General features: G+C 34.1%; 2 protein-coding genes and 4 long non-coding RNA genes across 6 annotated transcripts in view; 3 read left to right on the top strand and 3 right to left on the bottom strand.

The window, feature by feature from the left end:
• Nucleotides 1–16,834: 16,834 nt before the first annotated feature.
• LOC140954366 (uncharacterized) lies at nt 16,835–19,983 on the bottom strand. The gene is made up of 2 exons (XM_073403695.1): nt 18,273–19,983; nt 16,835–17,538 (listed from the first exon to the last, which is right to left on the bottom strand). The coding sequence occupies exons 1-2, from the start codon at nt 19,981–19,983 to the stop codon at nt 16,835–16,837; spliced, it is 2,415 nt and encodes an 804-aa protein (XP_073259796.1).
• An 8,623-nt stretch (nt 19,984–28,606) lies between these two features.
• Nucleotides 28,607–30,276, top strand: LOC118030229 (uncharacterized). Its single transcript, XR_004684296.1, has 3 exons — nt 28,607–28,669; nt 29,161–29,241; nt 30,142–30,276. It is a non-coding gene; the product is annotated as an uncharacterized lncRNA (long non-coding RNA).
• A 270-nt stretch (nt 30,277–30,546) lies between these two features.
• On the top strand, nt 30,547–31,171 carry LOC140956208 (uncharacterized). Its single transcript, XR_012171327.1, has 2 exons — nt 30,547–30,792; nt 30,911–31,171. It is a non-coding gene; the product is annotated as an uncharacterized lncRNA (long non-coding RNA).
• A 9,501-nt stretch (nt 31,172–40,672) lies between these two features.
• LOC140954336 (uncharacterized) lies at nt 40,673–41,130 on the bottom strand. Its single transcript, XR_012167499.1, has 3 exons — nt 41,045–41,130; nt 40,866–40,965; nt 40,673–40,754 (listed from the first exon to the last, which is right to left on the bottom strand). It is a non-coding gene; the product is annotated as an uncharacterized lncRNA (long non-coding RNA).
• Nucleotides 41,131–59,669: 18,539 nt separating this feature from the next.
• Nucleotides 59,670–60,631, bottom strand: LOC140956214 (uncharacterized). Its single transcript, XR_012171346.1, has 2 exons — nt 60,384–60,631; nt 59,670–60,035 (listed from the first exon to the last, which is right to left on the bottom strand). It is a non-coding gene; the product is annotated as an uncharacterized lncRNA (long non-coding RNA).
• Nucleotides 60,632–61,217: 586 nt separating this feature from the next.
• LOC118030227 (probable RNA-dependent RNA polymerase 5) overlaps nt 61,218–61,358 on the top strand; it is a 10,834-nt gene continuing 10,693 nt past the window's right edge. The window contains exon 1 of the mRNA XM_035034251.2: nt 61,218–61,358. This exon is cut by the window's right edge and continues 331 nt beyond it. Coding sequence (XP_034890142.1) covers nt 61,344–61,358 — 15 coding nt within the window. The 5' untranslated portion in view covers nt 61,218–61,343.

The raw sequence follows: 61,358 nt of genomic DNA, 5'->3' as shown, positions 1-61,358 counted from the left end.
CTCCAGTCCTTCTGTTTCCAATTCCTGATATTCCCTTCTCATCCAATTTACCAGCATCATCACCTTCCTCTTCCATACATCCTCCCTCACCACTTACAATCACCATCTCCTCCCTTACCACCTCAAAGATCCCATTTCATGACCAAAACAAGTTGCTACATGTCCACCTTTACCTGAATGATTAAAAATATGCTCTTCCCTTCCAAAGTCCCTCACAGCTTCTTCTGTTCCACAGATCTTCCTCAGGTACTGCTGCTCATTGTTCTCTCTTCCTTTTTATCTTATCATCGTTTTTTCTAACCCATCATCTATCTTTTTTTTTTTTTACATTATCTCAACATCCTGATTCCACCTCATATTCTCAAGCTGTGCGCCATCCTTATTGGCGCAAATGCCATGGCAGATAAAAATTCAAGCCTTAGAAGCAAAACCATACTTGGATTTTTTCAACCTCTACCACCTGGCAAAAAATCCATTGGCTGAAATAGGTGTTTAAAAACCAAATTTCGGGCTGATGGATCCATAGAGCGCCATAAAGCTCGCTTAGTGGCCAAGGGATATACTCAGATAGAAGGTTTGGACTATCTTGACACTTTTGCTCCTATTGTTAAACTTGTTACTGTTAGATACATTCTTACAGTTGCCTGTAAGCTCGACAATGACACCTTTTCCAGTTGAATGTTAACAATGCCCTTCTTACACAGTAATCTTGATGAGGAAGTTTAAATGTCTCCTCCACCAGGTTATTCCACACCAACAACGACTCTTGTTTGTTGTCTTCAGAAATCCATCTATGGCCTCAAGCAAGCATCTCGCAATTGGTTCTTTAAATTATGCTCTGTTCTGCTTGCTATGGGTTTCATCCAATCTCAGAATGATCACTCACTCTTCAAACTCTCTCAGGGTCAATCTTCCACTTTCATATTGGTTTATGTTGATGACATTCTTATAACAGGTAATGATCTTTTTGCCATCAACAACTTCAAGACCATGCTCATTCATCACTTTCACATCAAGGATCTTGCAAATTAAAATACTTTCCTGGACTCGAGGTTGCTCATTCTCCTACTGGTATATTCTTGAATCAACGCAAATATGCTCTTGACATCCTTGTTGATAGTGGCTATCTTGGTACTTGCCCTACTGATTTTCCTATGGAACAAAATCTGAAGCTTAACAATGTTAATGGTGATCTTCTTCCCGATCCGAGCTCTTTTCGATGACTTGTTGGGCGTCTCATCTGCCTCACCATCACCCTTCCTAATATCGTGTTTTCAGTCAATATTTTGAGCCAATTTATGCATCAGGCGCGACAGCCCCTTTATGATGCTGTTGTCCGCATTCTTCGTTATATTAAATTCACTCCAGGCCAAGGTTTATTCTTTCCTACTTCTAGCAATCTTCAAGTCTCAGCTTACTCTAATTCAGACTGGGCTAGCTGTCCACTCACTCGCAAATCCACGACAGGTTTTTTCATTCAGCTTGGCACCAGTCCTATTTCCTAGCATACTAAGAAGCAATAGACTGTCTCTCCTTCTTTTGCTGAAGCTGAGTATTGGGCTCTTGCTTCCACCACGTATGAACTCACATGGCTTAAAACACTCCTTCATGATCTCGACGTTCACCATTCCAAACCCATGCTCTTATATTGTGACAACTAGGCGGCTTTTCACATTGATCAGAATCTTGTTTTTCACAAGCATACAAAACATATAGAAATTGACTACCATGTTGTTCATGAGAAGTTACAATCCGGCTTTATCACTACCAGACACATATCAACCTCCAATCAACTTGCAGATATTTTCACCAAAGCTTTAGGATGAGACCACTTCCAAGCATTATCATTCCATATATAACTCATTGTACAGTTATTAGAAACTTATGTTTAGGAATTATTTTCGGTTAGCAATTGTTTAGGCTTTATTCTTGATCGTGTTTTTCATTTTCCCAGTATTATATACTAGTTGTAAAGCATGAAATAGAACAGCATTCTTCCAATTTTACACCCCCGCCGCCGCCATCTGGCCTAACTGATTTGGTGGTTTCCAAGCTGCTCCTTGTGTAAAGTCAGTGGCTGCTGAAGGCCTGTTGGTGTTGTGCTCCTTCTGCCGTTATTCTTTGTGCTACTGCTGCTCTTTGTTTTAGCCTTGCTTTTGTCTACTTTGCTGGTGGTTGGGTTAATTTTGACACCGGCAATAGTTGTTTGGTTTCTTCATTAACCTTTTGATATGGTCCCAGTCAAGAGCTAATTGTATAGCAGAATTCACACTGGTTCTCTTCGGGTGAGAACGTACCACAAGATAAACTTTGATAGAAAAATATTGTATTTCATCCTTTCTTTCCAGCCTTCTTATAAGGATCCGTTAGAACGGTTACAATATTTACTGCAACAATAAAACAAAATAAATGCTGAATGGAAACTAATCAATATTTCGGATATGCAGCCGAAATATAATGACCCGTTATAACGGTTACACTATTTTAAATTATTGCAAATTAAAACATAATAAATACTGAATAAAAACTGATGCTTAGCACTGCTTCATAATTGTCTGACGTGGTGAAGACTTCACGCCTTAAGTTGTTGTCATTAATCCTGCATGACTCACTCCTAGTCATGTGCTTGCCTTTCACTGCACTTTACTATACTTGGGGTTCGGTTTTGTTGCTCTCTCAGATCTACGTGGTGGCTTATCAATACCCCCCCAGCAAGTGGAACCTTGTCCTTAAGGTTCAAATTAGGAAATTGTTGGCACAGAAACTCAGTCGGTTCCCACGTAGCGTCCTCTGTTGGTAAGTGCTTCCATTGGACAAGACTTTCAGTGATGAATTTACCACCCTGCTTCACCCAATGGTGATCAAGCACAGCTGCAGGTTCCAAAATCATTGCACCGTCATCTGATACTGGTGGAAGATCGGTTTGAGTGTTGGAAGCATCTCCCGCATATTTCTTTAATAATGATACATGAAAAACAGGATGAATACGGATACCCTCTGGTAATTGGAGTTTATAAGCCACCTTACCCACCTGTTGGATAATAGGATAAGGACCAAAAAACCTGCTGGCTAATTTCTGTGTGCCCGTTTGAATGCTGAGCTTTGACGATAAGGCTGCAATCGAGGAAACCATATCACCTTCTGCAAAAGACACATCCCTCCGATTTTTATCTGCAGTTTGTTTCATGCGATTGATGGCCAGTGGGTCAAGTGTTGTTTGAGCCTGCAACAGAAGCCTCATCACGGTGGAAAAGTGTTTGGTCCACTTCGTGAACTGGTGTGGAACCCGTAAAATAGTCTGGAAGAGTCGGTGGTGGACGCCCATAAAGTGCCTGATATGGAGTCATAACCCGTGGATGCATGAAAAAAGTAGTATTGTACCATAGCTCCGCCAAGGCAAGAGGAATGCCATTTACGTGCCACTGATGGACAAAGCTGCGCAAAAATACTGTTCCAGACATCGATTGACTACCTCTGTTTGGCCATCGGTTGAGGGTGGTATGCAGAGCTCATTTTCAGCTTTGTGCCGGACATTAAAAAAAATTCTTGCCAAAATCTGCTAATCAAAAAAAATGGGGTCACGATCACTGATGATAGATCTTGGCATGCCATGCAATTTGACCACGCCTCAAAAATTTGTCAGCCACTACTTTCGCCGTGAAAGGATGAGATAATGCCATAAAGTGAGCACATTTACTCAGTCTATCCACACCACAAAGATTGTATCTTTACCTTGTGAAAGTGGCAGACCAGGTAAAAATCGATATAATATCATCCCAACTTAACATGGAATAGACAAAGGTTGGAGTAGACCTGCAGGTGGTAAAGTTTCCGATTTAGTTCGTTGGCATGTGTCGTAGCTCTTCACGTACTCCTGAACTGATTTGTGCATGGAAGGCTAGTAGAACTGGGTGGCCACCTTTTTAAAGGTGCGTAAGATGCCCAAATGACCCCCTATCTTGGTATCATGGGCTTCATAAATTAATTTGTTGCGTAAAGTGACATCAGAAGGAACCACAATTCGGCCCTTAAAAAAGAATAATCCATTGCGTGCAGTAAAGGGTCCTTCGAGTTGAGTTTGAACCAGGTTGCGAACCACAGCCATATAGTCGTCTGTAGTGGCTGCGTGTTTAATTTCCTCCCATATAGCAAGCTATGGCACGAACAAATTGTGTAGTGTAGGACTGGCCGATCGACGAGAAAGTGCATCCGCAGCAGAGTTTTCACATCCTGGCCGATACTGAATCTCATAGTCATACCCCAATAATTTAGCAACCCATTTCTGCTGTTCTGGCGTAGTGATTCGTTGTTCCAGAAGATATTTGAGACTGCGCTGATCGGTTTGAATGATGAAATGTTGTCCTAGCAAGTATGGGCGCCACATGCGAATGGCTTCTACTACTGCGAGCATTTCCTTTGCATAAGTAGACCATGGACATTTTGATACACCGAGAGCTGGACTTATAAAAGCAATAGGCTTGCCTTGTTGTTGCAGAACTGCCCCAATTCCATTACCTGAAGCATCAGTTTCCACTATGAAAGTGTCATTAAAATTGGGCATGGCTAAGATAGGCGTTGTTGTCATGGCCTTCTTAAGTGTCTGAAAAGCTTCTTCTGCCTCTGCATTCCAGCTAAATTGCCCCTTTTTGAGAAGATTTGTAAGAGCCCGAGCAATTAGACCGTAATTCCGAACAAACTTGCGGTAATAACCTGTCAACCCCAGAAATCCACGCAGCTCAGAAACATTAGCAGGTTGTGGCCATGCCACCATGGCCTCAATTTTGTTGTTATCGACCTTCACCCCTTGATGAGAGACGATATGACCCAAATATTCCAGCTCTTGCTTACCGAAAGCACATTTACTAGCCTTGAGATAAAACTGTTGTTGCCTTAAAATGTCCAAGGTTTGAGTGACATGATGTAAATGCATTTCCCAAGTAGGGCTATAAATCAAGATGTCATAAAAAAATACCAATATGAATTTTCGTAAATGGGGCCGAAAAATTACATTCATGATAGCTTGGAATGTAGATGGTGCGTTACTCAAACCAAATGGCATAACAAGATATTCATAATGACCGTTGTGTGTACGAAAAGCAGTCTTATGAATATCTGAAGGTTGCACTCGTACCTGATGGTAGTCGGCTCGTAAATCTAGCTTGGTGAAATACGCTGCCCCATGCAGTTCATCCAACATATCTTCCACTGTAGGGATTGGAAACCGATCTTTGATAGTGACTGCATTAAAAGATCGATAGTCGGTGCAAAAACGCCAACTACCATCTTTTTTTTTAACCAGCAACACCGGAAAGGAGAAGGGGCTGGTGCTAGGTCTGATGAGTCCAGAATTCATCATTTCCTGAACTTGTTTTTCAATCTCTGCCTTCTGAAAATAAGCATAACGATAGGGTCGAACGTTGACTGGCTCAATTCCTTGAGAGAAATAGTGTGATCAATCTCACGTTGGGGTGGTAACTGTGTGGGTTCATCGAAGATCTCTGGATATTTAGCTAAGACTTGACACATACCCGGTGACTGAATCTCTTCTTTGTCCTGCATGGTGGACTGTGGAAAAATTACAAATACCGCATGGCCTTGACGAAACTCTTTGGAAATCTCCTTCAGGGACGCGGCTTGAATAGGCTGATCACAAAACCCTTGTAGCTGTCTGGCCACGTTCTTCCAATAGAATTTCATGGTGAAGTTTGCCAATTACATATGACAGACCCCAACATTTCCAACCATTGGACACCCAGAACAATGTCTAAATCTGCTAGAGGAAGTGAATAAAGGGTAAGGGAAAAAGGAATTTCCTGAAGAAGGACCTGCACCTTTTCGAATTTTCCTTGACACTGTAACCGTGCCCCATTAGCCACCCGAATCGTAAATGTCTCTGTTGGAACTATTGGAAGCCGTAGCCGATCAGCCATGCGAGTGCTTATAAAATTGTGGGTAGAACCACTATCAATTAGCACCACTGCATTGACGAACCCCACTTTGGCATCTACACGCATGGTTCTAGGTGCAGACCATCCAGTTAAAGCATGCAGAGTAATCTCAGGTTCATCATTTTCCCTTGTCACCTCTTCTGCGTCTGCTTCTTCAGTGACTTCTTCATACGTGATTTCATTGAAATCGGTTGGGCCCTCCAGAAGCAAGAGTTGCATTCCTTGGCATTTATGGCCGGCAGTGAATCTCTCATTACAATTAAAGCAGAGTCCTTGGGCTCTACGTTTCTGCATCTCTTCCCATGGTAATCTACGAAAGGGTGCATTTGGTGCTGCACGTGTTGTTGTTGGTAGCGGCAGTGGCGTTCGATTGACTTGAGTTGGTCGTAGGAATTGACGATGTCTTTTCATCTGTTTATCCTTCATGCGGGCTAGGCTAATAGCTTCCTTCAGTGACTGTGGCTTGAACATACGAATTCCTTCTGCAATTTCCGGTTTAAGTCCTCCCATAAACGTCCCAACCAAAGCTTTTTGGGTCCATCCACACACTCTATTTCCCAACTTCTCAAACTCACTCTGATAATCATGTAAAGATCCCACCTGCTTTATACGTGATAAAGCTTCATCAAAATCCTCACCGTCAGTAGGTCCGAATCTCGCCCATAATTATTCCTCTTCAAAGGCCTCCCATGTCATCGTTCGTCTTTCCTCTCTATATGTCCGACGAGCCCATTGCCACCACTGATTTGCTTCTTCTTCCAGATGGAAAGAAGCAAGTGATATCTTTTGGTTGTCTGGAGTATTTTGAAATTCAAAAAACTGGTCCACCCGATTAAACCATTCTGTCGGATCTTGTCCAGAAAATCATGGAAATTCCAGCTTGGCCATTTTAGAAGAAAAAACTTGTCTGTTACCTTCGTTCTCCTCATGCATTGGACGAGAATTGCTCTCTCGGTTTGTGTTGCTATGGCTTGATTCTGCCTTGTTTGATAACAACACCTTGCTGGATATCAACGCCTCTGACAGTTTATTGATCGTTTCTTCTAACTGATGCATTTTTTCCGTCATGCTCATCTCCATTCTCTGTACTCCTTCTTGCACTCCACCGAGCCCTGCCTCCAGCATTTCAATTCGTTCTTTGTTAGTCTTCATTTAAACCAGCTCTGATACCAATTGATATGGTCCCAGTTAAGAGCTAATTGTATAGCAGAATTCACACTGGTTCTCTTCGGGTGAGAACGTACCACAAGATAAACTTTGATAGAAAAATATTGTATTCATCCTTTCTTTCTAGCCTTCTTATAAGGATCCGTTAGAACAGTTACAATATTTACTGCAACAATAAAACATAATAAATGCTGAATGGAAACTAATCAATATTTCGGATATGCAGCCGAAATATAATGACCCGTTATAACGGTTACACTATTTTAAATTATTGCAAATTAAAACAGAATAAATACTGAATGAAAACTGAATAAAAACTGATGCTTAGCACTGCTTCATAATTGTCTGACGTGGTGAAGACTTCACGCCTTAAGTTGCTGTCATTAATCCTGCATGACTCACTCCTAGTCATGTGCTTGCCTTTCACTGCACTTTACTATACTTGAGGTTCGGTTTTGTTGCTCTCTCAGATCTACGTGGTGGCTTATCACCTTTGCTCACTATGGAATGTTTGGCCTTGCATGACTAATCTTTTGCTGGGAGCATGTTCCCTCTTTGCGTTTATTGAATATCATATATATGCTTCTCATTCTCTGCTTCCCGGATAGTTGGCCTATGTATGTATAACCTGGATCTATCCGGTTTGGTTCTAATTGGGAGTCTGTTCCCTTTTATTTTCATTACTTTTTTGTGCATGTATCTGAACTTCTGGTTAACCAGCATGGTTATTTTTTATCTTAATAGATACTTACATTCTGATTAAAAAATAATAATAAAGAAGCAAATGATACAAGTGAGCTTGCGGAGTTTCAATGAAGCTCCAGAAGTTATAGAGAGCTGAAAGGGTATGTTCCTCGTGGAAGTGTTGTGTATGCTCTAAAAGGTCAGATTTCCAAGAGGCATAACATTCATGAGAAAGCAATGCTTCATTTCGGTCTGGTCTGGTTTTGCTACAATTAAGGTGATTGGATTATCTCACTTGTATCTTTTGCTTTTTGAAAGTGGGTGTTGAACCTGAAATTATAGATATAGTAGCAAAACGGTGCGCTAGGAAAATTATCATATCATATTTTATTTAGAAATTCATAGCATAAGTCAAACACTCCGTGTGGGAACCTCAGTAGCATACATTTTTTCACAAGTTGATTTCAACTGGATCGAATGCCTCAAATTCATTCGTTATGGCGGTTTCTACGTGATCTAATCTTGTTTTTAGTGGTTTTAGTCAGGCCATAACTTGGATTCTTAATTGTGCATATGAAAAGAAACTATCATGGAGTTTCTGCTGCTCCTTTTTATTTCTTTATATTTAACATGCTTAGTGTGTTTGGTACTATGATAATGATTACATTTTAAAAAATATTAAAATATTTCTTTAATTTTTTTAAGTTATTTTTTATATTAACATTATAAAACTAACCAAAATACTAAAAAAGCTTTGCATAAAAGAGAGTTCAAAAAACAGAGAACTCAACGCAAGCTATCCAGTTGATAAAGTTTTATCATTCACATGTGCTTGTTTATAAATGACTCCTTTCATTCATTTCCTTTATCGGGGTCCACCCATTCAAGTGTTTGCCCTAAAAACTTAGGGCTTTTTTTTAGCACATTTAAAAAAAATATATTAGCAAAATAATATAGTAAAAAAAAATAGGAAAATGGTATAATTTATACATGTTGCAATTAGAAAACTTGATTTTTATAGTTTGTCATCATTCAAAATAATAATATCATTTAAAAAGTAGTAAATGAGTATGAGAGAGGAGAGAGAAAAAAAAAATAAAAAGACTTAAGAAACATACCAAAGTTTTTATTACAAGATCGTTTATATCATTAAAAAAATCTTGACGAGATGAATCGAATAATACAAAAAAAATTACTAATAGTGATCTAAGTGAGCCACACTTGTCCTCCAAAGGTAAAAAGTGATCTTTAGAGGCAAGTGTGACTTATTCATTTATTATTGGTGACCTTTCTTGGTATTGTTAGATTCATCTCATTTAGATATTTATGAAAGTACATGTGGTGTCGTAATTAAAGCTTTAAGGTGTTTTTTCAGTCTCTCTGTTTTTTTTTTTTTTTCTCATCCCTTCTCTCTCCTACCCATTTAATGTTTTTTTTAAAAATATCGTTATTCTGAATAGCAACAAGTTATATAATTTGTGTTTCTCAATCGTGATATGTACAAATTGTTTTATTTTGCTAAAAAAAAGTTTCAATTGTGTTATTCCACCAATACTTTTAATTAATTATGCTAATTAAAAAAAAAACTAGACTAGTGATCCCAAGCATTTATAAAACAAGGTAAAGAACATAAACTTGTAATAGAATTTGAAACAAAAATCTACTATCAGTTTTAATCATAAAACTAAATATTTAGAATTATATTTAAATCATAAAATATCTGGCATGTTGTTGTATATAAAGAAAATTATTACAATTACACTAAAAATAATGTATATGTAACATACTTATCTATTGAAAAACTTATAACTACATTTAGATGATAATTTGTTGTTGTTAAGAGTCAATTATTTATCCTTAAAATTTTATTGATCATTTCTTGATACAAACATGATGTATAACCAACATCTCAAGATTACACAAGTATCTTTTTATAATAACAAAATCTAAACTCTAGAGTAGAAGGAAGACAAGGAAAAAACAAAGCTAAAAACTAAAGAAGGTAAGTTGAAAATTAAGGCGAAGAAAAGTGTCAAAATGTGTAAAACACTTTTTCTTCAACCCTATTTTGTAGTGAATTTTAGAACCAAAATTGTAATTTATTAGCCTTAATTACCTACCATATAAAAAAAAAGTTAACCTAACATTATTTTTACTTTAAAATCTAGCATCTTTTGCATTAAATAAAAATATTTTTAGGTTAAAGAAGAATACTATTTAGACTCTTTATATATGTGTTGGACAAACTAATGGACTAGTTAAAAAATAATTTCTTATGGGCTGAAGAATTGTATTCTAATTAACTCAAACTCAAGTACAAAATAGGCTAGAAAAAAAAAAAAAAAAAACCTTACTCCTGAACCCAAGTCTAGAACTTTGGACATGGAGCCCAAAGTCCAAGCCGAGTCGAGCCGGTGCACGCATATGGCTTAAGTCCAAAGCTACTTTGCTTAATCTCAACTTTTCACTATATAAACCATAAGAAAATTTTTTATTTTCTCAATGTGAGATAGAGAGTTTTGAATTTCACAAAAACATGTCAACTAAGGGTTCTTTAAGATCAATTTGTCATTCACCTACAATTTCTTTTAATCATGTTAGTGTTCCATGTTATAAAAATTTTATTAAATAATAAGTTCCAATAAGGTTTTAATTTTAAATATTAATGAACTTTATTTTTAATTTGGCCTCAGATGTTCCCATTAATCATGTTTTTAAAATAAATTTTCTAACAATTTCTCCAATGAATGAAAACTTTCTTACTAGTATATAAATACTTGAATATTCATAGAGAGATAATGATTTGATGGATCATTACATCAGATAGGAAGCTCATGACTTTGAATATCTCTTAGTAAAATACTATATGATATACTCGATTAAATAGTAAATGTGATATTTTGAAATATTCAATATTTTATATAAATCAAAACAACACTACTCGCATAGTTCTTTACATAAAGATTTCCTTTGATTCATATGATTGTATTTATTTTTGCTCTGAACAACTCCTAGTTTCATGAGTTCTTTAAAAAAATCTAGTGTTTTTTTTTTTTTGTAAATTTTCAAATAAATGACCACATTTTTAAATTGATATATTTATTTATTTTATCATTCAATAATAATTGATTGGGGATTGAGCTTCTTAACTAACCCCAGTTTAGAATTTTATAGGTTGCGAGTTTGAAAGATTAACTTAAGTTTAAAAGATTTCCTTGAATTTGCTTGGTTTTTTTTTTTAAATCTTGTTTTCTCAAATTTATTCTTCAACATTTTATTTAATCGAATATTGAGCTCCATTATTTTTTTAATTTTATTTTTATAGGATTTTCATTAATTTTAAAAATAACTCAGGTTATCTCAAATCTTTTTATTTATTGTTCTTTTTTAAAATTTAACTTTTTAAAAATAAATTTTGTTTTTGAATTAAGTTAAATTAACTGATTAAATATAATTATGAGATGTTTATTTTATGATATTTCATTTGGTTTGCTTTCTGGATTGTAGCTTTCACGGCACATGCAACCTCTTTAGGTGTCATCGTGCAACCTTTTATAATGGTGTTAAAAATTTCACAATGAGCTTTTTCTTGTGGTGGTAGATGTCCACAATGGATCAATGATGAGTCTCTAACAGGCTTTTTCTTATTCTTCTCCCGACTATAATATTGACAACTTATTTTTTATAGTTAATTATTACTAAAGAATTTTTGTTCGCTTTATTTACTATCGATGAATTTTGTTAATTATATTATTAAATTAACCAGGTTTATTGAACTCAATCAAGTCAATGAATTTTTGTTAATCATATTATTAAATTAACTAAATTTATTAAACTCAATCAAGTCAATAACTTGGGTTTTAGATTTTTCTTGCTTCTTTAAAAACACTAGTGTCACTTGAACATCCTTATTTTTACATGGGAAAATATTTGATACTACCCTTGGTGTAATGTGAGCAACCTCTCTAGTTATATACTAAAAGATCTTGGTAATGTAATTTAACTTTGTTATTTTACACCAGCACAAGCAAATATGGATTGCACTATTCCTTACCATGCTATCCACATTGTTTCTTAAAACTGCAATGTATTCCTTGAGATTTTATATTTTTAAGAGTTTGGTTTTTGTAGTTTTAGATCTTTATGTTTAGGATCACAAACTTTGTGTTTTGATGTTTCAATCCCTAAATTTTGAGAAGAGAGAGAAATGTTTTGACCAACCACATTTCAGTCACAAATAGCTGAACTTGGTATCAATTGATTAATTTTGGAGAGCGGATAGTTTAATAAAGGTGAGTTTTCCCTTTTAACCATGTTGGGGAAAAAATAGATTGGAACTTGTAATTTTTTTTATTTGATATTTTTGGACTAATTAGATGTTGTTTTGGGGTTTGAAAATAGATGTATTGAGATTTCTAAGATATTTTTAGGTTAAAATTTAGATTTTAAAAAATTATAAACTCATATTCTCATTTTTCAATTATAGAAGAGTGAAATCCATATTTATTTGTGTCTTCCTAAACTGATGATCTATTAGCTATTTTATTAGGAAACAAATTGAGCAAATGTGTTTCATCAACTCATTTTTTTCTAAATAAAACCAAGCTGACCTTTGGAGTCCTATGAAGTCCAGGTGTGCATGAGCTCGATTCTATTTATTCATATTTTTTTTAAAAAAAAATTAATTATTTTTTAAATTTTAAAATAAAATTCTCTTTAAATAAAAACTATTAAAAAATATTTAAAAATTTATTTGATTATGCTATAATTTTAAATTATATACATACATGAACTTAATATGCATAATTCTTTTTATAATATATATATATATATATATATATATATATATTGTTATTATAAGTTTTTATATAACTTTGTCCAAAATAATAATTCTTTTATTTTTCATGAAAGTTATTGAGACACGAGTTTTTTTTTTTTAATTAAAACTTTCTTTCTATATTATGATAATTTTTTTTTAAAAAAACTTTTATTTTTATACAAAATACAAATAAAAAAAATATTTTTGACTTCAAAAATATTAAAAAAGAAAACTTAAATCATTGGAACTATTTCAAAATGTTTATTTTAACTATAAAAAAAATTAAGTAAAAAGATATTTAGAAGCATAGTTATAAAAACATGGCCTAATAGTTAACCCGGTAAAATGATCGGGTCTTGAGTTTAGTTGTCAACTTGGGTCAACTCGGATCAAGAACCAAGACACACATTAATATATTTTTTTTGACATAAAATATCACATTAACATATATGCCAGCATAATTAACAAGAAAATATGACATTAATATGCATACTAACATAATTAATTAGCATCAATAGGTTAAAATGTACATTTATCTTCAAATAAATAAACATTTAAAATAATTTAAATATATTAAAGATAAAAATAATAAAATAACTAATTATTCTAAAAATAAATAATTTAACATAATAAATATAATTCGACAACATCCAAACTTTACATGAGAATCCAAAAAACAAATTATTTGAAAATAAGAGACATCTTCAGATGGGTTGTTAGATGAATACTTTTTTTTTTTTTAAAAAAGAAAAAGGCAATTCCGAGAACAAAGTGCCCTTCCACATTATCCCCATTTACCTGCTTCAAATCTCCCATTCACAAAACAAAAAACAGAGAGTTCTCTCATTTATTTAACTACTATCTTCACACACGAAGAGGACAATCAATTCTTCTAGCCTTCTCATTTTCAGTCAAACAATAAATGCCCATTCCTCCTCATCCCATATATATTGTTTCTCTCCATCTCAGTTCTACCATCAACACCACTCACACAAGGCCATCTTTTACACCAACACCTACATCATCAGCCCCCATCTATCAATATTCCTAGTAGCACCGTTTCATCTCCTCATTAACAATAGTCTTTGATTACTTCTCCACTGACAACCCTCAAGCTCAGCAAAAAAAGAAATTAGGGCAGAAACTTTAACTTTTCTTTTGTTGTTACTGTTAGTAAAGTTAATACACACACACGAAAATACACAGGTTTGTCTGGGTCGATCGGGTTTTGTCAAATTTTTATATTAGCTAATTTTTTATCTAACTCGGACTGGTTTAACTATCAGATCATCCAGATTTAATAAGATGGTTAGAAGTTGGCCTTGTGATATCATACAAGAAGAAGCTAATAATAAGTAAATGTACTTAACTATTTGTAGTCGTTTATATATTCATGAAATGAAAAAAAATTATATAATGCTTTCAGGTTTCAAGTTTCTATTATCAAAGGGGGGAAAAATAACATAGAACTTGGATAAGCAAGTCTAACTTTGAAAAACATAATAATCTATTGGACTACTTAGAATTATAATTGTCGAACCTGACATCGCAACGACCCTAAAAATAATTCTCTTGGTTTATGGAAAAAGAACAGATTTCTGGCATCTTGTTTTTTTTAGAAAAAATATTTTATTTGAGGAGTCACCACCTAGTATTATGGTCACTAGGAACCCTAATTGATTGGCAGAGATTCTAAGGATCGGGATTGGTTACGTAAAATGAAAGATATTATCACCCCTTAAATGTTCTGCCTAAGGCAGACTGCATTGCTGGTTTTGTTTTAAAGTGCTAAATGTTTATTAGTTTATGCTATGATGATTTGTTTATAATATTCCTGACTCTGGCGCCAGTGAATATTCGAGCTCGAATAATTCCAACTTTGGCGTTGGTAAAACTTCGTAGCTACGAAAAAAAATTAGACCAATATTTTTTATTCCATACTCTAGCGCCAGGGAATAAATAAATTAAAATAAATTTATTTTTACGCATGCACACATTTTTTTATTTTTCTAGCTAAATAAAATAAAAATACCACGAATAAAAATAATATAAATTTAAACCAGTATTTTTATTCCTGACTCTGACGTCAGTGAATAAACCAATAAATTTACATTATTTTTATTCATGCATACACTTTTTTTTTTTATTTTTTTCTACTTTTTTTATTTTTCTGTTTTTATTTTTTTATTTTTTTGGGCTAGGCTGGACCCAGCCGGCCCGGCCCGGCTAGTGGCCCAAGCCAGTGGCCCGGCTGGGCTGCGTCAAAGCGCAAGCGTGAATTCAATTCACGCGTGCCTTGAACTGTGCAAAGGTAATTAAATTACCTTCGCACAGTATTCTTGCAAATCTTCTTTGAATGAAGAACAAAAATGGAGGGGAACGGCGTACCTGCTTCTGGAAACAGAGAAGAAACTTGCAGCGCGGTGATGCCTCTCACCTGCTTAAGACCTTTCCTTCTGTTTTTTCCTTCTGTTCCTATGCCCGGTCTGCTTTCGTCTTCCAACAGATTTTGTGATGATGAAGGAACCGAGAATGAAGGTGCCGGCTTCTACTGATTTTTGGGTTGTTTTCTGCAGGGATGAAAGCAATGGCAGAACCGATTCTCCTCTCTGTGTTGTTCCTCTTGTTTTCTTTCCTCGTCTGGGTTTATCTTTGTTCGACGTTCCCCTCTGTTTTTTTTGTTTCAGTCCCCTGTTTCTGTTTTTTCAGTGGTATTCGTCTTCCACTCGTCGTTCCCCTGCTCCTGGGTTTCTCCTTTTGCTCCTTTTTTACTGTGTTTTATGCCCCTCTTTTTCGTAGCTCTGGATTTCTGTCCTCTGATTTTTCGGTCCAATTCCCCTGGTTCTGTTTCGTCCCCCCTGGGTTTTTGCCTCTCCCCCATATGCATGGACTATCTCTGGCTTTTATAGCCAGAGAAGAATGCCGTTTCTTCAAGCCATGAATTGTGTTAATTGCAGGTGTAATGGTGGGAGCGGCGGTGGGCGTCCGTTTCAGTTGGGAAGAAGATGAACAGAAAAGGGAAAACGGCGCCGTTTTTGGTGTTTAATGGCTATTTGCATTTTGGACCTTGCATTTGTAACAATGTTGTAATTAAGTCCCTAGTTAAATTTTAATTGGACCTCTCTATTTCGGCGCTATTTTCAAAATGGTCCTTGTATTTTAATGTTTGCAATTGTGCCCCCAATTAACCCCAAACTTTGCCATTGTTTCAATTAAGTCCCTGATTTCATTAATTTAATTAAATCCAAAGTCCAATTAAATCTAAAACTTATCAATTCTCCAATTAAATCCCTGATTGGATTAATTAAATTAATTCCAAGCTTAATTAAGTCTCCAAACTTATCAATTCTCCAATTAAACCCTTGATTGGATGAATTAAATTAATTCCAAGCTTAATTAAGTCTAAAAATTTATCAATTCTCCAATTAAAACCCTTAATTGGATTAATTAAATTAATTCCAAGCTTAATTAAATTAATTTCAAAGTTTAATTAAACCCAAAACTTCCAATCATTTTGCCTTTAACCCAAATTTTAATTCATTCTTTATTTATTTCATTTTACTTGTTTTCCATCATTATTATTATTATTATTATTTATCATTTTCAGTAAATAAAAATAATAATAATAATAATTAAAATAAAATGGTCAAAAATTAGGTTATAACAATAATAATAATTACAGTTTAAATTATTTTTGTTTAAAATTATATTAAAATAAATTTTTTTAATATTTTAGAATTTATTTTAAGTAAAATAATTTTTAAAGCTTTTTAAAATAGAGTTTGTACCGCATTTTCTTAAATAATTGGGCTGCACTATTCCAAGCTTCAATTTCAACTTTATGCCAATCTTCAACGGATTCTTTTTTTTTTTTTTTGGTGCTTTAATCTCATTTTCTTGCTGGTATATAGCTGGTATCTTGTGGGTGGGTGTTATTTAGACCGGTAAATTCAGAATTTCCAGTTTGGTCTGCTTTCAAAAGGATTAGGATTTCTGTCTTCGAAATGCATAATTTAAATTTGCCTGTTTTGATCTTCTGTTCTCGGTTTTTTTTTTTTTGGGTGCTATCAAATTTTCTTTGTAATAATACAAGGGTAATTTACTGAATTGAAGAATGGATTTGGGCTCAACCCAAAAAAAAATAATTATGTAGAATAGAATTGCATTGCCTAGATCTGTACGAAGTCTTACCATGAAACCAATGTTTGGAAGTAGCTTAGGTCAGAAGAACACGCACTGTAGTGATTTTTGCAACAGGGGAGAAGGTGTCGAAAAAATCAATTCCCTCTTGTTGTGTGTATCCTTTTGCTACCAATCGTGCTTTATATCTCTCAACCTGTCCATCAGCCTGAAATTTAACTTTGTAGACCCATTTACATCCAATGACAGTTTTATTAGGGGGTAGAATGACCAGGTCCCAAGTTTGGTTTTTCTCAAGGGCTGTTATTTCATTGGTCATAGCATGCTGCCAATGAGGGATAGAGCTAGCTTGTTTGTAAGTTTTCGGTTCATAAATAGATGAAACAGAAGAAGTGAAAGCATAATGGGGTAAAGATAAATGGGATGTAGATAAGTAAGGAAGGATAGAGTAGGGCTTACCAGGCAGGAAGCAAGGGGAAGAGTCTGGTGTTGCTGAAGCAATCTGAGCCATATGTCCACAATAATACTGTGTTAAGTAAGTAGGTGGATGTTTAGTTCTTTCAGATTTTCTAAGTTGAGTAAGAGGAGGGGGCAGGGTAGAAATTTGAGGAACAGAAGGTTGGATAGGAAGTGTGGGCTGTGTTGCAGGAACAACAGAATCATGTAGAGTTGTGTTTGATGGTTGACAAGGAAAAGGGTCAAAGTGTTGAGGATAGTCAGGAAATACAAGAGGTGTATGAACCTTATTTGGAATAGATGGAAAGTTGGATTCATGAAAAACTACATTGCGGGAGACAAAAGTTTTGCAAGTGTTTAAGTCAAGAACTTTGTATCCTTTAATGTGTGGAGGGTATCCAAGAAAAATACATTTCGTGGCTCTTGGATGAAATTTACCTCTATTATGAGTGATTGTGCTAGCAAAGCATAAACAGCCGAAAACTTTTAAGTAATTGTAATGTGGTGGTTTTTGATAAAGAAGTTGGTAAGGTGTCTGGTTTTGGAGAAGGAGGGAGGGGGTACGATTAATGAGGTGTGTGGCTGTTAATATGCAATCTGTCCAATAAGATAAAGGTAGTTGTGTTTGAAACAGAAGAGATCGAGCTACATTGAGCAGGTGTTGATGTTTTCTTTCAACCCTTCCATTCTGTTCAGGTGTTTCAACACATGTTTGTTGATGAATGATGCCGTGTGTTTGGTAGAAGATAGGCATATTAAATTCTTGGCCATTGTCGGATCTGAGTGTTTGAATATTTGTGTTAAATTGAGTATGAACATATGCTATAAAATTGCTGAGAAGATGTCTTGTTTCAGATTTGGATTTCATTAAGAACAACCAAGTAAATCTACTGTAATCATCTACAATAGTAAGAAAGAATTGATAACCAGAATAAGAGGTGACAGAGAAGGGTCCCCAAATGTCAATATGAACTAATTGAAAGGTTTTTGTGGATTGATGATGAACAGATAAAAGAAAAGGGCAAACGTTTTTTGTTTAGCTAAGGGGCAAATATCACAAAAGCTATTGTTGCTGATAGTGACTGAAGGATCAGTTTTGTTCAAAAGGGCAATTTTGGATGGAGGTATGTGGCCTAAACGTAAATGCCAGATATTTGTGGCAACAGCATAGGATTTGATGTTTGTTATAGGAGGTGATTTTGTAGCATTTGGAGCAGGAGGTTTGTGAAGTTTGTATAGACCAGACTCAGCTTCAGCAAGACCAATCATCTTCCATTTGCTTAGGTCCTGTAGAATACATTTGGTGTGAAGAAAAAATAAACCAACAGTGTTAGCAGCAGTTAATCTAGAAACAGAAATCAGGTTGATATTAAAAGCTGGAACATAGAGTGCATTGTATAAAATGATATCAGGGGAAAATCTAACTGTTCCAGTGAAGAGAATTGGTACATGTTGACCATTAGGCAGATGAACGTTATTCTGAGTTTTAGGAAGAATGATGGATTCAAAAAGAAGAGGACTACAGATCATGTGATCTGTGGCTCCAGTATCAAGAATCCAAGAAAAACTGTTATGAGGTGAAGATGCTGTATGACATGAAAAAGATATACCTGATGTAGATACTTCTGTAGCAGTGTTATTTAGTTTTGAGCTGGAAATGCTTTTTGCTAGAGTAAGTAGATTCTGCATCTGTTCTTGAGAAAAAACAATGTTAGGGGTATCAAGATGTGGTTGCAAGGTAGTAGTATGATGTGCAGTAGGTAATCGTTGATAGTTCTTGCTGGTATGTTGCATAGTAGCCAATCTTTTTCCTCTGGGTCCTTTCCACCCAGGAGGGTATCCAATGAGCTGGAAACATTTATCAACAATATGTCCAGGATATCCACAGTGGGTGCAGGTTGCCTCAGTTTTACCTTTGTATTTAGTAAAACGTGTAGTATAGTTGGAACCTGATTTGGAATTTTGATTGTGGTAGTGTTCAGCAATCATTGCTTGGCAATCAATTGGAATGCCTGCTGTATTTGTTAAGGATCTCTGACTCTCTTCTTGAAGAAGCAGTGAGAAGACTCTGCCCATAGATGGCAAAGGAGTTTGCAGCAATAGTTGGCTTCTAACTGATGAGTAAGAATCATGAAGGCCAACCAGAAATTTCATGACAAAGTCGGATTGTTGTCGATCAGTGAGATGTTTGGAAATATTGCATGAGCAGGAATCAAGATGTCCACATTTGCAGCTTGGGATTGGGCGATAACTGCTATATTCATCCCATAGTGCCTTGAATTCACTGAAATATTCAGTGATAGATTTTGAGTTTTGTGCAATAGAACTCAAAGATTTTTCTAAACTAAAAACCCTTGGTCCATCACTTCTAAGATATCTGGTTCGTATTTCTTCCCAAATATCAAAAGCTGTTGTGAAGTAAAGAAGGCTGCTGCGAATTTCTTTAGAAATTGAATTCATCAGCCATGATAGGACCAAGTTGTTTGATCTCAGCCAAGCCATACGAAGTGATTGATTGGTTGTATTTGGTTGAACTAAAGATCCATCAATGAAGGCAATCTTGTTTTTCACTGTCAAGGCAATTGTCATGGATTTGCTCCATGCAATATAATTTTCGCCAGTGAAGATTTCTGAAACCAGAAGAGCGCCAGGATTATCAGAAGGATGGAGATAGTAGCAGCTGGAAGAATCATCAGAAAGATTCAGAGAAACGATATTGGATGAATCTTTATGTGCCGTAGAAGCACTTTCTTCAAAATGATCAGACATTTTGAAAAAGAATCAAGAAGTTGATGACAGAAAGAAAATATCCAACTATAAAGATCGTGAATCTTTAAAAAATTATACGAAGAGTATATGTTTTCAGAGTTTTAGAATATAGCAGAGATATTATAAATCTTGATTTCTTCTATTTGCTCTGATACCATGATGAATTTGCAATAGCAGAATGTATCTTTTGCTTGTAGAAGCAGAGAAAGAATGAAAAGAATAGGATTTCCTATGAGAGAAAAGAAAAGGAAGGAAGATATGTTTAGAAAGTCTGCAATCAAAAATGCAGCATAAGCTTCTCTGTATTTCTTCTTATTTTGTAACAGTGGATATCAATACACATATATATATACAATTTCTAACTAACGTCTGTTTAACAAACGTCTAACTGATTGTAACAGAATATAACTAACTATATTATATCCATAATATTACAATGTGTTTATGATATTATGGCCAGTCTTCGAGAGCCTGCTGGTGTAGGAGAGTCGGCTGCAGGAGTGGCTTGTTCTGCAAGTATTGAAGATTTGTTTGCAGCGTCAGCTTCTGTGGGAGCATGTGCTGTGTTCCAATAACTGTGATAGGTTGTGGTTTTTTGGATGCTATTGAGTTTTTCATATCTATGACTAAGAACATCCTCCAAAATGTAAGCAAGTAGCATGATTCTAATCTGTGAGTATTTTCTTATTAAATTTGTTTTTATTATGACATTCATTTGAGCTCCATAAACAAGCAAGTATAATTATTAACGTTGTAGGTATGGCATTCTTTTTCAGTGTTATATTTGAGGTGCTGGATTAAGCAATGCATTTGATTAGAGAGTTGTATAATATTTTAGTAATCTGAAAGAGTATATTTAGTATTCTGCCCTTAGAAACTTAAAGGTATATAGTTTGTAAAAAAACACGGCTTCGTTCCTTTTGCATCTCTTAATGGCATGTATAAAGTAAGGAGTTCTGATTTCCTCATGCTCTTTATTGTCAGCTGGTCTAATGTTGTTTCCTTCTTCAGAGAACTGAAACATCATTGAACAAGAGTTGCAAGCAGTTCGATGGATGCTGAGAAAAAGTTTAGAGTTTGGAAACTGGAGATATTGGATAAAAGCAAAGGTTTCGCAGAGCTATTGCAACAATTAAGTATTTGTGTTCCTGTCTCGGACAAGGAGTTTGAAGAACTTTTTCAAGAGATTAGCTCATGTGGTGATGACCATCTTATTTGTGTTTTATTTTGCTAATCTTTCAGTTTTATCCATCACTTTTGGCGTTTTATTTTGTGTACAAGATCATAAATCTTAGGGCTTTGTGATGCGGACCAGCCCAGAAACACCAGTAAGGACCCATTACATGTTCCAAATGGACCAATGACTCGGTCCAAGACAAAGACATTGAAAGACGCATTGAATGCATTGGTTTTGAAGGTTTCCACCAAGTCAAAATTGGAAGGTCCATTGGAGTATCAAGAGGAGATCCTAGTACATCTTATCCATGTGCAAAAGGGGTTCAATACAACCTTATTTGAGCCATAAGATAAGGACTTTATTTTATTTTGTTAGCTACAGCCCAAGGCTTGTTTGGGCTTAATTCATACTTTGTTTTAAGCTAGGATCCAAGGCTTGTTTGGATTAAGTTATGGGCTTTTCATTTTAGGGTTTTGGGCCAGTTTTGAGTGGACCTCATATAAGTCCACATAAAGGGTCCATTAGGGTTAACTTTTCAAGAACTATTTAAACTCATGTAGGCCAAAATTTCGGCAGCTTTGATGATTATTATTCTGAATTTTTCAGTTTTAACGTGTGAGAGTGATTCTTGCATTCTTCAGTTCTTGAACGAACTGAATCTGACTTATTGAAGATTAACTGGCTTCGTGGCGTCATTCTACTCATTCCAATAGTGTTGGTGCCTTGGGGCAGGTTTCCATTGTGTCGCACTCATATCAGACCTATTTCGGCTTTTCGGGATCAGATCTCAATCTTGATTGTGGGTTGCGTGACCACGTGATCACGAGGTTCGCATCAGTTGGTATCAGAGCTAGGCTCCGAAACAAGGTCATATCATTCTGTTATTTTCGTTTTTTTTTTAGTGTCCCTTAAGTTTTTCAGTGTTTGCATCCATCTTCTTGTTCTTCGTGTGTGTGTCATCTAAGAAAAAAAAATAAAAATAAATTATATTTCATCTTGTTACTGTCTCTAATCATATCAGTTTGTTAAAAAGAAAAAAAAATCAGAAAGAAATAAAGAAAAGAGTGATTAGTTGAAATTTGAAGGATCATTCAATTTTTGCCGCAGAAACACAAATCTTGGTGAACCATAAGCAAACCACCTCAGAATCAATTTAAAATTCATATTTAGTCTATTGGGGTGGGATCGCATGATATATCAAAGTTGAGCTTATTCTGATATTATTTGCTTGAGGTTTTAATTCGAGTTTCAATTCTGCCGCAAAACACTACTCTTAGTGAACCCTAGGTAAAACACCTTGGAATCTATTGAAACTTCATATTCTGAGTATTGGGTATGCGATTGCACCACATATTAAATTTGGGATTATTTTGATATCGGTTTCTAGAGGTTTTAATTGGAGGTTCAATTCTGCCGCAAACTGATCATACAAGGGGTTTGGGTACCTAGACATAAGAGAACGACCTATAAATTGTGTATTAGTGTTTTCATAGTCTTGTATTACCCAATATTGAATTTAAGGTCATTTCAAGATCGTTTGGTCTGGGTTTCAATTCTGTTACGTAAAAATTGCGTAATAGGATAGATTTGCGTCAAGTTTGAGAACATGATCTATACTGTTTAGGTTTGTCTTAATCTTTTTATTTCTATTGTATTTGGGTTATCTAGGAGTCAAGTAATTGTTTTCGCTAATATTCGCTTTTGTTTTATTTCGTGTCTTCGTTTCGTCCACAATTCGCACGAATTTGCATTGTTACACGCAAAATCGTAATCGTAGTTTCGTTTTGGTTTGTTTTCAGTATATTGTTTTGCTTCTTGAGTCTGAAAATTATAATTAGAGTGCGCCGCGAAAGCTACTGACTTTGATTTGTTGATTTCAGTTCCTAAAGAACCAAAAGAAAGCAAGTTGTGAGGTAAAAGGCGTAGAGAGCTTAATAGAGTGAAAAGCCTTGATTTTATTTTGTGTGATACACGAGAGGTGTGAGGATATTTTTGTGCTACTGACCAAATTTTGTAGATTCAAAGAATGTCTGAAAACAACGAATCAACAACACAAAACGTTGACGTAGCTTTCCAATTGCGTAGCTTTCCAATTGCGATCCATAGGCTAGCAACTTGAGCTGTTGTCTAGGACATACAAGGATCTCAAAGATGAGATGAATTCGATAAAGCAATAGAATAGTGGGGCTGATCGCCGGGGAAATACGGTCCGTATGGCGACACGGAATGTCAGATCTGATTTTGAAGAGTTTATTGATGAAAACGTAGATGGGGGTGAAGATGACTATGATTTTGCATCAGCTGGCCAAGGAATCAAGTCTGGACCGAACAGGGCTAGGAGGAATGTGAATTTCCGTGGCATGAGCACTTATGAAGATATGGATGGGGACTTGGACACCATTAAACTGAAAATTCCTAGCTTTCAAGGTAAAAATGATCCGGAGGCTTATTTGGAATGGGAGAAAAAGGTGGATTGGATTTTTGATTGCCATAGCTATTCTAAACAAAAAAAAAAAGGTGAAATTGGTGATAATTGAGTTTACAGAGTATACATTGATTTGGTGGGATCAGATTGTGATCAATAGGAGGAGGAATGGCGAGCGACCCGTTCAGACTTGGGGGGAGATGAAAGTATTAATGAGGAGACGATTTGTGCCAAACCACTATTATAGAGACTTATATCTGAAGCTCCAAGGTCTGAATCAAGGTTCTAAGACAGTAGATGAATATCACAAATAGATGGAGATAGCAATGATTCGGGCTAATGTTGTTGAGGATAGAGAAGCCACCATGGCTAGATTTCTTAATGGGTTGAATCGGGACATTGCTAATGTGGTTGAGCTACAGCACTATGTGGAGCTAAAGGACATGGTTCACATGGTGACGAAGGTGGAGAGACAACTTAGGAGGGGGCATGCTCGGCCAGCGTTTAATTCGGGTTCGTCATCATCTTGGAAGCCGAATCTAAAGAGAGAGGGCACTGTCCGCCCAAGATCCTTTGGTCCTTCTAGAACTGAACCACCAAAGGCTAAAGTTGATGTCCCTACTGATGCCAAAGGTAAATCTGAAACTCAACCTAAACGTACTCGTGATGTTAAATGTTTCAGGTGTCAGGGACATGGACATTATGCGTCAGAGTGTCCAAACAAGATAATCATGATGATTAGAGATAATGGTGATGTGGAATCTGAAAGTGACAGTTCTGATTGTGAAGGCATGCCACCATTGGAGGATAGTGATGGGGATGAGTTAGCATTACCGGTTGAGGAGTCCTTGGTTATAAGGCGAACACTTCAGGTTCAGGTCAAAGAAGATGATACTAATGAACAAAGGGAGAACATCTTCCATACGCGTTGTTACGTACAAAGAAAGGTGTGTGGTTTAATTATAGATAGTGGAAGCTGTGTTAATGTTTGCAGTGCCACCCTTGTTAGTAAACTGAATTTGTGTACTGCTAAGCATGCTAAACCATATAGATTGCAATGGCTGAATGATAGTGGTGAAGTGAAAGTGACTAAACAGGCTGTGGTTCCATTTTCGATTAGGAAATATGTTGATGAAGTTCGGTGCGACTTGGTACCAATGTAAGCAAGTCACATCTTGTTGGGGAGACCATGACAATATGATAGGAAGACAATTCTTGATGGGGTTAAAAATAGGTATACCATTGTAAAAGATGGTAAAACCATTACTCTTGTACCTCTTACACCCAAACAGGTGTATGATGATCAAATAAAGCTAAAAAGTGAGCATGAGGCGATGGGGAGAGAAAATCAAGGTGAGGAACAAGGGGAGAGAAGACCATCAAATTCGGCTAGAACCCAAACCACTACAACCCCTTCGGCCACCCATCCAAACACAAGCAAATATTCGGCCAACACTCCAAACAAATCAAACCATTCGACCACAACTCAAAAACACCCAAATCTGGCCGAGAGTGGAGGTAAGACAAGAGGAGTGAAGAAAGTCAGCAAGTGTGATGAGAATTGTGTGGAAAAACTAAAGCAACAACCCAATTTTTATGCTAGAGAGGGTGAGGTTAGATCTGTATTTTTCACTAACAAGCCAATGATCTTACTTGTGTACAAAGAGGCTTACTTTAATACTAATGATCTTGATCATATTGTGCCTAGTGTTGCTATTTCTTTATTGCAGGGATTTGATGATGTGTTCCCCGACGATACTCCTAGCGGATTACCACCATTGAGGGGGATAGAGCATCAGATTGATTTCGTACCCGGAGCTTCAATTCCTAACCGACTAGCTTATAGAAGCAATCCCGAGGAGACGAAGGAGCTTCAAAGGCAAGTTGATGAGCTGATGGAAAAGGGCTACATTCGTGAGAGTATGAGCCCGTGTGCTGTACCCGTGCTACTTGTGCCAAAGAAGGATGGAACATGGAGGATGTGTGTTGATTGTCAGGCCATCAACAACATAACGATAAAATATAGACATCCCATTCCTAGGCTTAATGACATGTTAGATGAGTTACATGGATCCTGTATTTTCTCTAAAATTGACTTGAAAAGTGGGTACCATCAAATTAGGATGAAAGAAGGTGATGAGTGGAAAACAACATTTAAGACTAAACATGGTTTGTATGAATGGTTAGTAATGCCGTTTGGACTTACAAATGCACCTAGTACATTTATGCGCTTAATGAATCATGTTTTGCGTGCATTTATAGGTAAGTTTGTGGTTGTGTATTTTGATGACATTTTGATATATAGCAAGAACTTAACTGAGCATCTTGATCATTTGCGTAATGTACTTAGTGTGTTGCGTAGTGAGAAATTGTATGCTAATTTTATAAAGTGTGCCTTTTGCATGGAAAAAATTATGTTTCTTGGCTATGTTGTAACTGCACAGGGTATTGAGATGGATGAGGAGAAAGTTAAGGCCATCCGGGATTGGCCTACACCCAAATCGGTAAGTGAGGTAAGGAGTTTTCATGGGTTAGCTAGTTTTTACAGGCGTTTTGTGAAAAATTTCAGTACAATAGCTGCCCCTTTAAATGAAGTTGTTAAAAAATCATTTGGGTATAAATAGGGGGAGGAACAAGAATTGGCATTTGTTCTTTTGAAAGAGAAATTATGTTCTGCACCTGTTTTGGGTTTACCTGACTTTACGAAAGCATTTGAAATAGAATGTGATGCGTCTGGAATAGGAATAGGTGCTGTTTTGATGCAGGATCGGAGACCTATTGCGTATTTCAGTGAGAAGTTAAGTGGAGTGACCTTGAACTATCCAACTTACGATAAAGAACTCTATGCATTGGTAAGAGCACTTGAGACATGACAGCATTACTTGTGGCCAAAAGAGTTCGTAATCCATTTGGATCATGAGTCATTGAAACATCTGAAAGGACAAGGTAAGTTGAATAGGAGGCATGCAAAATGAGTTGAATTCATTGCAAAGAGAACATCGTAGCTGATGCACTCTCGCGCAGGTATGTTCTTTTACACACCATGAATAATAGATTGTTAGGTTTTGAATATGTGAAGGAATTGTATGATAATGACTCTGACTTTGCTGAGATTTATAATGCATGTGGACATTCGGCTTTCGGTAAGTTTTATTTGATGGATGGTTATTTGTTCAAAGAGAATAGATTGTGTGTTCTTGCTAGTTCTTTCCGTGAATTGCTTGTTCGTGAAGCACATGGGGGTGGTTTAATGAGTCACTTTGGGGTTGCGAAAACCTTGGATGTATTGCATGAGCATTTCTATTGGCCAAAGATTAAAAGAGATGTGCAACGAATTTATGAACAGTGCATTGCTTATAGAAAGGCAAAATCTAGAGTACAACCGCATGGACTATATACACCACAACCTGTGCCTACTCAACCTTAGGTAGATATCTCTATGGACTTTGTTTTAGGTTTACCTAGGTCAAAGAAATGTAGAGACTCTATCTTTGTTGTGGTTGATAGGTTTTCTAAAATGGAGCATTTCATTGCATGCCATAAAACAGATGATGCATCTCATATCGCAAACTTGTTCTTTAGAGAGATTGTACGTTTGCATGGCATTCCTAAGAGTATAGTATCAGATCGTGATGTTAAGTTCCTTAGTTACTTTTGGAAGACCTTATGGGGAAAGTTGAGAACTAAACTCTTATTTTCGACAACATGCCATCCTCAAACAGATGGACAAACTGAGGTAGTGAATAGAACATTATCCCAAATTTTACGTGCTGTAATTCAAAAGAATTTGAAAAGTTGGGAAGAATATTTGCCTTTTGTTGAGTTTGCTTATAATAGAACTGTGCATTCAACTACTACTTTTTCTCCTTTTGAAATTGTTTATGGTTTTAATCCACTAACTCCTATGGACTTAATTCCTTTACCTTTTGAAGAAAGGGTAAGTTTAGATGGTGAAAAGAAGGCAAAGATGGTGAGAGAACTCCATGAGGGAGTTCGACTACAAATAGAGAAAAAAAACAGACTTTACGCTTCTAAAGCAAATAAGGGACGTAAACTGGTTGTTTTCCAACCCGGTGATTGGGTATGGGTGCACATGCGTAAGGAACGATTTCCTAACCAAAGGAAATCAAAATTACAGCCTCGTGGTGATGGTTCTTTTCAGGTTTTAGAGAGAATCAATGACAACGCATACAAAATTGACCTTCCAGGTGAGTATAGTGTTAATGCTACCTTTAATGTTGCTGATCTTACTTTGTTTGACACAGATTTTGATTCGAGGTCGAATCCTTTCGAGGAGAGAGGGGATGATGCGGACCAGCCCAAAAACACCAGCAAGGACCCATTACATGTTCCAAATGGACCAATGACTCAGTCCAAGACAAAGACATTGAAAGACGCATTGAATGCATTGGTTTTGAAGGTTTCCACCAAGTCAGAATTGGAAGGTCCATTGGAGTATCAAGAGGAGATCCTAGTACATCTTATCCATGTGCAAGAGGGGTCTAATACAACCTTATTTGGGCCATGAGATAAGAGCTTTATTTTATTTTGTTAGCTACAGCCCAAGGCTTGTTTGGGCTTAATTCATACTTTGTTTTAAGCTAGGATCCAAGGCTTGTTTGGATTAAGTTATGGGCTTTTCATTTTAGGGTTTTGGGTCAGTTTTGAGTGGACCTCATATAAGTCCACATAAAGAGTCCATTAGGGTTAACTTTTCAAGAACTATTTTAAACTCATGTAGGCCAAAAATTTCGGCAGCTTTTGATGATTATTATTCTGAATTTTTTCAGTTTTAACGTGTGAGAGTGATTCTTGCATTCTTCAGTTCTTGAACGAACTGAATCTGACTTATCAAAGATTAACTGGCTTCGTGGCGTCATTCTACTCATTCCAATAATGTTGGTGCCTTGGGGCAGGTTTTCATTGTGTCGCACTCATATCAGACTTATTTCGGCTTTCTGGGATCAGATCTCAATCTTGATTGTGAGTTGCGTGACCACGTGATCACGAGGTTCGCATCACTTCGTTTTAATTAATCGGACGGAAATTCTGAACAATGGCGTCGTGGCTCAAAGTCGCAGAAGGTATGGATCTCTCATCCTCTTTCTCGTCAATTTCTCCTTGTTCAATTTGATTTCTGTGACGAGCATTCTTTCTTGTATTTCTATTCTGATTATCCAATATTTGTTTATTAAATGGCTATATGGAGAAGCGTAATAATGTGGTTCATTTGTTTATTGCTGAAACAAAGAGGACAAGCAGAAGTGTAGGTATTCAAGAGTATGATTTGGTGTTTTGAGTTTGCAGAGCTAGAAACGCAGAGATTTCATGATCTTAGCTAATTTCAACTATAAGGGTCTTTTATGATATTTTTTGGGGTGTTCGGCATTCACCTATTGATTTCAATAATACGTAACTGTTACCAACATGCTACAGGGGTTTCTTGCTTGCAGCATGACATCATGTCTTACTAGATTTTAGTACTTGTATTAATTAAAATAGCTTGTTTCTTTTGTCACATTTGTTTTGTACTTCGATTTGAGAAATGTTTGAACTTCATTATTGTTCTGGTTAGATTTGTTCGAAAATATGGATCGAAAAGCAAAACTGGTTGCTATTGAATTGTCAGACGAGACTTCTGATCTCCAACCACCAGGTATAGATCTTGTATTCTCTATGCATCATTTAGATTTATAGTTCTGATGTGGTTTACTGGACTACGAGGCAATCTAGTTGGAAGATCTTTTTGTTCTAGTTCTATGGATTAAAAACATTTCTTTCTTGCAAAGTATATAAAAATAATATCCTAATGCATGTATGATGTGTTTTCCTTAGATAGACAATATCCATTTGTTTCTGTGCACTTCTTTTTTATGGAGTTTCTGAAATCTTGTTTTGTTGTGGGCAATGAGCTTGTTCACAAACTCTTACAGATATTATTAGAACCTGGTTTAAGGGTTTAGGGAGGGAGGGATGGAGTGTTAAAGCTTGAATTTTTACATAATTACTTTCTAATCAGTTACTTTTTGGACAGAGTGATTTTCTTGGCTTCCATGTGATATTTGGTATCTTGAGCACTCCAAAGGCTTTCCTGAGCTGATATTCCATGTGTCTGGAAAACTGTTTCATTTAATTTTGGCTTAGTTTGCAGCATGTCTCATCCTGTACCTCTACTCCTCATTGTTCTTCCTCAATAAAATTTCTTCATTTATCCAGTATATATAATATATATCTGGCCATGAAAACTCAGTATTTGAGCAGAATGTTTCTTTACTATGAACAAAACAATGCTGCTAAATATAAGAAAATTATTTTTAAATCAATTTTAGTAAAGCTTTTAAAATTGTTCTCACCGGCTTGGATTCCAAGGTAGAGAGCGAACCTAGGAGTTGGAAACTCAACTTGAGGTACTGATATGTTCGGCATTAAGACGTTGTTATATCCTTGGAAAAGATATCAGTGTTGTAATAAACCTAGGTATGATTAATCCAATTTTTATTTATGATGTCTGTAACTCAACTTTTTTTTTTTTTTTTTTTTTCTTGAAAATTTTAAGCTTCTACTGGGCAAGGATCCAAACCGAAGAAGACAAAATCAAAGATGAAGGTATTTACCAGCATACCTCTAGACTCATGATAGTATCAGACAACATATTTGGATGATTTAATGTACATGTCAGCTGTTTGCAGGGTCCAAAACAAACAATCTCCCCAAGCAAATAAGGCTTCCCGGGAACTAACTAGTACACAAATGCCCCAACTAGTCATTGCATCCGATAATGATAGGGCTACTCTTTCAGTTGAAAATGAGGAGACCCTTCCTAGCAAGTCCATAACCCAAACAAGCACTGAGAACCAACACGATGCTGAAAAGGATGCAACTGTCACCGCTGACTCTGCAAAATCAACTTCAAACGGTGAGCTTCTCAATGAAAAGGATTTGGACGTTCCTGTAGCTGAAAGAAATAGCTGTTGTCAATGAAAACCATCCAATTGATGATGGTCAAAATATCAATTCAAAGGAGGCTGATGTTCCTGTAAACATTGACCAAGAGATATCTCAATCAACAGCTACCAGCTCTCCTGTAAATAAGGAAACTTCAACTAAAGTTGCCGACTTTAAAGTTGAACCTCTTGTCAATCAGAAGAAGCAACTGGAGAACAAAGCTGATTCTTCTCCTGTGACAGTACAGGACCAACTCGACGAGGTAAATTGTTTACCATAGGGAAGAAATTGGTGTAATACAAGCATCCTGGAGTTTTTTATTTTCTCCTGTGCCTGCCATCTAAAAGTTTTATTGATTAGTTCCTTTACTTGGTCTACAGGCTCAAGGGTTGTTGAAGGCTGCAGTTTCTTCTGCTCAGTCAAAAGAAGCGAGGTTAGCTCGGGTAAGCTTCAGCTAGGGTTTCCCTTCTTCATCATTGTCATTGTGGACTTCAGTATGGATTCATTGGTTTAAATCCATTATCTAGTACTGGTTGCATCCTGCTGCATTTCAGCATGGAACGGTCTCTACCCGTTAAACCAGTGTAATATATTCAGTATATCATGCAATTTCCTGCAATCAGATGGTTTGTGGTTTCTTATTCAGAATCATTTTTTTATACCAAGAGTTTGATTACTCTGTTCAGTATAAAAACTGGAAAACTGTCATTCTTCCAACTATGTAGTTTCCAATCAATCTCCTTTATGGATGCTTTGCAATCGTTTCTTGACTAAATCATACGAGGCTCACATAAAGCAGCTACATAAAGATTTGTCTACAAGTGTGTCTGGTATTGTGGTAGCTGTTATGGTTGTGATTTGAAAAAAAATTGTTTTATAAAAAGTACTTTTAATTGAAGTTGATTTGGTTTTTATATATATTTAGTTAAAACTATGGTTGAAACTGAGGTTGAACAAAAAGTAGTTTAATGTGTTTTGGTTAATAATGCTTTTAAAATTGAGGTTATAAAATAATTTTATAAATTATATATTAATATTGATGATTTTTTATTTAAATATTATAAATTTAATTATTATTATTATATCATAAAATAAATAATACTTTATATAAAATATTTTTTATTGTTCCATTAAACTATCTACAATTTCATCACGTATAAAATACATCCGACAAGGACTGCAGTTTTTTTGGTTTCTTAAGCACATAATAAAACACAATTAAAAAATAAAAAATAATTTTTTATTTTTTTATTTTACTGGGTCGGACATGGTTCAATGTATTTTAAGCTTTTAAACCAGAATCAGTCCGACTGGAACATTGTAGCATACATTGTTCACGTGAACAGTGTAGCATGGCATGGTGTAGAACAGTATATGCTACATTGTTCATGCTACTTAATTAGTATGCACAGTGCACAAGAAGGTGTGCCATTGTTTATTGTTGAAACAAAAGTAGCGGGGAACTGCTTCGTGAAACCCTGTGTTTAGAACGCAGTAACAAGTGGGGTTCATGAATAGTAAAACCCGTGTTTTTGTAACCAAACATGCACTTAGCTGCGTTTTGTTTAAAACACAGCTGCAGCCGCATAAAGTCGAATATGGCTGAGGCTTTGGCAGCAAAGAACTCTAAAATTGAGGCACTGGTCAGTTCTATTAAGTCAACCAAGAAACAGGCTGCTTTATCTGAAGGAAATCTGGCTTCAATACAGGTTGCTTACACTTTCCATTTCAGATAATGTGCATATGCATAGAAATGCTCTCTATGTTAGTGACTTTATCCACCAAACTATCAACCCCTCTTCATCCTAAGATTTAAATTCTAAATGCTTTGGGTCATATAGATGTTTTCAATTATCATGTATTTGTTTGCTTGATTCTTTTGTCTATCCCTATTATTTGAATGGCATGCTTTTTAAAAAATTATACACATCCAAGGAAGAACTTTTCATATTTTACTGTAGTTCCCTTGCAAGTATCAGAGCTATCAGCATGCACCTAGCATGTGATGGCTTTTAATCAATCTTAGAGTCAGGACAAAATAGGAGTGATTTGAGGTCTGAAGGAACTATGGGATTGTGGATGGATAGGGAAAGTACAATAATTGAGATCCAGGAGCATGAATCATATTTGTTTCTGACTTGTATTTCCAGCATGATGATTTTTCTAAAAAAATGTTGTTATTGGGGGCTTTATTAAATAATCTTGTCGAAGCACTTACCAAGCACAATGTTGAGTGATAATCCAAATGGAAAAGGAAAATATATATAAAAAATCATCTATTTAGTTTTGTATGGAAGTTCTATGATACTGTGTTTTTGTTAGAAGTGACCAAATTACTTGTTAGCTTGTTCTGGTTTTGGAACTTTAATTACTTTGCTAGGTTGATGCAGGACATATTTGAATTTCTGCTATTGATTTGTGGTTTGAAAAAAAAGAGAGAGTTTTAGGATTTAATCTTAGTAAATGGAATTTTGGGCCTTGAGGTTAATCTGGATGATTGAATGTCTTGCAATATTAAGGAGAACGTGAAAGTACAATAGTTTTTTTTTTTTTTTCCCTGTTGGACTTGTGGTGGCTATATGAAACACGTTTGCTAGACTTAATATATGTATTATTATTGATTGATCAAACAAATTAAGTTTTCAATTGTTTCCCTTGCATTTCTTTCCTTCATCACCTGATTATCTATATTATGTAGTTGTTGTAATTGGTAAGATTAGTACCTCTTGGGGTGTTCATCAACCTGGCCAATGTGCCTAACCTGCTCACCTGTCTCAACCTGCTCATTTGTTTAGGAGGGGATTGTGTTAGGCAGTTAGTGAGTTTAGAATTAAAACATTCTTAGATAATGAATTGACCCTCGCTTAACAAGTGCAGTAGTGTCATTTAATAATTCTCTTTTTTTATTTTTTGGCTTGTTCTCTTTTTCAAATTGCATGGCCCACCTAACCAACTCAATATGCAGAAGGTGTATAAATCCTTCCAAATTTGAACAGACTTGACCCGGCCCCACCCTACAAGTTGTGGGATTTGTATGGGTCATTTATTTCAAAGTAAACAAACCTGTTCCAATCTGACCTGTGACACCTATCTCATTTGAATGCCCCTTCAATGGTAATGAAAATGTAAAAAAAATCTCCCTCATTCACGATTTCTCATTGTAATGCTAATTTCAAAATTCAATTCAAATTAAAAAAAAAAAAAACAAGAAAATAATTTTGTTTTGAGATTCGTAATTCCTGATTACCAAACAAGACCTGTTACTAAGATGACAATAAGGCTTTCCACTACATTGCGCAACTTGCTACTAATATCATAGCACTGTGCATGATTGTTTCATAGATCATACACATTTTGATGGCTTGTTACAGGCAAACATTGAATCGATCATGAGAAACAGGGAATTGACAGAGACAAGGATGATGCAGGTAAACTGGTTAGCTCTTCCTTGTTTCCATCTTTTCTTATTTATTGTTCTTTTTATATTATGCAAATGTTATTTTATCATGAGATTTTGGATCATTGACATGCTTCTTTATTACGCAAGCAAAATGGTGGTCATTAATTGTTCCTGTAAGGCTAAATCCATACCCAATATATATTGGCATCTACATTATAATCTTGCATTTAATCATAAATTCACTTGCAAATTGTCATGTGCATTATAGGTTGTGAAACATAAATCCCTCACCTAAGATATACTACACCCAATTGAAAAAAAAAATGAAGATTGAAGAGAACTTATTTGGAATCACATTATTAGAGAACCTATCCATACTCTAGAAAAAGTCTCTGTCAAGAGTTAGCTAAGATAAAGAAATTTTAAAATTAGGTGACCTAGGAAGCTCTAATGATGTTTAAAATGTAAACCAATATTGCTTGTCTCAAAGTGCTTTTATTTATGATTTTGTTTGTCTTTTGTTGTTTCCTAAAAATCAATCAAGGTTTAGGATATCAATTAGGCTTTATTCTTATTATTAAACCAACTTTTCTAAAAAATAAGATTATGTATTTTCCAAAAAATTTCCCTTTATTTTAATTATACATTTACACCAAACACTTTCTGTTTTTAGAAGTCATGAAAGCAGATCTTTCACAACGCTACCTACACCTTGCATCAAGAATGAATGATCATACTTTAACGAATATGTAGCAGTTGTGGAAGAAAAATAATGGGATGAAAACAATATCAGGAAATTTATAAAATTAAAAGAGCAGTATGAGATGACTTTTGTGTGGACTTTAGGGATTTGAACAAGGCTAGCTTCAAAGATGACTTTTTTTTGCCACATGTAGATGTTTTAGTTGACAACGCTGCATGCAGTATGTATTCCTTTATGGATGGCTTCTCGGGGCACAACCAGGTAAAAATGGCTTCGGAGAGAAAACGATCTTTATCACATCCTGAGGAACCTTCTATTACAAGTTTATGTCATTTGGGTTGAAGAATGGAAGACCACTTACCAAAGAGCCATGGTGACTCTATTTTATGATGTGATATGCATAAAGAATTTGAGGTGTATTTGGATGATATGATTGCAAAGTCCAAGAAAGGAAAAAGTCATGTTTATGTTTTTAAAAAAAGTTGTTTGAGAAATTAAAAAAGTACAAAGTGAGACTTAACCCTGTAAAATATTCATTTGGAGTAAAATCTAGAAAGTTACTATGATTCATGGTAAATGACAAATGGATAGAAGTGGGTCCTGATAAAATAAAGATTATTTAATCCATATCACCTCTTAAGATGAAGAAGGAGGTAAGGGGATTCTTAGGGAGATTTAACTATATTGCCCAGTTTATATCTTAGCTAACAACAATATATGAACCAATATTTTAGTTACTAAGGAAAAAAAACCCAGGAACCTGGAACGAGGAGTGTCAATAAGCCTTCGATAAAATCAAGTAATACTTACATAACCCACCTCTATTTGTTCCTCATATACTAGGAAAACCTCTTATATTATACTTGATAGTGATTGAAGAAATTATAGGATGTGTACTAGGCCAACATGATGCAACTAGAAATAAAGAAAGAGCCATTTATTATATGAGTAAAAAATTTAAAGAATGTAAGTCTAAATACATTGTGATAGAAAAGTCATGTTGTGCATTGGTGTGAGAGGAAAAAAGACTACGAAAGTATATGTTATATCATACTACATTGTTAATTTCAAAGGATCCCCTTAAGATATATATATGTGTGTGTGTGTGTGTGTGTGTGTGTGTAAGAGAGAAGCCTTATCTATCAAGTTAAATTGCAATATGATAAGTTCTATTAATGGAATACAACATAGTGTATATGACGATGAAAAATATAAAAGAAAGTGCACACCACAAGAATTCACAGTTTTACCGACGAAATTATTCCGTCGGTGTGTGACTGTAAAACCATCAGTAAATTATTTACCGACTAACTTACCGACGGAATACATCCGTCGGCTTACCTTTCGTCGGTGATTCCCCATTCCGTCGCTATATCGGTCGACAAAACAAAAAAACCATTTACTGACGACTTTACAGACGGAATTTGCACGGGAAAAAAAAAAAAACAATTCCCGCTTCAATAATACCGACGGATTTTTATTCCGTCGGTGATATCACAATTCACCGACGGTTAATTTCCGTCGGTAAATTAGTTGATGAATTGTTGAAATACCGACAGAATATACCGTCTGTAAATTCATCAGTAAATTATAATACCGACGGAATCAATCCGTCGGTAAATCTGTTGGTGAGTCATGATAACACCGATCGAATTAATCCGTCTAGAAATTTGTCGGTGAAGGTCGCGGCTACTGTCTAATGCCGACGAATATATTCCGTCGGTAAATCCCTTTGTAATTTTTTTATTTTTATTTTTTTATAATTATTTAGAATACATAATATAAAATGATATAAATTAATGGTAATAAAAACCAATTATGCAAATAAAAATTATATTAAGCATCAAAAACAAAAAATGATAAAACATAATATTCATTACAAAATGAAATTGTTCAAAAAAACATTAAATGAAATTTTAAATGTAAATAATATTTATCAAAAATTAATATAAAGGAGGTTGAGGAGGATCAGGAGGAGGAGGAGGCTGACTGTTATGCGGCCAACTTGGATTGGGTGCACATGTTCCACCTTGTGACATGTTTATGACCATTTGACGAAGCTCTTCATAGGCCGCTCTTTGTTGTGCAGATTCTGATGTGTATTGTTTCTTGAGTTGTGTGTATGCCTCTGATATCTGCTCGCACCTTTGCTACAAGGCCACAAACTCCTTAGATTGGGAGCTCGATACTGATTGGGAGCTCCCAACTGTTGAAGCAGTACGGGTCGTCCGCAAGGTGTCGGCCCTAGTGTTGGAGAGGCCGTAAACCCAATTCTTATCGGGTCCACCTGACGATCCCGCCTCCATCCATAAATCTGGATCGAATTCCGGATGGGTCGAAGGGTCATCCCCGTATGTCTCCCTCAACCGATTATTATAGGTCTCCTGAAAATAAAAAACGTAATCATCATATTCAATTCAATAAACATAATAATAACTTACAAAATAAAATGGATGAATAAACATACCACAAAATGTTGAGCGTGGCTGTCAACGAACTGTTGCACCCCTTTTTGGCGGTCTTGACTCCGCACGTGGGTCTCCACAAACAGCTTCATAGGGGCTCACGTCCAAGAGACGTAGCCTATAATGAAAAAAATTTATTAACAAAAAATTAATTGAACGATATATTTCATTTAAATTAATCTTACCATCCGTTTCGTATGAGCAGCAAACGGAACGGAGTCGCCGGTGTGCGTTGTCACCGAGCCATGAATTGGCCGATTCCGGTTGTCAGCACCGGACTGTGAGCATCGTGTGAACCGCTCAAACGTCACGTGCTCAAGATATTGCGGCCATATATCATCCGGGATGTATATCGGTTTGAAATCCCTCCAAACCATAACATCGTTCCAGCCTTGGAACCCCTTATCCCTCGCAGTTTTTTTTGCTTTTTTTTGGGCTTCGTACCAAAAATCATGCAACCTACTTAACGCAATCAAAAATTACATTTCGAAACATAGATTTTTTTGTAAAAAAAAGTTGTATTGTTTTCAATGTTACCTAGTTGCCGCGTGATTTTCCCACACCCTCCTCACAACATTGTTATGTTCCTCGTCCCAGCAGAATCGATGTTGTGTATAAAGAATAATTTTTAAAAATGTTAATAATTTATTTACAATTATATTAAGAATTTATTAGAAATAAGCTGAAAATTATATATTAACACGAACCTCAAATCTGTAAAACCATGCATTGATTTGAGGCATCCATTCAGGATGCCTGGATATCTGACTCCATTGAAACAATGGAATCTCCATTGATGCTTTAAACGCCGATGATATTACTCGGGCGGCCTCAATGTTTGTGAACTTGAAAAGAATTGAAATTAATTAAATATTGACTTCATAAATTTGTTTTAAATTTGTTTGTGAACCACAAATTTGTTTTTTTTTAAAAAAAAATTAAAACCTTAACAAACTTACATTGAAAGGTCGTCCTTCCATTGTGCCTCGTACTTGCAGTTGCATCGATTCCGCTGCGAAGGCATGCCGCTTCTGCGACGTGAAGCATCGCTGGAAGAGGCAGCATCAGCTGACGGAGCAAGTGGTGTAGGTGCCTCTTCTTGAGAGGCACCTAAGGAAATGTCTTCATCACTGCTAGATGAAGTAGATGCGACCGTACGTGAACCTCTGGTTTTCATTCTGTACATCTAACCAATTTTATATAAATAATTATATAATTCAATTGAAATGTTAAAAAAAAAATTGGCAACACCTCCCCTATACTTGGATACTACCCAAATCCACAAACCTGCAAATATTAACAATATCCACAACCAATTGACCCAATCTATACTAATTATTCCAACATATTGAATTACTAATCCTAAAGTAAATTCTACATTAACAATTACAATTCAACAAATTATTCAATAATTATATCAATACAACAATAAATTATTCTAAGGTAAATTCAACATTTACAATATTAATTCAACAAATTAATCAACAATTATATATGGCAATACAACAATAAATTATATTCAATAAATTAAAAAAAAATAGAATAACAATTAAAATCAATGGAAATAATTAAATAAAAATCATGCAATAATAGAGTAAAATTACTAATTATTCTAACATAGTCAATTATTAATTCTAAGTTAGATTCAACTTTAACAACAAACATCCAACAAATTAACTAATACCAATTATAACAACACAACAATGAAAAATATTCAAAAAATTCAAAAAAAAAAACCTACATTACAAAAAATTACAACAAAACAACAAAATAACAAAAACAAAAACAACTACAACTAAAATAAAAGAAAATAAAATAAAACAACCACATACCTTTATTCAAATCTTGCAAGAGATTCAAGGTGCAAGCCCTGAAAGATTGAGAGCAAAAAACTGGAAATCACAGCGCAGCGAAGGAGAAGAAAAACGGAGGAGAAGAAAAAATAAGGGGAAGCGGCGGGTGCTGGAACTTATAAGTCATTTGGCAGATTTACCGACGGATTTACCAACGAATATTAAAAAATATTATTAATTTTTTAAATCCGTCGGTAAAAGGCAAACAATCCGTCGGTAATTTTTGAATTTTGCTCCGAATTTTTTAATTGCGCTCCAAATTTTTCGCGGTCCGTCGATGATTCCGTCGGTAATCTGACACGGTCAGAGGTGCATTTAATTCACACCCTTTGGAATTCGCGCACTCCGTCGGTATTTTTATCGGTAAAATTAGCCACGGACAACTTACCGACGGATAAATTCCATCGGTATAGATGTCGATAAATTCGTCGGTATGGACGTCGGTGATTGTGGCATTTCGGTGTAATTATTTTCGAACTCTCTGTGAGATGCCGATGGAATTAGGTCCGTCGGTATGGTCGTCGGTGATTGTGGCATTTCGGTGTAATTATTTTCAAACTCTCTGTGAGATGCCAACGGACGGAGGTCCGTTGGTATGGTCGTCGGTGATTGTGGTATTTCGGTGTAATTATTTTCGAACTCTCTGTGAGATGTTGATGGACTGAGTTCCGTCGGTATGGTCGTTGGTGATTGTGGCATTTTGGTGTAATTATTTTTGAACTCTCTGTAAGATGCCAACGGACTTCGGTGATTATGGCATTTCGATGTAATTATTTTTGAACTCTCTATGAGATGCCGACGGACGGCGGTCCGTCAGTATAGACGTCGGTGATTGTGCAATGTACAAAGGTGTTGTGTTTGTATTTTCTATTTACCTTCCTGCAAAAAATTCGATAATAAACTGTTCATCGCACAAAACAATAGCAACAGTGCTTAAACAATAAATATATATTTCATGTTAAAAAATATATCATCCATAATGTAAATTACATGAAGAAAAGGGTTTTACACAGGGCTTCGTTTTGATAGTTAGTCAGAATTATCTTCTTCTTCGTCATCAATTGAATAGTTATCACCTTCATCGCAATCTTCAATATGGATATCATCTTCTTCATCGACATTTGTTTGTCCGCTAGAGCTCAAAACAACGTTCAACTCCTCTACGTCAACATCAATAAGACTTTCATCGGAAACACGAAAATTTGAATTTTCTTCCAATTCAATCGAAGGAGCAACTCGATATGGTTCAACCAACTCACTAACTTGAAAGACTTCATCCCGCACACTTGTTTCTTCGTTCTCATCCTGAACAACCTCGACACGACCCCGTGGTTTCGTTTTCAAAACGGACAACCAATCAACTCTTGATCGATCCTTTCTAAATGAAGGGGTATATGTGTAATAAACTTGTTGACATTGCTTTGCGAAAACAAAGACATCATTTATGTTGTGGAGTCTAGCTTTTGAGTTGATTTCGACCAGACCATGGTGCGTATCAACTCTGATTCCTCTGTCCGTCGTGTCATACCAATAGCATTTGAATAAAAATATTGTATTCTGCTCGCTATGATATTGTAGTTCAATGACCTCTTCTAATCTACCATAGTAGTCAACTTCTAACTCACTACTTGTGGATCTTTTAACACAAACACCATAGTTGTATGTCTTTCTTCCTTGCCCGTATTCTTCAGTATGGAAAACGTATCCATTGATAAAATACCCGGTGTAGCACTTAACTTTTCTTTCAGGCCCGAGGCTTAGTGAAGACAATGACTTAGACGCACTTCTTCCCATTTGATAAACCTTATATACATGTAATGCACATCAATAAATGGTAAATGAACGAGAATCTCGTAATGGCATGCATACGTACAATAATTTTGCAAGTTAGAATGAGTTTGTGATAGTGCTTACATGTGTTCTGAACCATGTGGCAAATTGTTCATCTTGTAATTGAAAGATCTGAGAGTCGGTCAGCTGCGAGTTATTGGAGAGCAAATATTGTCGATGTTGCCTGCAAGTGATAATGAGTGTATGATTTCACAATATATAATTACCAATATTTTACTGACAAAACACATATATAAACTTACTGAATAAATGGTCTCAGCTCATCACAGTTAAATAGAACATAGTTGTGTGCTTGTTTGAATTCTATTTCCGACAAAAATCTTCCTCGTACGGCATTTTTAGGTGTGAGTCGTCCAGTTTTGGAGAATATTGACAAGTTCCCACTGGAAGGCACTTCACCACCATCGTCATGTCGTGGAACGCGATTGATTCTTGTTCTCATATGAGTTTCGAAATAGTACGAGATAAATATTGATATCTCTTCAACAATATAGGCCTCACATATCGAAGCCTCAACATGCGCCTTGTTCTTAACCTTTTTCTTGAGATTAAACAAGTAACTGCATTGAATTACAATTCAAGTATTTCCAATTAAGAAAAACATAGAAAAAACTTTTAGATATGAATTCTATTGCAACTGTAATATCTCACCGTTCGAATGGGTACATCCATCTATACTAGACCGGTCCTCCAACTTTTACCTCGAACGGTAGATGTATAGGGAGATGCTCCATTGAGTCAAAAAATGAAGGAGGGAATATCATCTCAAGTTTGCATAGTGTCTCGATGATATTCGTTTGAAGCCTCTCAATGTGCTCAACATTCAACTTGCTGGATCATATATCTCTAAAGAAATGACTGATCTCCGTCAGTGCATCCTATATTCCCTTTAGCAACAAATCACAAAAAGCTAATGGGATGAGTGTTTGCATAAACACGTGGCAGTCATGACTCTTCATTCCATACAATCTGCAGTCCTCTATGTTAACAAGCCTTGATATGTTCGATGCATGTCCATCCAGAAAATACAGACTCTTAAGCCATTTGTAGACTAGCAGCTGTGCGTTTTTCTCTAACACGAAGCTTGCCCTTGGTTTTGCTGCCCGTGACTCCTCATAAACCAACTCCATATTTTTACGGTTACAATATAAAGCTATATCCAATCTAGCCTTGATGTTGTCCTTTATCTTCCCCTTCACATCCATGACGATGTTGAAAATATTCTCAAACACGTTCTTTTCGATGTGCATGACGTCAAGGTTATGGCGGAGAAGATTGGTCTTCCAATAAGGAAGCTCCCAAAAGATACTTCGCTTTACCCAATTATAGGTCAAACCAAAACCAGGAAACTTTTGCTTACCTGATTGAAGGCCAAACACAATGTCACCGTACTCTGATACAACATGATGCAATTCTTCACCAGAAAGACGCGGGGATACAACATCTTTTTCAACTCTGCCAACAAAGAAATCTTTTCTGTTCTTTCTGAACCTGTGATTAAGTGGCAAGAAGCGACGGTGACAATCAAAAAAAGAAGCTTTACCTCCGTTTGCTAGCGTGAATGCCTTGTTATTTTCCATCCAGTATGGACATGTGAGCTTCTCATGTGTGCTCCAACCAGAAAGCATTCCATAAGCTGGAAAATCATTGATAGTCCACATCAAAGCCGCCCTCATAAGAAAATTTTGTTTCCTCGATATATCATAAGTCAGAGCTCCGGAGGACCACAACTGCGTCAGCTCATCAATTAACGGTCGAAGACAAACATCTATATTCCGCCCCGGGCTGCTTGGACCGGGTATGACAGTAGATAAAAAAATGAACTCCGGCCTCATACACATTCCTGGTGGCAAGTTATAAACTATGAGTATGACCGGCCAACAAGAATAGGGAGCAGCAAATGACCCAAATAGGTTGAATCCGTCTGCACACAACCCAAGACGCACATTTCTTGATTCAGCTGAAAAGTCAGGATGCACACTGTTAAAGTGTTTCCACGCTTCGCCGTCAGAAGGATGCGCCATCACACCATCAATCGCATCATGTGTTTGGTGCCATGTCATGTGCTCAGCAGTCCTTCGTGACATGAATAACCTCTGCAGTCTAGGTGTGATCGGGAAATATCTAAGTTTTTTATACGCCACTAGAGTCTTTTCCCCTGCCAGTTCTGGGTTTGTAACGCGAATGCCCGCATGTCATGCACTCGGTCATCTCAGCATTTTCAAGATAGTATAACATGTAGAAGTTATGGCACATGTCAATTTTCTGGTATCCTAAACCGAGGGGACTTCGCAGCATAGAAGTTCTCTTTGAGCCTGTTCCCTTCAGGTAAAATGCTTCTTGCCCAATCAATAATTTTGTCATACCCGGCCTCACTCAGCCCGTGATCTGACTTGATGGTGAACACCTGTGCCACGACCGATAATTTACTGTGGTTTGTGCAGCCATCCTATAATGGTTCGTCAGAATCTTTCAACAAATCAAAAAACCTAGCTGCCTCTGCATTAGGTTCTTCTTCTACGATTGGACATTGACTGACATTACCTTGATTCATTCTCATTGCATCCATAACCATGTTTCTGTAAGGATTAGTGTTGTCATTTGCCGCTTCATGCACGTTGCTACCACTTGAAGTTGACCCAACCACCGTTTCTCTCATTCTCCTATTACTAATAAATACCTCTCCATGTGCATACCAACACTGGTAATCCTCCACAAACCCTTTGTGTAGAAGATGCATCATTACAACATCTGGATGCAGATACTTTTTATTTTGACACTTCCTGCATGGACACCTAATACCGCCTCCAGTAAAATTTCTGGGAATAGATGTTGCAAAATTAATAAAACCCTGAACCCTGTTATAATAATCCATCCTCCGCAATCCTTGTGGTGAATCTAGATACATCCATGAACGATCATCCATGACTTCTATCGAACCTCTATAAAATTATGATGACATCATGTATATGTTAATTAACTAAGTTAGGTAAATAAACTTGTAAATATATTACTTTACCTTGAAATTATCCAACAAACCAATCACAACTTCTCATAAATATTAAATATTCATTATCATCTATCAACGTCCATATAAATTAATATATATATATATATAAAAAAAAATATTAACAGAAATTACCACTCTGCAATACCATCGATAAAACTTAAAAAGGATCCATTAAGCAAGCTATTAATTATTTGAAAACATAACATGTAATTCCATAAAGTTTTAACAATTTACAAATAAATACAATCTTACAAAATCTAAAACAAACCATAACAGGTATAAAATTATACATTAATAAACTACAAGTTTGTTTGAGAAAAACAATAAAACATGTACATCTACTAATAAAAATACTTATACTAAAAAAAAAATTGACATTTAAATGTTTAAATTTAAAAAGATACAATTACTTACAAAAATTGATAAAATCTGTCTGTAAATCAAAGCACGGATGTTGTGACCATAAAACTTCAAGAAATACAACTGCTGAGATGAGAAAGATTTTTGTTTGGGGGCGAGGGGGGGCTGGTTATTTGCAGATGGGGAGACTTAGGATTAGGAAGAAGAAGGAGAAATGGGGGAGGAGAATGTTGGCAAGGGAGTCATATATTCACTTTTTCCGACGGACTAACACCGTCGGTGAATCCGTCGCTAAATGTCACGGGGAATCGACACGTCACCGCACGAACTGCTTTTTTCAAATCGCTCGGTGATTCCGTCGGTATTTTTCGACTGTGCACCTATCACGTCACACATACGGATCTGGCATTCAAATCCGTCGGTGATTCCGTCAGTATTTTTGACGGTACAGGTCCCAGGGTTTGAATCCGTTAGTGATTCTGTCGGAAAAATCACCTGCCAAACCCCAGCCTCAGGTACCTGCCCTTTTTTCATTAATTCTGAACTTTTCGTCCGTAATTCGGTCGGTAATTACCGACGGATTATAACCATCGGTAATTACCGACCGAATTACGAACGGAAATATTCCGTCGGTAATTTCGACCGAAAAATACCGACAGAAATATTCCGTCGGGGATTCCGTTGGTATTTAGCAAATTTCTGGTAGTGGCAATTGTCGACCATCTGGTGGACAATGCCAATAAAGATTATGAGCCATTAGTCTTTAATTTTCCTGATGAAGATGTGATTAAAGATGTGCTTGTGGTTGAACAAAAGGAAAGGAGGTCAGATTGGTGGACTTATGTATTTTGATGGTGTAATAAATATATACAGTAATGAAGCTAGCACCATAATAATCTCTCGTAATTAGAGTAGTACATGGTTTTGATTAAGTTACAGTTTGAATGTACCAACAATACAGATGAGTATGAGGTTTGCATCCTCGGTCTAGAAGGTGCGTTATAACTAAATATTAGGAAGATAAATGTGGATGGGGGCTTAATGTTGATAATCTGTCAAGTGAAAGGAGAATGAAAAACCAAGAAGGAAATGTTAAGACCCTATCAAGAGTACCTATCCGACTTGTCTGAAGAATTCAAGGAGATAAATTGTATCCATCCAAGAGGAGAATTGAACTAATTTGCTAACGCTTTAGCCAAACTAGTTGTCATGGGTAGAATTAATAGTAGCTACGCTGATATCATTAACATCTACACACCTAGATAACTAATAAAATAATTTCAATCCAGTTCATTCTCATCCTTACTTTTCTTTCCTTCCTTTAACTTGCTTAAGAGGTATCAAACATTTAAACAAAAAAAAAGCACAATTAAAAGTAAATAGGTTAGGTGTTATAACCATAGTCTTGTCAATATGGTGGAGTGGACTATCTGTTATTTCCCTAACCTTAGTCCTATCAACATGGTCGACTAAATATCAATTAACTTATCAGGGTATGATTTTACGAATGATTAATTTATTTGTTATATATATATATATATATATATATATATATATATATATATATATATATATCTAGTGCTACAGTCAATTTAGATTTACATATTAATATTCATTGTTATGGTTGATCACAAACCATATGCATACATTCTAATGTCCAGCCCCATAGGCATATTCACATAGTAATATTTTTCATATTCGTTGGTAACTTTCATATAAAAAAATAATCTCTTTTACTGTGATATATATTCACATAACAATATTTCTTATGTTTGTATGCAATATTCTCTCATTATACATAAAGTTGAACATAATACTTATAATCTCGATTTCATTATAACATTAAGAAAAAGTTTAAATAATTAAAGAAATAAGGGGCAACCTTGATCTTAAACACCTAGTGCACATCTCTTGCCATAATATTTTCTCATCCAACTGTGTTTCCTACACACCCTAATGGTATAAATTCAATATCTTGTTAATGCCCTTGGTGAAGAAAGTATGGGATCAGCATTCAGGGGGTTGTCCAATGTATCAGTTGTGTTGCAAACTAAGGAAGCTAAAGCAGGAACTTAAACATTTCAATAAGACTCACTTCTCCAATATTTCAGATAGAGTCAAAGATGCAAAACATCAAATGGATAAGGCTCAACAGGAGCTGTATACAGCGCCTGAGAATCCAACTTTACACATGCGAGAAAGAGATGTTGTTCGTAACTATGCTTCTACCGTCAGGGCGGAAGAGAGTTTTTTCAAACAAAAGGCAAGGATACAATGGCTTAGCTTGGGGGATCAGAATACTAGCTACTTCCACAAATCAATAAATGGAAGACAGAATAGAAATAAGCTTCTCTCCGTTACAAGAGAGGATAGGGAAGTCGTTGAAGGACACGAGGCAGTCAAATCAAAAGTAATTGCATACTTCCAGCATGTGTTGGGAGTGAAGTAGATGCCTAGGGTCTTAAACGAGGAAGTGATGCAATCGGCAATTACTTGCAAACTGTCTTCGACGCAACATGTACTAGCACAAGAAGTAACAAGGGAGGGGATTATGCATGCTATGTTTAGTTTGAAAAACAACAAAGCCCCTGGTTCGGATGGCTTCAACGCAGGCTTCTTCAAAAGAATGTGGCATATAGTGGGGGAAGATGTAATCAAAGCTATTAGCTCCTTCTTTCAGACTCGTAGAATGCTTAAAGAAATGAATGCTACATCCATTTCCCTTATTAGCTTCTTCTTTGCTAATCCTACGAGGTTGACGGATTTTCATCCTATATCTTGCTGCAATATAGTATACAAATGCATCACAAAGATTCTAGCTGGGAGAATGAAAGTCGTTTTGCCATCCTTAGTAGGTCCATATCAGACAGCTTTTATCTCTAGACGGAGAATCAGCGACAATATTCTTTTGTCTCAGGTGCTAATGAAGGGCTATCATAAATCTACGGGTCCTGCTCGTTGTGCCATGAAAGTAGATCTGATGAAGGCTTATGACTCGGTTCGGTGGGATTTTGTTGATGCTACGTTAATAAAAATGGGATTCCTTAGAACAGTCATTGATTGGATCATGGTTTGTGTTACATCATGTCAATTCTCAATCAACGTCAACGGTGAACTTGCAGGTTACTTTCAAAGGGGGAGAGGGCTGAGACAAGGTGATCCATTATCCCCATATTTGTTTGTCCTATGCATGGAAATCCTTTCGAGGCTGTTCTGCAGTATGAGTGCCAATCAAAACTTCAAGTTCCACTGGAGATGCAAGAAGGACAAAATTTCTCATCTTTGCTTTGCCGACAACTTGATGATATTCAGCAAAGGGGATGTACACTCAATTCGTATGATCAAAAATGTACTCACAGAGTTTCAAGATCTATCAGGTCTATATCCAAATCCAAACAAAAGTGACATCTTCTTGAGCGGTATGTTAGGTGCTGAAAGGGAACAGATTATCAGTATTCTTGGGTTTAGAGAGGGGCAGCTTCCTATGAAATATTTGGGAGTGCCTCTTATCTCGTCCAGACTAAAGGCTATTGATTGTAAGGGCCTCGTGGATCGAATTACCGCTAAAGTACGACATTGGACCTGCAAAACTCTCTCTTTCACAGGGCGAGTACAATTGATTAACTCAGTTTTATTTTCCATCCAGGTCTATTAGGCATCTCTATTCCTATTACCTGGGCAAGTAGTGAAAAATGTTGAGCAAATTATGAGATCCTTTCTTTGGTCAGGTTCAGATATGAGCACTACTAGGGCTAAAGTGGCTTGGGATCAGGTATGTCTTCCAAAAAATGAGGGGGGGGCTAGGCATAAAAAGGATACCAGAATGGAACAAGATTGCCTTGTTGAAACACATTTGGAACTTGTGCAATGACTCGGATGGCTCAATCTGGTCTACTTGGATCAGATCCAATCTCTTGCGAGGTAGGAATTTCTGGACAATCAAGGCGCCAGGAAGCTGCTCTTGGGCTTGGGGAAAGATTATAAAGCTCAGATCCTTAGCATGGACGAAGATGAAGCACATCATCGGAGATGGAATGACAACCTCTCTATGGTTTGACAATTGGCATCCTCACAGCCCGCTCGCTGATACTTACGGTGAAAGATTCATCTATGATTCAGGTATGGAACATAACGCGAGAGTGAACGTGCTAATTAATAACTTAGAATGGAGAATTCCTATCACTCATGCTCTTGGCTAGCACCCCATTATAAAAGCTATTCCTTCCACCTCTACTCCTAAGGGGCAAAAAGATGAGAATGTTTGGTTGGATTCGCCAAATCAGAGTTTCTCGGTCAAAGTAGCGTGGGAGCAACTAAGAATTCATCATCAAATGGTTGATTGGCATGACATTGTGTGGTTCAAGAATGTTGTCCCAAGACATGCATTTCTTCTATGAGTGGCTATCCAACGGAAACTCTCAACACAGGATAGACTTCATCGGTTTGGTATACATGGTCCCAATAGGTGCTCACTCTGTCTCCACAACAATGAAGATCACAACCACTTGTTCTTTGAATGCTCCTATACGAAAGCATTATGGTGGAATGTTTGTGACAGATATGACATTCCAAGAATGACAAAAAGCTTGGATGAATGGATTCAATGGGCCACTATCACTTGGCATGGCAAAAGTTTCATCAACTTTTCTCGTAAACTGGGTTTCGCAGCTACAGTGTATTGTATCTGGCAAGAACGGAACACAAGGATCTTTGCAGATGTGTCTAAAACTTCAAATTTGGTTTTTGATCAAATCGAATGTATCATTCGTGATAAGCTTGTTTTGATGAGGAACGTTCAACAAACAAATAAAAAAATAAGGATCCAAAGACTTTGGAGGGTCAATAACATGGACTCTTAATTGGATGTTTAGCTGGTTGTTTTTGTACCCCTAGCATATCTAGTTGGTCTAAGTTTTTGTTTTGTTATATGGCTAGTCTGTAGCCATTTGTTGGTTTCATTTCTGTTCACATTGTAAATCTTGGGTATGCCCATTATATTCTTTGTATCATTTTCTTTTAATACATAAGTCAGCTTACCAAAAAAAAAAGTATGAAGTAAGAATATAAATTTAATAAGAGTTTGTTTATCTGGATAGATTAATGGAAGTTGAATGATGAATGTCTTGCTTTGTGAAACTTGCAAATTGTTTCTCTATTTTAACGCTTTAGATTACTAGGGACTAGTAATAAGCTGGTTGAGGGGTTGATTAGTACTTAAAAGTGCATGTTTATCAAGGTTTTATATCATCAATTTGCACTTGAAGTATCAATAACTCCTTAACTAAAGCATGTTTTATAATAACAAGTTTGATACTATAAGATACCTTAATTTATGGTAAATGTTCATCTTAAATGTAGGCTTATCACATAAATAAAAGGATTGAATGATGAGTTTAAGTATTGAAAGTGAAAGGACAAATAGATGGCCAAACTTAGAAAAGAGATGCTGGTGCAATCCAAACCGGAACATTGCTCGGTAATTGGATTATATCTGGAGCTCTAGATCTCGGATTTAGGTCCATTTTATATGGATGGAAAGGTAAGACAAAGGCCTACAACTTTCATGGAGCCCAATATTTAAAAAGGCTATTTTGAAGTCCAAATTGAAGGAACAACGAAGAAGCCCGAAGTTGTCCTACAGCCCAGACACTATTTAGTGTTCAGCCCATATCTTGAGTTCTAGAAGTCCAAATGACCTCATCTTTTTTTTTTGTTGGAAAGCTGAGACAATTTCCTAGAACATTCCTAAGTATTTTGGGCATATTATGATGTTAGCAATGACGTCTTGTTCAGACAAGAAGATAAGGATTGTCACCAAGTCAAGATGTGGCCACCCACTCATCAATTAGTCAACAAATCAATAGTTTCAAATTTTGGCCTATAAAAGGAGGCACTTACCATGTATTGAGGCATCTTGGTTTCCAGATCAAGATCATGCTCTTGCTTTCTCTCTTTGTATTGCTTATGTTTTGCTTTCATTAATATCAAGTTTATGCACTTCATTTCCTTTCCTTTACTTAGTTAACTTCTTTCTCATTTATGTTCTTAATCTTGTTCATTTATGTTTCTTTCTTTCATTATGTTTAGCTAAGTTAATTATGTCAAGGTGAAAAGGGTACACTAATGGTGTAAGAATAAGTATAATATAAACTTAACATGGACCTTAACGTTGGATACTAACATGTTTTATATTTGTTATCTTGTTCACTTTTAATACTTTGCTTGTTAAATGGTTAATCTAGATTTATGTTGTATAACACTTGGGACAACAAATACTTGGTACTTTCATAGCTCATATTGTATGGTATAACCGACACCTGAGCTATGAAAGGAACTTGATTTGTTGTTAACATAAGTTATAATCATGAATGCCTGCCAACATTTACAAGTATTAGCTTTTTTGTCGTTATTGTTGTTGTATAACTATTTTCACCTTAAACTTATAATAATTTTCATTTAAATAATTATTTTACCTGAATGAGAAATTTATGCAATTCATCACTAAGTTAACATTTCACATACAAGTTATTACTTTATCTTATTTGAAATCCAAGTTAATTTATTGGGGATGTCCATCCCAAAAACAATAATTTTCCTCTTAATTTATCATTTTTAAATTAAAACATTATTCTATTTAACATTGATTTATCGATTTCTGAGTTGGGATTTACAAATAAAATCAATCTATTATTTGACAACTTTAGCATTTTTCTCTACAAAAACTAAACAAAGTTCAAGGTGGGCACATAAATTATAGGGTGAGGAAAAATGCATAAAAAACTAAAAACATTATTTTAAACTCTTTTCTCACCCTCTATTTTTATAGTGAATTTTTAAAAGCTAAAAATTTAAATAATTAATTTTCACCATTCAACCTTTGACCAGCCACTATAAATCAAGAATTTTAAACATATTAGCTATAAATATGATTTTTTTTTTAGGTGAAAAAACAATTTAAATTTGCATAAAATGCTTATGGAAAATATTATTTACATTCGCGGGCTAAATTGAACAAATAATGAGCCGGAAGAAATATTTATTTATGGACCAAGCCTAAGCCCAAGTTGAAATTTTAGTTTGAAAAAAATATTCTTTTTTGACCCAAAATATTATTTTACAATAAACTTAAATCCAGGGCTAAGTGATTCAAAGCCGAGCACGTGGAAGAAATAATTCTTTATAAACTAGGTCTAAGTTTAAATTTTAACTAGCAAAAAATAATTTTTTTGGGCCCAAAATATTATTTGTTTCAATCATGTTAATGTTTTATTTTAAAGAATATTTATTGAAGATTACATTTTAATAAGATTTTAATTTTAAAAATGAGAGGACCCACTTTTAATTTGATAATAAATGTGTTCATTAGCAATTTTCTTTAAACAAATTTCAAACTTTGAACACATTATCAATGTTCATCATATAGAAATAATTGTATTTAATTAACAAATTCTATGAGCAATATGATAGATTTATGTAATAATTTATTTATTTTTATCATGAGGTGTACACTTGTGCAACCACGATGCATTGTTCTTGTTTTACCAAACGTGTTCTAAGCTTTTAATTAATCTTAGAATTCCGAGAATGTTTCTCTAATTATATTTATTTAAAATTGATTGTTGGAGAAAATATTAGATATCTTCCATTCAAATCTAATGATTCAAGCACGTGAGATTTGCACAAGCTTTCTCAGTGATAGTCGTCTTTAATTTATTCGGGGTCAGTTGAAACATGAAGTGTAAACGCCCATGGAAAGCTGACAAAACGTCTACTTTCAATATAAAAATAGTAATACAGTGTGAGGTTCAGAACCTAATTGTAAAACTTGGTCAATCCTAGTTCATTAAAATCTTTTTTTTTTCTTTTTAAAATAATATTATTTTAAATATATTTTAAAAAAATTCAAAATTTAAATTGAATTCGTTCATCCCCAATATATAACTCAATCCTTTAAACATATCAATTTCAAGTAATAACTATAATTAAGATTATACCATTTGTTTTGCATTTGAAATTGTATTATTTTGATGTGTTTAACGTGAACAAATATTAAATTAATATTGTTTTAGTGTTTTTTTATGGTTTGAATCAGTGTTTTGAAATTCGGCCCGAGGCTGAAACCAGGTTGGGTTGAAGGAAAAAAAAAAGAAAAAAACCCGGTGTGACCTGGTCAAGACCTGGCCGCAAACCCATTGACTTTTGTTTTTTTTTTTTTGTTTTTTCTTACCAAAACGATGTCGTTTTGATTTTTTTTGAAAAAAAAATTTAACCAGGTTGACCCGATGACCAGGTCAAAACCCGAAACCCGGGTCGGTTTGAATATATGTTGATATTAAAAATAGTATATATATATATATATAATTATTTTAATATAATTTTTAAATAAAAATCACTTTTAAAAAGTATTATGCACTACATTACCAAACATATTATAAATTTTTAATTGTTTAATAACAAAGCAAATAATCTGGAAAAAAAAGTCATTGGAAAAGAAAATTAAAGAACAAGATAAAAAGAGTTTCTTTTATCAACTTTTTAAAAATATACTTCTTATAGCTTAAAAATAATAATAATAATAATAATAATAATAATAATAATAATAATAATAAAAGAAACCTTTGTTAAAAGAAATCTCAATCATATAAAAAAACATAAGAAGTCTACTAACTTAAGCAAGAAGTAATAGGATGCAGAGTAACACCCTTAATTTTTTTTGAGTTTACAAGATTAATGTTGTTATATGTAGGTTATAAGAAAAGACAGGAAGTGTGATGGACATGAAAGTAAGCTCTTGCAAGTGTCAGTTGAAAAATAATAATAAAAAAAAATTAACATACTAGTGTAGAGTTACAATCCATTCATCCAGAAGTAATCACCTACCAGTCAGTAAATGAATGTTTAATTTTGATTACAACTTACTTTTTCAATTTTTTTTTAAATCATTAAATTATTTTTTAAGAAAAAAATTGGATTATTTTAATATGTTATATTAAAAATAAAAAAAATGCCTTTTCATTTGAAAATATAATGTTTTTTTTTTAAATCAAAATCTAAATTGAATTAGCTCAACCCTACCGTATAACCCAATTCTTCAAACAAATCAATCTCAAGTAATAAGTCAATCCTAGCTCATTAAAATCTTTTTGTTTTCTTTTCAAAATAATATTATTTTAAATATATTTTAAAAAAAAATTCAAAATTTAAATTGAATTCGCTCAACCCCAATATATAACTCAATACTTTAAACATATCAATCTCAAGTGATAAATATAGTTAATATTATACCATTTGTTTTGCATTTGAAATTGTATTATTTTGATGTATTTGACGGGAACAAATATTAAATTAATGTTTTTTTAGTGTTTTTTAAAATGGTTTGAATATATGTCGATATTAAAAATAATATATATATATATATAATTATGTTAATATATTTTTTAAATGAAAATCACTTTTAAAAAGTATTATGCACTATATTACCAAACATATTATAATTTTTTAATTGTTTAATAAAAAAGAAAATAATCTGAAAAAAAAAAGTCATTGGAAAAGAAAATTGAAGAACAAGATAAAAAGAGTTTCTTTTATCAACTTTTTAAAATATACTTCTTATTGCTTAATAATAATAATAATAATAATAATAATAATAATAATAATAATAATAATAATAATAATAAAGAAACCTTTGTTAAAAGAAATCTCAATCATAAAAAAATAAAAAATATATTAATAATAAAAAAAAAAAAAACATAAAAAGTCTACTAACTTAAGCAAGGAGTAATAGGATGAAGTGTAACACCCTTAATTGTTTTGAGTTTACAAGATTAAGGTTGATATATGGAGGTTATACAAAAAGATAGGAAAGTGTGATGGACAGGAAAGTAAGTTGTTGCCAGTGTCAGTTGAAAAATAATAATAAAAAAAAAAATTAACATACTAGTATAAAGTTACAATCCATTCATCCAGAAATAATCACCTACTGATTAGTAAATGAATGTTTAATTTTGGTTACAACTTACCTTTTCAATTGTTTTTAAAATCATTAAATTACTTTTTAAGAAAAAAATTGGATTATTTTTAATATGTTATATTAAAAATAAAAAAAATGCCTTTTCATTTGAAAATATAATGTTTTTTTTTTTAAATCTAAATCTAAATTGAATTGGCTCAACCCTAACGTATAACCCAATTCTTCAAACAAATCAATCTCAAGTAATAAGTCAATCCTAGCTCATTAAAATCTTTTTGTTTTCTTTTCAAAATAATATTATTTTAAATATATTTTAAAAAAATTCAAAATTTAAATTGAATTCGCTCAGCCCCAATATATAACTCAATCCTTTAAACATATCAATCTCAAGTAATAACTATAGTTAAGATTATACCATTTGTTTTGCATTTGAAATTGTATTATTTTGATGTGTTTGACGTGAACAAATATTAAATTAATGTTTTCTTAGTATTTTTGTATTTTATGATTTGAATATACGTTGATATTAAAAATAATATATATAATTATTTTAATATATTTTTAAAGGAAAATCACTTTTAAAAAGTATTATGCACTACATTACCAAACATATTATAAATTTTTAATTGTTTAATAAAAAAGCAAATAATCTGGAAAAAAAGGCATTGGAAAAGAAAATTGAAGAACAAGATAAAAAGAGTTTCTTTTATCAACTTTTTAAAATATACTTCTTATAGCTTAATAATAATAATAATAATAATAATAATAATAAAAAGAAACCTTTGTTAAAATAAATCTCAATCATAAAAATAAAAAAATAAAAAAAAAACATAAGAAGTCTACTAACTTAAGCAAGAAGTAATAGGATGCAGTGTAACACCCTTAATTTTTTTGAGTTTACAAGATTAATGTTGTTATATGTAGGTTATAAGAAAAGACAGGAAAGTGTGATAGACGGGAAAGTAAGCTGTTGCAAGTGTCAGTTAAAAAATAATAATAATAATAAAAATTAACATACTAGTGTAGAGTTACAATCCATTCATCCAGAAGTAATCACCTACCAGTTAGTAAATGAATGTTTAATTTTGGTTACAACTTACTTTTTCAATTGTTTTTTAAAATCATTAAATTATTTTTTAAGAAAAAAATTGGATTATTTTATTATGTTATATTAAAAATAAAAAAATGCCTTTTCATTTGAAAATATAATGTTTTTTTTTTTAAAAAAAATCAAAATCTAAATTGAATTGGCTCAACCGTAACATATAACCCAATTGTTCAAACAAATCAAGTAATAATTATAGTTAAGATGATACCATTTGTTTCTGCATTTGAAATTGCATTTAGATGCGTTTGGCTTGAAAAAGACATTAAATTATTTTAATATATTTTTAAATGAAAATCACTTTTAAAAAGTATTATGCACTACACTACCAAATATATTATAAGTTTTTAATTGTTTAATAATAAAATAAAATAATCTAAAAAAAAGTTAATGGGAAAGAAAATTGAAGAAAAAGATAAAGAGTTACTTTTGTCAACTTCTTAAAAAATACCTCTTATAGCTCAAAAAAACAATAATAAAAAAAATTTGTTAAAAGAAAGCCAGTCATCAAAGAACATAAGAAGTCTACTAACTTAAGCAAGAAGTAGTAACATATAGTTCTAGAAAAAGATAAGAAAGTTTGATGGACGTGACAATAAGCTGTTGTAAGTGTCAATTGAAAGTTAAAAGAGAATTGAAAAAAAAAATAGCATATTTGTGTAGAGTCTCAATCCATTCATCCAAAAGTAATCACCTACTGATCAGTAAGTAAGTGTTTGATTTTGGTTAAAACTTACTTTTTTTTAATAGTTTTAAAAAACATTAAATTAATTTTTAAGAAAAAAATGGATTATTTTAATATGTTATATTAAAAATAAAAAATGCCTTTTCATTTGAAAAAAATGTTTTTTTAATAAAAATCTAAATTGAATTGGCTTAAACAAATGCTGATATTAAAAAAATATAAAAAAATTATTTTAATATATTTTTAAATAAAAATTATTTTTTAAAAAGTACTATGCACTACACTTCCGAACATATTATAAGTTTTAAATTGTTTAATAATAAAAGTAAATAATTTGAATTTTTTTTTTTGAAAAAGAACATGGAAGAAAAAAATGAAAAGAGTTTCTTTTGTAAACTTCTTATAGCTTCCAAAAAAAGAAAAATGAAAAAAAAAAAATCTTTCTTAAAGGAAAGCACAATCATCAAATAACATAAGAAGTGTACTAACTTAAGCAAGAAGTAGTAGGGTGTAGGTTCTAGGCAAAGACATGAAAGTTTGATGGACATGACATTAAGTTGCTTAAGTAGTAGGGTGTAGGTTCTAGGCAAAGACATGAAAGTTTGATGGACATGCCATTAAGTTATTGCAAGTGTTAGTTGAAAGTTGAAAGAAAATCACAAAAAAATAAAAGGCATACTAGTGTAGAGTCTTAATCTATTCATCTAAAAGTAAACACATACTAGTTAGTAAATGAGTATTTGATTTTGGTTACAACTTACTTTTTTAATTTTTTTAAAAAACATTAAATTATTTTTTTAAATGGATTATTTTAATATATTTTAAAAAATTTATTTGAATTTTTTTAAAAAAATTCAAAATCTAAATTGAATTGGTTCAACCTGATCTTTCAAATATATCAATCTCAAGTAATAACTATAGTTAAGATGACACCGTTTGTTTTTGCATTTGAAATTGCATCTAGGTGCATTTGGCTTGAAAAAAATATTAAATTAATGTTTCTTTAGTGTCTTTTTATGGTTTTAATATATGCTAATATTAAAAATAAAAAATATTAAAAATTATTTTAATATGTTTTAAAATAAAAATCACTTTTAAAAAGTATTGTACACTATACTACGAGACATATTATAAGCTTTTAATTGTTGAATAAAAAAGCAAATAATTAAAAAAAAAAGTCATTGGGAAAGAAAATTGAAGGAAAAAAATAAAAAGAGTTTCTTTTGTTAACTTCTTGAACAATAATTTTTATAACTTTAAGAAAGAAAAAAAACCTTTCACAAAAAAAAAAGAGCACAATCATCAAAGAACATAAGAAATCTACTAACTTAAGCAAGAAGTAGCATGGTGTAGGTTCTAGGAAAAGATAGGAAAGTTTGATGGATAAGACATTAAGTGTCAATAAATGAGTGTTTGATTTTGGTTAAAAAAATTAAATTATTTTTTTTTTTAAAAAATTAGATTATTTTAATATTTTAAAAATAAAAAAATTCCTTTTCATTTGAAAACAATTTTTTTTTTTAAATTCAAAATCAAAATTGAATTGGCTCAACCCCAACCTATAACTCCATCCTTCAAACATATTAATCTAAAGTAATAACTATAGTTATGATTACACTATTTATTTTTGCTTTTGAATTGCATTTAGCTAAAAAAAAACATTAACTTAATGTTTCTTTAGTGCCTTTTTATGGTTTTAATATATGCTAATGTTAAAAATAAAAAATATTATTTTAATATATTTTAAATGAAAATCACTTTTAAAAAATACTATGCACTACACTATCAAACATATTATAAGTTTTTAACTGTTTAATTAAAAAAGAGCAAACAATCTGAATAAAAAGTATTTGGAAAAGAAAATGAAAGAAAACAATGAAAAGAGTTTCTTTTGTCAACTTCTTAAAAGATACTTCTTACATCTTCAAGAAAAAGAATAATAAAAAGAAACCTTTCTTTAAAGAAAGTACATTTATTAAAAAACAAAAAAAATCTACTAACTTAAACAATAAGTACTAGGGTGTAGGTTCTAGAAAAAAAATAGGAAAGTTTGATGGACAAAATAGTAAATTGTTACTAGCATTAGTTGGAAGTTGAAAAACAATAATAATAAAAAAAAGTAGCATACTAGTAGTGTAGAGTCCCAATTTATTCATCCAAAAGTAAACACCTACTAATCAATAAATGAGTTTGATTTTGGTTACAACTTATTTTTTTTTTTTGTTTAAAATGGATTGTTTTAATATGCTATATTAAAAATTAAAACACTTTATTTTAATAAATTTTAAGTTAAAAAACACTTTAGAAATATTTCTGCATCACAATAACAAACACACATTAAATTAGTTTCTAATGGCATAGTTATGTGTGGAGTCCATTGAAAAAACCAAAAGTGAATTTAGCTAATCAAACGATTTGTTGTATTGTGGGATAAAAAAATAAAAATTATCACAATACTAGATGGGCTCTAAACTATTGAAATCATTCATGAAAATCTATTTTTATTTATTTTATGTGTAAAAATCTATCTCACACTAGTTTACCCAAACACATATTTTTTAAAATCTATTTTATTAAAATCATAACTAAAAATATATTTTTTTTAATTGATTTTTTAAACTGCAATCATAAAAATTATCTCAAATAAAAAAGGTTAATTTGAAATCAATTCCCAGCATATGTAAACAAGTATCAAATTAATCCTAAAGTCTGAAATCATACACATTTAGTCAAAACTTCACATTACTAGGATCTCTCTCTCTCTCTCTCTCTCTCTCTATATATATATATATATATATATATGAAAAATTTTAGTTCAATTTTAGCTATCAAGAGATATTTTTTTTTCCCTTTTATTTGGTAAATTAGAGATATGATGAGCAAGGTCTTTTTTATTTTGACCAAGTAAAATGTCCAACTTGGTTTGGTATCAAGTGAATTTTTTTTAAAACCATATCCTTTTTTTTTTAATAGAATTTCTTGAATGTGTATTGAAATACAAAGATGCTTTGATGATATTTTGTTCTTTTATTAATAAAAGTCTATCATAAAATATTACTCTTATTTTTGTTTTCAATTTATGTTTATACAATGGTACGTAGAATTAAGAAAGGTTCATTTTTTAGAATAAGAAACTTGATTGGTTAGGCCTTAAACATACTTCTTGTGTTCCAACTGATATCTTCATAAGAAATTTCTTCTTTTAATATTTTTTTTTGAGTTTTAATCATAAAAGACCAACAACACATTTTTATCGGCTTGAATTTCCAACATTGTTCTGTTACACACCACTACACAATCCTTTAAACAATGTAAAATAGTCTCATCTGTTACACAAGAAATTTGGTGATATCCTATGATCAAACCTTAGTATGTTGTAACCCTCTTGACTCTTTATTACTACTAGATGAATTTTTATATTATTTTTATTATCTCAATTAATTTTATAAATTTTAAAATTAATAATTATATAAATTTCTGATTGCTGTGAAATATCTAAAACCAATGTTTTTCCCTAGTAACATGGCAATCAAGGACAAGGTTGTTAAAATCGCAATTTTAACACGGCACGAAAAGCCGTCCACAAACTCGGATCGTAAAAACGAATCGTAAAATCATAAAATCATAAGGAATTTTAAAATACATTAAAAAAAATTCATACTTCAAATAAAAAAAATAATACTGCATTCAGAAACTAATACTGAATTCATAAACATTTTAGATACTAAACATCCAGCTATCAAAAAAGAATTACCATAATACTGAATTCAAAAACTAATTAAAATCAGTAAACAAACTGGTAGAATCATTTTACCATAACTAAAAAAGAATTACCATAATACCATAATTAAAATCATTTTAGATACTCTGTTTTCAAAATCAGAACCCAGTTATATTCTTCTTCAATTCGGGAAGACATGAAAATGCTTATTGACAGATTCCCAGCTACACATACATTTAGTCTATTGATCATCAATGATAGAGAGCAGAGGTTTAGGGTTGTTTATAGAATCGCCACAATCAACGAACTGGTAGTTCACAATGAGGTGCCCTTTTGCGTATCCATCTCCGTCTGTGTTTATAGAATCGCCACAATCAACGAACTGGTAGTTCACAAAATCGGTAATAAATGAGTGGCAGTTTTTATCAAAACAAATGCACAGACTCAAACCATTCACAGACCCATTCATAAACAATAAGCAAACTCATTCATTCACAGATGACAGACCCATTCATAAACAATTAGCAAACCCTGCAAACCCATTCACAGAATTGTTTCGGTGAGCAACCCATCACAGATGACAGACCCAGCGATTTAGCACAGACCCATCAATTCAAACAAATTCAAACAGTTGTGTAAAGACTAGGATTTAGCACAGACCCAACTGACCATTTACAGATAATGAATTTTTGCAGGAGGGAGGTGAAACAAGATAAACAGTGTAACTTACCTTGTGAAGACCGGAGAGAAGCCATTGACCGTTGTTGCTGTGTGGACGCTGATTCTCACAGTGGCTGGTGGCTGGTGCAAAGAACGCCGTCGATGATGGAATAATAAAAAAGCTGAGGGGAGAGGGATGTTCGACGGTGGTTGATTGTTGGCAACTTGGCTGAGAGCAAGAGATTAAAAGAGTAAAAGACTGAGACTGAGTCACTTTTTCAATTTAGGGATTTTGAATCTTTGATGTTCTGAGAAGTGAGAACGTGAAGAGAAGAGAGAAGACTGATTCGGTGAATTACGTTAATTGCATTTGATATGTTAAGCTAGTAGGAAGGCGACACCTGGCAGCAACACTGAATGTTTATTCCCTGCGGGTATAATCGTTCAATCGGTGGTGAAATCGCGATTTTACGCGATTTCACCTGATTTTAACGAGTTTACCTGATTTTGACTCGATTTTACTCATTTTCGAGTTTTATGTACGATTTAGTATGTAAAGCCTATATTAACTCGTAAAAACGTATGATTTTACGAGTTGAATCGCGATTTTAACAACCTTGATCAAGGAATAATCACACCACATATAACATACAGAGTTCCTTAAAGGTATTATCATTAATTAGAAAAATCTTTGGCAATAGTCGATTCTCGTTCTCGTATTCAATTCAGACATTGTTTATCCAATAGATCCACCTTCTCTCGCGGACATATCCCACAAGGACATCCTGGCTCGGTTGTTATCTTGTTGCCCACAAACTTTAAAAAATAACTAAAATACCAGAATTCCAAAAACAACCTTCTATTTCTAACTCAGAATCTAAAAATACGCAGTCCCGCTTCCTACCATAAAAGACAAAAATCTAAGATGCTCACTTACCGAGTATAAAATCCAGCAACCCTCACTCAAAATTTCAAATAGCATTTTGCACTGCCACTGCCCTTCTTCAGTTGATCAGTAGAGAACAATCCAATGGCAGAGAAAAAT

Source organism: Populus alba, chromosome 12 (assembly GCF_005239225.2).
Source record: "Populus alba chromosome 12, ASM523922v2, whole genome shotgun sequence".
Taxonomy (NCBI): Eukaryota; Viridiplantae; Streptophyta; class Magnoliopsida; order Malpighiales; family Salicaceae; genus Populus; species Populus alba.
This window is presented reverse-complemented; position numbering and strand designations above follow the sequence as displayed.

Coding starts and splice junctions, on each gene's coding strand:
- LOC140954366 (XM_073403695.1), bottom strand. CDS start 19,983: ATGTCTGATCATTTTGAAGAAAGTGCTTCTACGGCACATAAAGATTCA. Junction 17,539..18,272: donor TATCAGCAACAATAGCTTTT/GTGATATTTGCC, acceptor CCCGCAATGTAG/TTTTTCATGAATCCAACTTT.